Source organism: Azolla caroliniana, unplaced genomic scaffold, assembly GCF_043228905.1.
Source record: "Azolla caroliniana isolate FFs.n. ecotype wild unplaced genomic scaffold, voAzoCaro1.0.p SCAF_3, whole genome shotgun sequence".
Classification (NCBI taxonomy): Eukaryota; Viridiplantae; Streptophyta; class Polypodiopsida; order Salviniales; family Salviniaceae; genus Azolla; species Azolla caroliniana.
Window position 1 is genome coordinate 14958829 of NW_028230438.1, and position 72089 is coordinate 15030917.

The following is a 72089-nucleotide window of genomic DNA, read 5'->3' on the forward strand; positions in this document are numbered from 1 at the left end:
TTGAGTATGCTCTTCAAATTCGGGATGGCCGACTGTAAGTTCGTCTCGACTCCTCTGAACAGAACTGTCAAGCTTCGTCCCGATACGGGAAAGGTATGCGACCCGACGAGGTTCCGACAAATTGTCGGAAGCCTTATCTACTTGACCATCACCCGACCCGACCTCAATTATCCGGTCGGAGTGATCAGTCAGTTCATGGCGCGACCTACCGAGGAGCACCTTCAGTGTGCGCAATGCATACTTCGGTATGTCAACGGCACTAAGGACCGGGGACTGCTATATCGGACCGGTGCAGCTGTGCAGTTAGTCGGCTACACCGATGCTGATTGGGCTGACAACGCCGCCGATCGCCGATCCATGTCTAGATACGCGTTCTCCCTCGGGAGTGCCGCGATCGCGTGGAGCAGTAAGAAGCAGCCGACAGTTGCACTGTCGAGCACCGAAGCTGAGTACCGAGGAGCGGCTGTCGCGACATGCGAAGCCATATGGTTGAAGCGGCTACTTAAGGACCTGCGAGAGGAGGTGTCCGATCCAACGACGATCTACTGCGACAACCTCAGCAGCATCCAGCTCGTGAAGAACCCCGTCTTCCACGTACGGACCAAGCACATTGAGGTGCACTACCATTTCGTCCGTGAGCGTGTGCTTTCTGGTGAAGTCGAACTTCAGTACGTTCCGACGGATCGGCAGGCTGCCGACATCTTCACCAAGCCTCTTGGTCTGGACAAGTTGCGGCAATTCTTAGGTGCGCTCGGGTTGCGTCACCTCGACGTGCCGAACTTGAGGGGGAGAACAGTCCCGAAAGACCAAGCAAGGCAGCAGGAAAGCAGCGGACACCGCGACACCGAGTCGGTTGACAAGTTCGACATCGGATCGGCTGAAGAAGCCGAGGGCGGACCCGCGGAAAAGTTCGGAAGCAGACAGAAGGGGAGCAACCGAAGGAGAGAGCCAAAGCCAACCACGCATGGGGAAGATGACGCCATCGAAGGCGAGAAGACCGAAGACGAGTTGGAGACAGCCAACTCGGACGAGAGCGAAAACTAATCGGAGGTAGCCGAGTCGGATCAGATGTTTGATTCAGACACGCTGAATCAACCGAGGCCCAAGCGGAAGAAAAGGCAGCAGGAGAAGCGTCAACACCGCAACAACAGAAGAGCTGATAAGGGCCGCATGAGCAGACAAGCCGACCGGAAGGGTCAAAGCGTGCGGAGTCGAACAGGTCGAGGAGCGCGAGCGAGGCGTGAAGCCAGGAGGAACCGGAGCCGTGAGCCCGAGGATCCCGAAGAGCCTCAAGTTGAGCTTGAGGGGGAGTGTTGAGAGACAAGCTCAACATCGGCCGGATCGGCTGAAGAAGCCGAGGAACCGATCGGTTGGGACCAATCGGTTAGGCCGAGTGCATAAACCGGGAGGCCGTTAGGAAAGATATTCCGTGAGGAATATATTTGGGAGTTAGTGTAGGAGCTCTTGATGAGCATTGAAGTACTGTCAGTACTTTGGTCAGTCCTTCTAGGACTTGTATAAAAGTGTTCACTGAGCAGGTCTTATGTATAGACTGAGTATTATTATTGAATATATTTTTTTTGTGTTTCTCTCTCTGTCTCTCCCGCGTATACTGCGTAAGCCCAAGCTCTCCATTAAACCTGAGTTTCCTCTCTTCTCTTCGGTCTTCATACTTGCTTCCGCACGTTTCTTTTTACAAGCTCGAAGACGACGACGGAGCGAATGGCCTCACTGAGGACTGGTCGAAGGTCGGATGGGTGTGTCAACGGCTAGATGACGAGCGAGCCGAGAAGGCTAAGAGGAAGGCGCGCGATGGCGTGCCATCATAGCGGGAAGAGGCCGAACGGCAAAGAGAGTCGGCAAGGCTCGGCTTCGGGGCCAGGATTGCGGAAGCGTACGCGGCTCTTGAGGCGATGCTCGAGGAAGAGGAAAGATCAAGGCCGCAAGCTTACGCCGAGGAGCCGAACCTGCCCCACGAGATGGCGGAAGACCGGTACCACGGTACCACGGGAGAGGGTGCGGAACAAAATGCCCTCTCAACTTGCGGAGATAGAACGGCCGAGGTCGAGGCTGGGATATCGATCGCGGAATCGGAACGATGGGACCTGCAGTTTCGTGTGTGTCGGCCCGAAACCCCGGACATTGGAGAAGCAAGCCCAGGCGGGGCTTGTGCAATCGGTAAGGAGACGACCACCGGCCAGGAAGAGCCGGTGGCTACGGACAAGGGCGTAAAACGGACGGGCGATTCCTCGTGTCTTCCCACACTTGCTCCCGAGACGATGGCAGTCAGGCCCGAGTGCCCACGTGAGTCCCAAGAGGAGGAAGGCGGCGGCCAGAGACTGAGAATCACCGGCGAGACGATACGGGGAAGGAGCAGACGAAAGCCCTCGAACCCGATTCCAGAGAACTCGGCATTCGGGCCCTTATGCCCATGTGAGACCAAGGCGATGGATGACGGTATCGAGGAGTCCTGGCACGATGCCAGCGAAGATGGATGGGAGGTGGCCCGCAAAAGGGTCGATGAAGAGACCAAAGAACGACTCGACTGGGGACCGAACTGCGCGACACTCCGATACGGGTGGAGCGTAATCCGGTTGTGGATTGTTCGATTTGGGCCGGATACGGCATGAAGGTGCTGATACGGGAGAGGGTGCGAGACGAGCTGCCGTCTTTCTACATGGTATCAGAGCGCTAGGGTTGAGAACCTCTCTGCAGCCGACACAACTTGACAAAGACGAACAAGAAGAACGATGGATAGAGGCATGGCGAGCTCGCTTCCAACAGAGAAGCTCGACAGAACCAACTACGTGTCTTGGTCCTACAAGATGCACTAGTACTTGCTCGGGCACGGCTACTGGAGTTATGTCGAAGGAGCTAATGATGCGGCACTCGAATCGACACACAGAGACTTCCCGTCGTGGGAGCAATCGGCCAGCAGCGTATTATACTGCTTCGCGTCGTGTGTGGGCGAACAACTATTGAGCTATGTTCGGGATGCAAATACGCCGAAGGGTGCGTGGGAAAATCTGAAGAAGATTTTCGCCGCGAGCACCACAGCCAAGAAGCTTCAGCTTCGACAGGAGTTGAGCAACCTACGACAACGCGACTTGTTAGTGGCGGACTATACCTCGAAGATCAAGGATATCTGCGACTCCCTCGCCTCCATAGAGGTGAACATCGAGGAGAGCGAGATGGTCCAGATCTGTCTCGGAGGTTTGGCGTCGAAGTTCGGAGCGTTCCGAACGGCTGTGTGTACCCGGGAGAATACGCCGTCCTTTTTCGACTTACAGTCGATGCTCCTGGTAGAGGAGAACCACGCGGGTGCGTCTACAAGCACGCACGCCGACAACAGAATGCTGTACACGGAGGGAAATAGGCCCCGTGGACGTGGAGGACGAGGCGAGTCAGGGCGCAATGAAGGCGGCCGACGAGATCAAGGAAGAAGGCACCGAAGTGATGCCGACAGCAACTCCGGACCCTCCGGAAACAGGGGGAGTCGAAACGATGAGAGCCGGCAAGGGAAGGACATCGCGGAGTGCTGGTACTGTGGCAAGAAAGGCCATAGGGAAAGTGAGTGCTGGAAGAAGCGCGCCGATTCGGAGAGAACCGGTTCCGGAAACGGCTACGGACATACCCACAAGGGAAATCGACAGCGATCGCACTCTGCCAAAGACTTCGGGAGAGCCGAAGAAGGGTCTGTCTTCGTGACGAGACACGAAGCAAACTCAATGAAACAGAGCACCCCGAGATCGGACGAGGTATGGTACGTAGACTCCGGCGCGTCAAACCACATGACGAGCCATAAGGAGTGGTTCTCGTACCTTGAAAAACCGATGCAACCTGGAGTAGTCACAATTGGAGACGACACTCTGCATCCGATCGCGAATGTCGGAGAAGTTCCCCTTAGCCATGTCCGGCAGAAAGGGAAACTCATGAACGTGCTGCACGTTTCGACAATCACGAAGAACTTGGTCTCGGTCGGACAGATCGTCGACCAAGGGATGGAGGTTTGGTTTACACACCTCGGGTGCTTCATTGCGGAAGAAGGCCGTGTGATTGCGCGAGGGCGAAGAGACGGGAGGATGTTCATTCTCAACTCCACTGACGGCGGCACCGCAATGTTCGCAAAGGGACAAAAAGCCGAGTCGGACATCGACTTGTGGCACAAGAGGATAGGTCACGTCAACCACCAACGGCTTCAATATCTGCAATCGAAACAGGTAGTATTCGGATTGTCCAAATTTAGTGGCCGAAAGGCACAAATTTGTGAAGCAACACCGACTTCCCTTCCCAAACGAGCGAAACCGGAGCTGGAATAAGCTCGACCTTATACACTCCGATGTATGGGGGCCGACACAAAACTTTAGTCTTGGCGGGAGCCGATATTTCGTCTCCTTCATCGACGACCACACGCGGCACACGTGGATCTACCTCATTGAGAGGAAGAGCGAAGTCTTCGACTGTTTCCGTGACCTCAAAGGGTTTGTGGAAACGGAAACGGGATGGAAGATCAAGTGCCTGCGGTCGGATGGCGGGAAAGAGTACTTTTCCGGTCAATTCAACAGTTATCTACAACAAATGGGAATTCACCGCGTATTCAGTTGTAGATACACGCCGGAGCAGAACGGCGTGGCCGAGAGGAAGAATCGGTCAGTTGTGGAGGCGGCACGGGCAATGCTGGAGGAGAAGAGCTTGCCCAAGTTCTACTGGGCCGAGGCGGTAAGGACTGTGGTATACATCCAGAATCAGATCGAAGACAAAGTGTCGGCACACGAGCTGTACTTCGGAACAAAGCCGAACTTGCGACACTTGAGGGTGTTCGATAGCATTGCGTATGTGCATGTACCGAAGGAGAAAAGGAGGAAGCTGGACACAAAAGCCGAGAAATGCATCTTGGTCGGTTACTCAGACGAGCAGAAGGGTTATAAGTGCTATAACCCTCGCACCAAACAAGTGCGTGTTAGCCGCGACGTTGTGTTTGACGAGTCCTCGTCTTGGTACCAGCCCCCGACTCCGAACCCCGACTCCAATCCGAGCTCTGACGATGAGGTCAGCGAGGCCGAGATGCCTCCGGATGAGCCCGAAATCGAGACCCGCGATGAGAGTCTGATTTCACTCTGGTTAAGTGGACCGATTGGATGACTGAGTCGGTACGACCAGTCCGATGAAGAGCCGGCGAGTAGTGGAGACTCTGCCGTGCATTCCCCGCGCAGGAAGCCGAGGAGACGGCTTACGCGCAAAGGGAAAGGGAAGAAGAAGGTGTCGGATTCCTGCACGGATAGGAACGAGTCAGACCGACGTGAGTCCGATTCCGAGGGAACCGGTGACGGATCTTTAAAGGTGAAGACCGCGTCGACCGAGAAGGCCTCGACATCGGCTAATGTGAGATGACACCGATCTACCCGCCAGAAGAATCCTGTTTTGCGGTTCGGATACAACGAGTACATGACGCATCATTATGCGTACATGACCCGTGTAGCGGAAGTGTGTGAGCCGGAGAGCTACGTAGAAGCGGCTAAAAACACGAATTGGCGTGCCGCGAATTGGCGAAGGGGTGGCACCTACATCAATTGGATTTAAAGAATGCGTTCCTGCAAGGTGACCTTGAGGAACAAGTGTACATGGTACAACCCCCCGGATTTCACCCCGGAACGAACTGCTCGGCAGTATGCCGACTGAAGAAGTCCCTTTACGGACTAAAGCAAGCCCCGCGTGCCTGGAACGCGAAGATCACGCAACAACTGCGTCGGATGGGCTTCGTCACGTCAAAATCGGACTCTTCCTATTCATATGCAAAGGTCGACTTGGACCGGTTAGTATTCTAGTATATGTTGATGAGTTGGTCATCACCAGCGTCGACCTCGGTGAAATCGACTGCATGAAGCTCCACCTTGCGGCATCGTTCGACATGAAGGATCTGGGGGACCTTCATTACTTCCTCGGGATCGATGTGATCCGTACCCCCGAAGGCATATTGATCAGCCAACGTCATTACGTGTTGAGTATGCTCTTCAAGCTCGGGATGGCCGACTGTAAGTCCGTCTCGACTCCTCTGGACAGAACCGTCAAGCATCGTCCCGATACGGGAAAGGTATGCGACCCGACGGGGTTCCGACAAATTGTCGAAAGCCTCATATACTTGACCATCACCCGACCCGACCTCAGTTATCCGGTCGGGGTGATCTGTCAGTAAGCGGCACTAAGGACCGGGGACTGCTATATCGGACTGGTGCAACTGTGCAGTTAGTCGGCTACACCGACGCTGATTGGGCTGGCAACGCCGCCGATCGCCGATCCAGGTCTAGATACGCGTTCTCCCTCGGGAGTGCCGCGATCGCGTGGAGCAGTAAGAAGCAGCTGACAGTTGCACTGTCGAGCACCGAAGCCGAGTACCGAGGAGCGGTTGTCGCGACATGCGAAGCCATATGGTTGAAGTGGCTACTTACGGACCTGCAAGAGGAGGTGTCAGATCCGACGAGGATCTACTGTGACAACCTCAGCAGCATCCAACTCGCGAAGAACCCCGTCTTCCACGCACGGACCAAGCACATTGAGGTGCACTACCATTTCGTCCGTGAGCGTGTCCTTTCCGGTGAAGTCGAACTTCAGTACGTTCCGACGGATCGGCAGGCTGCCGACATCTTCACTAAACCCCTTGGTCTGGATAAGTTGCGGCAATTCTCCGGTGCGCTCGGATTGCGTCACCTCGACGTGCCAAACTTGAGGGGGAGAAGAGTCCCGAACGACGACCAAGCCGACCAAGCAAAGGAGCACGAAAGGAGCGGAGGCCGCGACACCGGGTCGGTTGACTCGGTTGTTGACTCGGTTGTCGAGTTCAACTTCGGATCGGCTGAAGAAGCCGAGGGCAGACCCGTGGAAAACTCCGGAAGCGGACAGAAGGGGAGCAACCGAAGAAGAAAGCCGAAGCCAACCATGCATGGGGAAGATGACGCTATCGAGGGCAAGAAGACCAAAGACGAGTTGGAGACAACCAACTCGGACGAGAGCGAAAACCAATCGGAGGTAGCCAAGTCGGTTCGGATGTTTGATTCAGATATGCTGAATCAACCGAGGCCCAAGTGGAAGAAAAGGCAGCAGGAGAAGCGTCAACACCGCAACAACAGAAGAGCTGATAAAGGCCGCATGAGCAGACAAGCCGACCGGAAGGGTCGAAGCGCGCGGAGTCGAACAGGTCGAGGAGCGCGAGCGAGGCGAGAAGGCAGGAGGAACCAGTGCTGTGAAGATCCCGAAGAGCCTCAAGTTGAGCTTGAGGGGGAGTGTTGAGACACAAGCTCAACATCGGCCGGATCGGCTGAAGAAGTCGAGGACCGGATCGGTTGGGACTGATCGGTTAGGCCGAGTGCGTAAACCGAGAGGTCGTTAGGAAAGATATTCCGTGAGGAATATATTTGGGAGTTAGTGTAGGAGCTCTTGATGAGCATTGAAGTACTGTCAGTACTTCGGTCAGTCCTTCTAGGACTTGTATAAAAGTGTTCACTGAGCACGTCTTATGTACAGACTGAGTATTATTGTTTAATATATTTTTTTGTGTTTCTCTCTGTCTCTCTTGCGTATACTGTGTAAGCTCAAGCTCTCCATTGAACCTGAGTTTCCTTCCTTCTATTCTGTCTTTATACTTGCTTCCGCACGCTACTTTCTACAATACTCGGCATGAGGATTGAACAAAATCGGATGACAAAGATTCTCCGACTCTCCCAATCCGACTACATTTGTAAGGTGCTAAAGTGCTTCAATATGGAGAATGCGAAGCTAGCATCAACTCTGCTACTGACGTCGATTCGACTATTGGATAGAGACTCTCCTTCGAAGGATAAGGAGAGAGTGCTTAATGGAAAACTACCCTATGCATTGGCCGTAGGAAGTATCATGTACGCGATGGTGGTGACCCGACCCGACCTTGCCTATGTCACATGGGTCATCAACTGATACATGTCAAACCCAAGACGGAACCATTGGGAGGCCATCAAGCACATCTTCAGGTACCTAAGAGGAACCGAAGATGCACAACTGAGTTTCGGATCAACAAACCTGACTGAAGTGGAAGGCTACACTAATTTCGATTATGCCGGGAATTCGGACAATCGGAAGTTGACATTAGGCTATGTTTTCACCTATCACGACGGCATCATATCATGGAGGTTGAAGCTGCAAGAGTGCACGGCTCTATCTACCACAAAGGCCGAGTACATAGCAACATCAGAGGTAGCGAAGGAAGCAATATGGTTGCACCGACTGTTAGTTGAATTCTCAGCAACAAGTTGAATTGACCATCTAGCGTTGACCATCTACTGCGCCTCACAGAGTGCAATACACCTCATCAATAATCTTGTCTATCATGCGAAGACAAAGCATATTGAGGTTCGGTATCATCATATCCGAGATCTTGTAATCAAGAAGAAGCTTGAAATTTGAAAGATCGACATAGAGGTAAACATCGTTGATTGCCTAACGAAGCCACTCCTAGATCAACGCTTCGGAGCATTGAGGACAAAGATAGGACCATGAGAAGCAATCAAGTAGAAGAAAGCCGAACAAGGAGCAGAAGGTAAGTCAAAGATCCGACCGATTCGGACATGCTGATCCAGATGACTAGCCGAATTAGGCTAGATACCAACTTTATCTCTACCGACTCGGTTATATGCCGAACGACTTGTAACTATAACATTAGATCAAATTGTAATCTAGATTTGCGAGGGAGATATCCCCTTACCATTGTATATAGAACTAGTAGGTCTTTTACGGGGGAGTTTGTTGGCATAAAGGTTGACTCCTTCCAATTTGTATCTTAGTGTGAACATGTCCAAATAATTAGGGCTTAGTATATAAGCAATAAACTAACGTTGTAACTTTGTCCCCTTTTGTGTGATCATTCTTGTATTGTGAGTCTCTGAGAGAGTGAGAGAGAACAGAGAAATAATAGAGCTTCTATTAAAGCTTAAGAGCGTGTCCCTCTTCTGTTCATTTTCTTGTCTTCATTCTTTCTGTGTTGTTTGCTGCGTATAGGAAGACAAGTCCTCATACATACTTCCACACATATTCGAACACCATATCCCACAGAGGAGCGCCGAAGAAGAAGCTGAATCGAGTGAGGAAGTCGAAACATCCGATAGAGACGGACCTGGCGGCAAAGGCGGTAGAGTCAAGAAGGACAGAGCCGATCAGAAGAAAAAGGCCAAGACCAAGACATAGTCAGATGTGGTCAAGGACTTGAAGAAGGAGGACGAATTGGAGACATCCAATTCAGACAAGAGCGGTGTAAAGAACTAAATATGATTCTTGTGCAGTGGAAGAGATTTGTATTATGTGTATGTGTGAGAGGAAAGAGATGAGAGAAGAGAAAACACAAGATGAATAGGTGAAAGAAAAATGAAGTACTCAAGAAGAAGGTGTATATTAACAAGGAGAATCAAAAATACAAAATGTAGCATTACAAGGAATCACAACCGAGTCCATATGAAGTAGGAGGGTGCTTCATATAAGGTCAACCTCTCTCTTCATTAACTCACTACAACAACTACTCTCTCTTGGTGAATGTGAAGACTCATAGTCATGGGAAATATGATTCTATGACACATAGTTAATGTGTAGAGATGAGTGGTCTGACTCTTGACCTTTGAGTGATCATAGATTCTCAAAGGGTGTGTTAACACGTTGCACTACGTTGAGCTTGAGTCTCAACAAGCAGGAACAAATTGAAGACAATTGATTCGATCAAGGAGTTTGATTCGGAAGAGCCGAATCATATGCAGGCCAAGCAGATGAGAGGGTAGCCAAAACCGACACCGAAACGAGGAAGTAAACGGTGTCGCGTTGTTACGCGCGTGCGTGTAGAAGGGCGGGACCACGGGGGTCTCGGACTAGGGAAGAAGGGAAGCCGAGAAGACGATTCCGGGCGTGTTCCGGAAGCAATCGAACGAGAGAGAGAAAGAGAGGGAGAAAGAGAGGGAGCGCGCGCTTGACACCGACTCACACACACTCATACGCACGCCGACCCGACTCATGCCCTTATGCACAGGAAACGTAGGAAAGGGGAAACACCCGACACCAACAGAGACACGAATATACACAGACAAACGCAAATGTATGTGTTACAAGGGAAAGAATACAACCCCGGCTTCGAGCCGGACCAAGCTAGGGTAGGTTACAACAGCAGTCTGCAACCAAGCCGTTGTCCGGGGAGCTCTCGGGCTCGTCACGCAGAGCGGGGTCTTGGACAGGAGACCGAGCAGAAACAACCCTCAACAGTCGACCGACACCGCGAAGAAGAGGAAGAAGAAGAAGAAGAACTAACCCTAAATCTAACAGTATACCCTCTAACACAAAACGGGCAACCCTTTCACAAAGGGCGCTCCCTTCCTTTTATAGAACAAGGAGAGGGATGCATTACAATGTGGGATAAATCCCGACTTACATGGGATTCTTTGTCCCGACTTGACTCCTACTATTCACACGTTTTTACAAGGGTGAGTGCATATGGTGCACACCGCCGATTCTCTCGATATTCTCCGATTCCGCCTAGGGACGGTTTTCTCCACGACATCCGCCTCCACCTAACCGCGCATCCACCGGTATGCGCCAAAATAGACTTTTTGCCGGAGAAGACTGGCCCACACTTACCCTTCGTCTTCCAGATCGTCATTCACTTCGGACCGGTTCATCCTCGTGCCGCTTGCCTCTTCGTAGGCTCATTTGTCTCGTCGATGGGTCTTTCGCCGCGATCTCCGTAGTACGCGTACTCCCGTTGGCCCTTGTTCGGCCGTATGCACGCCCTGCTCTCCGTCGTATGCCCGATGTCCTCCGCTTGAGGAACGCCCGTAGTGGCCCGCTTGGCCCTTCCCGTTTCATGCTGCTGCAACAGGTCCTGAGTCTTCCGCTTGTCGTCGCCCCCTCCCCCCCCACCAGCTTGTCATCCCGGGCTTGCCGTGTTAGCCTTTGCTACTCTGACTGAGCTGCCGAGATCTACGAAGCGAGTGTGGAGGATCCTCCTCCGGCCTCTCTTGTCATCCCCTAACTCCGACCCTGTGCAGTCCACTATGCACCCATCACCTCGTTCCCGGCACCTCCCTAGTGCCGTCTTCCGCTTCCTTTGTTCAGCACCGCCCATGCCGAACACCATCCCGTAGTCATGCTTCGATCTGGCCCGCGATGGCCACTTGCGAGACTGTTGTTCCTCCCCAGGTGTGCCTTTCCGGCCCGACACACCTCCCTGTGTTTGCCCCTATCGGCTCCTTCTGAAACCGTAACCGGCCGGTAAGGGTTTCGCACTTCGTCCACCCCGTCTTACCGACTCCCAATCTGCTATCTCGTGTCGCCGGGTCCTGTTCCCTACCGCCACGGTCCTTCTCCCTAGGTCTCACGTTGCGACGTTGGCCGAATTGCCGTGTTCTCCGAATCGGTGTGAGGGTCCCATAGGACCGGTCTTCGTTTCGTTGCTTGCCGAAATGCGGGTGTCTTTTGTTTGAGTCCCCCCCGGACTCTCCTCGTGTCTTCCGCGTAGTCGAGTCCTGTTTCCCGCCGCCACCAACCTTCTCCCTAGGTCTCACGTTGCCCCGCTGGCCGAACTGCCGGGGTCTCTGGTCTGGGTTGGGGATCCCGTAGGACCGGACTTCCTTATGCCCGTGACCTTGCCGGTAGGTCTTTCGGTTCGTAGCCGCTTCGCCGGCCTGATACCTTCCTTCTCCGCTTCCCGTTGTCCGATCACGTTCACCTGCCGCCACCGATCTCTCCTATAGGACTCACGTCGGCTCTCGGGCCGACCGCCGGATCGGTGTGAGGATCTTCGTGGGACCTCCCCTTCTGGCTTCGGTTGCCCGCCTTGCCGCGGCTACCGTTCCTTACTCTAGGTCTCACACCTCCTCTTGTCGTTGGTTGCCGGAATCTTTAGAACCGGTGTGTGTAAGGTCGCAGCTGCACCGCTCTGCCTTCGCCATCCTCTTCTGTTGGGCACGTTCACCTGCCGCCACCGATCTCTCCTATAGGACTCACGCCGGCTCTCGGGCTGACCGCCGGATCGGTGTGAGGATCTTCGTAGACTGTCCATCCGCAGTTCTTTGCCTTCGTCCCCTCGCCACCACCGTCAGTATCTTGGTCTTACGTCGACTGCGTTGCCGACTGCCGAAGTCTCTAGATCCGGTGTGAAGGATCCTCCTTGGGCCTCCAATTTGCCTTCCCGACCCTGTCCCGGGTCGTCCTTCTCCACATGCCGAGAGGGTGGCTCGCTCCACACCCTTTCCTGTGGTACCGACGTACCGTGTTCCTAGCCTCTTCCTAGGCCTGCTCTCTTCCTCCCTCCCGGAATGGTTATCCGGGAGTCCGCTCCGCCCGGTTCTTGTCCGTGTCCGTTCGTCGTTCTCCGGATTGACGGGTCCCGTTCTCCCGCTACCACCGTCCTCTCCTATAGGACTCACGCTGGCACTCGAGCCGACATCCGGATCAGTGTGAGGATCTCTGTAGGACCGGTCTTCGTTCTCCTCTTCCTTCTTTGTACTTCTCCCGAACTTGTCGTTGCTCTCCTTCTCGCGTTCCCGCCTCCATCTCCCATCTCTCGAGGTCTCACACCGGCGCTCGTTGTCGGCTGAGTCTCTGGATAAGACGTGGTGTTTCCGTCCCGTAATGACTTGTGGACGCTCGTTTGGGGACTTGGTCTGTGATCAACCAAGCCCCGCCTGGGCTTGGTTCTCCAATGTCCGGAGTTTTGGCTCTAATACCGACCTCTCCGGACTCGTTCCGAACCCTTGATCACTTCCCTGCCAATCCCTGACCTTCGCCCGGTCGGTCTTTCTCCCCATGTAAAAGAGGGCAGCTCGTCCCGCACCCTCTCCCGTATCAGCACCTTCATGCCGTATCCAGCCCAAATCGAACAATCCACAACCGACCCTTTTGCGGGCCACCTCCCATCCATCTTCGCTGGCATCGTGCCAGGACTCCTCGATACCGTCATCCATCACCTTGGTCTCACATAGGCATAAGGGCCCGAATGCCGAGTTCTCTGGAATCGGGTTCGAGGGCTTTCATCCGCTCCTTCCCCATATCGTCTCGCCGGTGATTCTCGGTCTCTGGCCGCCGCCTTCCTCCTCTTGGGACTCACGTGGGCACTCGGGCCTGACTGCCATCGTCTTGGGAGCAAGTGTGGGAAGACACGAGGAATCGCCCGTCCGTTTTATGCCCTTGTTCGTAGCCACCGGCTCTTCGTGGTCGGTGGTCGTCTCCTTACAAATCGCGCAAGCCCCGCCTGGGCTTGCTTCTCCAATGTCCGGGGTTTCGGGCTGACACACCCGAAACTGCAGGTCCCATCGTTCCGATTCCTCGATCGGTATCCTAGCCTCGACCTCGGCCGTTCTATCTCCGCAAGTCGAGAGGGCATTTTGTTCCGCACCCTCTCCCGTGGTACCGTGGTACCGGTCTTCCGCCATCACGTGGGGCAAGTTCGGCTCCTCGGCGTAAGCTTGCGGCCTTGATCTTTCCTCTTCCTCGAGCATCGCCTCAAGAGCCGCGTACGCTTCCGCAATCCTGGCCCCGAAGCCGAGCCTTGCCGACTCTCTTTGCCGTTCGGCCTCTTCCCGCTATGATGGCACGCCATCGCGCGCCTTCGTCTTAGCCTTCTCAGCTCGCTCGTCATCTAGCTGTTGACACACCCATCCGACCTTCGACCAGTCCTCAGTGAGGCCATTCGCTCCGTCGTCGTCTTCGAGCTTGTAAAAAGAAACGTGCGGAAGCAAGTATGAAGACCGAAGAGAAGAGAGGAAACTCAGGTTTAATGGAGAGCTTGGGCTTACGCAGTATACGCGGGAGAGACAGAGAGAGAAACACAAAAAAAATATATTCAATAATAATACTCAGTCTATACATAAGACATGCTCAGTGAACACTTTTATACAAGTCCTAGAAGGACTGACCAAAGTACTGACAGTACTTCAATGCTCATCAAGAGCTCCTACACTAACTCCCAAATATATTCCTCACGGAATATCTTTCCTAACGGCCTCCCGGTTTATGCACTCGGCCTAACCGATTGGTCCCAACTGATCGGGTCCTCGGCTTCTTCAGCCGATCCGGCCGATGTTGAGCTTGTCTCTCAACACTCCCCCTCAAGCTCAACTTGAGGCTCTTCGGGATCCTCGGGCTCACGACTCCGGTTCCTCCTGGCTTCACGCCTCGCTCGCGCTCCTCGACCTGTTCGACTACGCGCGCTTTGACCCTTCCGGTCGGCTTGTCTGCTCATGCGGCCCTTATCAGCTCTTCTCCTGTTGCGGTGTTGACGCTTCTCCTGCTGCCTTTTCTTCCGCTTGGGCCTCGGTTGATTCAGCGTGTCTGAATCAAACATCTGAACCGACTCGGCTACCTCCGATCAGTTTTCGCTCTCGTCTCAGTTGGCTGTCTCCAACTCGTCTTCGGTCTTCTCGCCTTCGATGGCGTCATCTTCCCCATGCGTGGTTGGCTTTGGCTCTCTCCTTCACTTGCTCCCCTTATGTCTGCTTCCGAACTTTTCCGCGGGTCCGCCCTCGGCTTCTTCAGCCGATCCGATGTCGAACTTGTCAACCGACTCGGTGTCGCGGTGTCCGCTGCATTCCTGCTGCCTTGCTTGGTCTTTCGGGACTGTTCTCCCCCTCAAGTTCGGCACGTCGAGGTGATGCAACCCGAGCGCACCTGAGAATTGCCGCAACTTGTCCAGACCAAGAGGCTTGGTGAAGATGTCGGCAGCCTGCCGATCCGTCGGAACGTACTGAAGTTCGACTTCACCAGAAAGCACACGCTCACGGACGAAATGGTAGTGCACCTCAATGTGCTTGGTCCGTGCGTGGAAGACGGGGTTCTTCGCGAGCTGGATGCTGCTGAGGTTGTTGCAGTAGATCGTCGTCGGATCGGACACCTCCTCTCGCAGGTCCTTAAGTAGCCGCTTCAACCATATGGCTTCGCATGTCGCGACAGCCGCTCCTCGGTACTCGGCTTCGGTGCTCGATAGTGCAACTGTCGGCTGCTTCTTACTGCTCCACGCGATCGCGGCACTCCCGAGGGAGAACGCGTATCCAGACGTGGATCGGCGATCGGCGGCGTTGCCAGCCCAATCAGCATCAGTGTAGCCGACTAACTGCACAGTTGCACCAGTCCGATATAGCAGTCCCCGGTCCTTAGTGCCGTTGACATACCGAAGTATGCATTGCGCACACTGAAGGTGCTCCTCGGTAGGTCGCGCCATGAACTGACTGATCACTCCGACCGGATAACTGAGGTCGGGTCGGGTGATGGTCAAGTAGATAAGGCTTCCGACAATTTGTCGGAACCTCGTCGGGTCGCATACCTTTCCCGTATTGGGACGAAGCTTGACAGTTCTGTCCAGAGGAGTTGAGAAGGACTTACAGTCGGCCATCCCGAATTTGAAGAGCATACTCAACACGTAATGACATTGGCTGATGAATATGCCTTCGGGGGTACGGATTACTTCGATCCCGAGGAAGTAATGAAGGTCCCCCAGATCCTTCATGTTGAACGATGCCGCAAGCTGAAGCTTCACGCGGTCGATTTCACCTAGGTCGGCGCCGGTGATGACCAAGTCATCAACATATAGTAAAATACTAATTGGTCCGAGTCGACCTTTCTAGATGAACAGGGAAGAGTCCGATTTTGACGTGACGAAGCCCATCCGACGCAGTTGTTGCGTGATCTTCCCTTTCCAGGCACGCGGGGCTTGCTTCAGTCCGTAAAGGGACTTCTTCAGTCGGCATACTGCCGAGGAGTTCGTTCCAGAGTGAAATCCGGGGGTCTGTACCATGTACACTTGTTCCTCAAGGTCACCTTGCAGGAACGCATTCTTTACATCCATCTGATGTAAGTGCCACCCCTTTGCCGCAGCTACTGCGAGCAAAACACGGACGGTCGTCATTTTCGCGACCGGCGCAAATGTCTCTTCGTAGTCGATGTCGTGTTTCTGCGCGTAGCCCTTTGCCACCAGCCGAGCCTTGTACCGGTTACCAGAGCCATCGGTGTTGTACTTGACCTTGTACACCCACCTACACCCAATATGTTTTACCCCCATTGGTGCGTCAACCAGGTCCCAGGTCTCGTTCTCCGCCAATGCGTGCATCTCTTCCTCCATCGCGGCGTGCCAATTCGCGTCCTTCGTTGTTTCTGCGTAGCTCTCAGGCTCACGCACTTCCGCTACACGGGTCATGTACGCATAATGATGCGCCATGTACTCGTTGTATCCGAACCGCACAACTGGGTTCTTTTGGCGGGTAGATCAGCGTAATCTCACATTAGCCGATGTCGAGGCCTTCTCGGTCGACGCGGTCTTCACCTTAAAAGACCCGTCACCGGTTCCCTCGGAGTCGGACTCGCGTCGGTCTGACTCGTTCCTATCCGTGCCGTAATCCGACACCTTCTTTTTCCCTTTCTCTTTGCGCGTAGGCCGTCTCCTCGGCTTCCTGCGAGGGGAATGCACGGCCGAGTCACCACTACTCGCCGGCTCTTCATCGGACTGGTCGTACCGACTCAGTCGTCCAATCGGTCCACTTAACCGGAGTGAAATCGAACTCTCTTCGTGGGGCTCGATTTCGGGCTCATCCGGAGGCATCTCGGCCTCGCTGACCTCATCGTCAGAGCTCGTATTGGAGTCGGGGTTCCGAGTCGGGGGTAGGTACCAGGACGCAGACTCGTCAAACACAACGTCGCGGCTGACACGCGCTTGTTTGGTGCGAGGGTTATACCACTTATAACCCTTCTGCTTGTCCGAGTAACCGACCAAGATGCACTTCTCGACCTTTGCGTCTAGCTTCCTCCTTTTCTCCTTCGGTACATGCACATACGCAATGCTACCGAACACCCTCAAGTGTCGCAAGTTCGGCTTCGTTCCGAAATATAGCTCGTGCGACGACACTTTGTCTCCGATCCGGTTCTGGATGTATACCGCGGTCCTTACCGCCTCGGCCCAATAAAACTTGGGCAAGCTCTTCTCCTCCAGCATTTCCCGTGCCGCTTCCACAACTGACCGATTCTTCCTCTCGGCCATGCCGTTCTGCTCTGGCGTGTATCTATAACTGAATTCGCGCCGAATTCCCATTTGTTGTAGATAACCGTTGAATTGACCGGAAAAGTACTCTTTTCCGCCATCCGACCGCAAGCACTTGATCTTTCGTCCCGTTTCGGCTTCCACGAACCCTTTGAGGTCCCGGAAACAGTCGAAGACTTCACTCTTCCTCTCAATAAGGTAGATCCACGTGTGCCGTGTGTGGTCGTCGATGAAGGAGACGAAATATCGGCTCCCGCCAAGACTAACGTTTTGTGCCGGCCCCCATACATCGGAGTGTATAAGGTCAAGCTTATTCCGGCTCCAATTTGGCTCGTTGGGGAAAGGAAGTCGGTGTTGCTTCCCGAGCTGGCAGGCTTCACAAATTTGTGCCTTTCGGCCACTAAATTTGGGCAATCCGAATACTACCTGTTTCGATTGCAGATCTTGAAGCCGTTGATGGTTGACGTGGCCTATCCGCTTGTGCCACAAGTCGATGTCCGACTCGGCTTTTTGTCCCTTTGCGAACATTGCGGTGCCGCCGTCAGTGGAGTCGAGGATGAACATCCTCCCGTCTCTGCGCCCTTGCGCAATCACACGGCCTTCTTCCTCAATGAAGCACCCGAGGTGTGTAAACCGAACCTCCATCCCTTGGTCGACGATCTGTCCGATCGAGACCAAGTTCTTCGTGATTGTCGGAACGTGCAGCATGTTCATGAGTTTCCCTTTCTGCCCGACATGGCTAAGGGGAACTTCTCCGACATTCGCGATCAGATGCGGAGTGTCGTCTCCAGTTGCGACTACTCCAGGTTGTATCTGTTTTTCCAGGTACAAGAACCACTCCTTATGGCTCGTCATGTGGTTTGACGCGCCGGTGTCTACGTACCACACCTCGTCCGCTCTCGGGGTGCTCTGTTTCATTGAGTTTGCTTCGTGTCTCGTCATGAAGACAGACCCTTCTCCGGCTCTCCCGGAGTCTTCGGCGTAGTGCGATTGCTGCCGATTTCCCTTGTCGGTATTTCTGGAGCCATTTCTCTCCGAATCGGCGCGCTTCTTCCAGCACTCACTTTCCCGGTGGCCTTTCTTGCCATAGTACCAGCACTCCATGATGGCCTTCCCTTGCCGGTTCTCATCGCTTCGACTCCCCCTGTTTCCGGAGGGTCCGGAGTTGCTATCGGCATTACTTTGGTGCCTTCTTCCTTGATCTCGTCGGCCGCCTTCATTGCGCCCCGACTTGCCTCGTCCTCCACGTCCACGAGGCCTATCTCCCTCCGTGTACAGTATTCTGTTGTCGGCGTGCGTGCTTGTAGACGCACCCGCGTGGTTCTCCTCTACCAGGAGCATTGACTGTAAGTCGAAAAAGGACGGCGTATTCTCCCGGGTACACACAGCCGTTCGGAACGCTCCGAACTTCGACGCCAAACCTCCGAGACAGATCTGGACCATCTCGCTCTCCTCGATGTTCACCTCTATGGAGGCTAGCGAGTCGCAGATATCCTTGACCTTGGAGGTATAGTCCGCCACCGACAAATCACGTTGTCGTAGGTTGCTCAACTCCTGTCGGAGCTGAAGCTTCCTGGTTGTGGTGGTCGCGGCGAAAATCTTCTTCAAATTTTCCCACGCACCCTTTGGCGTCTTTGCATCCCGAACATAGCTCAATAGTTGTTCTCCCACAAACGACGCGAAGCAGTATAATAGCCTGCTCGCCGATTGCTCCCACGACGGGAAGTCTCTGTGTGTCGATTCGGGTGCCGCGTCATTAGCTCCTTCGACATAACTCCAGTAGCCGTGCCCAAGCAAGTACTGGTGCATCTTGTAGGACCAAGACGCGTAGTTGGTTCTGTCGAGCTTCTCTGTTGGAAGCGAGCTCGCCATGCCTCTATCCATCGTTCTTCTTGTTCTTCTTCGTCAAGTTGTGTCGGCCGCAGAGAGGTTCTCAACCCTCGCGCTCTGGTACCATGTAAAAAGAAACGTGCAGAAGCAAGTATGAAGACCGAAGAGAAGAGAGGAAACTCAGGTTTAATGGAGAGCTTGGGCTTACGTAGTATACGCGGGAGAGACTGAGAGAGAAACACAAAAAAAAAAAATTCAATAATAATACTCAGTCTGTACATAAGACGTGCTCAGTGAACACTTTTATACAAGTCGTAGAAGGACTGACCGAAGTACTGATAGTACTTCAATGCTCATCAAGAGCTCCTACACTAACTCCCAAATATATTCCTCATGGAATATCTTTCCTAACGGCCTCCCGGTTTATGCACTCTGCCTAACTGATCGGTCCCAACTGATCCGGTCCTCGGTTTCTTTAGCCGATCCGGCCGATGTTGAGCTTGTCTCTCAATAGAGGTCAATCCCGATGGCCTCCCGTTCCGCTCGGTCGATCGACCTGACGAACAATAGGACTTTGTCCGCCCCCACCAAACCTTGTTCCCGCTCCGGGAGCCGGGCAAGCCGTCGCTCGAACTCTCGGAACGCCTTCATTGCGCCCTGGTGGGTTTTTGCCGTTGCTACCCATTGGTCGAAGTCGTGTCGTCCCTGGCTCTTCCGCCGTCCTTCGTATGCCTTCAGGAGCACCTCTTCGAAGGCCTCCCATGAATTATGAGCTTAACGCAGCTCCTTCACTCCCGCGTGCTTACGGACGGCGACAGCCCGACAGAAGAACTCCCGCCTCAACGCTTTGTCCACGTCTCGCTCCTCCATTTCCGCGTTGTAGGCTTCCAAGTAAGATGGGACTTTGTCCCCGTTGAAACGACCGACTCTTTCGACCACTCGCTCAACCGCTTGCTGCGCTGCTTCTCGCCTCATCGCCACTCGTGCAGACTCCAACACCACTTCGGCCACCATCTCCGCGAGGTCACCATCTTCCGACTCCATGCTCCCTTGCCGCCCTTCACGTCGGGTTCACCAAATGTGTCGCGTTGTTATGCGCGTGCATGTAGAAGGGCGGGACCACGGGGGTCTCGGACTAGGGAAGAAGGGAAGCCAAGAAGACGATTCCGGGCGCGTTCCGGAAGCAACCGAACGAGAGGGAGAAAGAGAGGGAGAGAGAGAGGGAGAAAGAGAGGGAGCGCGCGCTTGACACCGACTCACACACACTCATACACACGCCGACCCGACTCACGCCCTTATGTACAGGAAACGCAGGAAAGGGGAAGCACCCGACACCAACAGAGACACGAATATACACAAACAGACGGAAATGTATGTATTACAAGGGAAAGAATACAACCCCGGCTTCGAGCCGGACCAAGCTAGGGTAGGTTACAACAGCAGTCTGCTGCCAAGCCGCTGTCCGGGGAGCTCTCGGGCTCGTCACGCAGAGCGGGGTCTTGGACAGGAGACCGAGCAGAAACAACCCTCAACAGTCGACCGACACCACGAAGAAGAGGAGGAAGAAGAAGAAGAACTAACCCTAAATCTAACAGTATACCCTCTAACACAAAACGAGCAACCCTTTCACAAAGGGCGCTCCCTTCCTTTTATAGAACAAGGAGAGGGATGCGTTACAATGTGGGATAAATCCCGACTTACATGGGATTCTCTGTCCCGACTTGACTCATACTATTCACACGTTTTTACAAGGGTGAGTGCACATGGTGCACACCGCCGATTCTCTCGATATTCTCCGATTCCGCCTAGGGACGGTTTTCTCCACGACAACGGGTCGAGGGGTCCCAAAGCCACAACAACAAGGGAGTTGATAAGGGCCTAACGGTAGAAAAGCTAACCGAAGGGGTCGAGATGCACGGCACTGGACGGGTCAAGCAACGTTGGACTAGAGGGGTCGTGGAACGCTAGATCAGACGGGACGAGGAGCACGAGCAAGGCGTGAAGACGCCAGGAGGAGGATGCTGACACGATGGATTGACCTCAAGATGAGCTTGAGGGGGAGTGTTGAGGAGCAATCTCAACATTGGCCGGATCGGATGAAGATTGATTGGCTAGGCCCGCATCGGAGAACCAGATCCGCGGGGAGCCGATAGGCTGTTAGAGGCCTACTTTCCTAATTTAGTAAGTAGTTTTATTTTTAGGAGCTCAGTTACGAGCATTGAAGTACTTGTCAATACTTTTGACCGTCCGTTAAGGACTTATATAAAAATTCTCTTTGAGCACAATTATATGTATAGAGAACATTTTATTTTGAATCAAGTTTTTTGTCTTCTGCTCTCTCTATCCCTCCCGCGTATTGTGCTTATCTCCATTGTTTTCTGTGTGTCTTCTATTGTTGTCCGACTGAGCAGGTTGTGTCTATTTTAACTTCCGCACGTTAATCTTTTCAATACATAAAACTCAAGAGGACACCAAAAACTTGTAGTAAATTGGCCACCCTGATGTGAAAGGTGCCCAAACTCTTTGTAAAGAGCTACAAAGTGGCATTTTGTTGACTTTAGTTGTTCTTCTTCTTCGTTCCTTGGTTTTTTTCCCTTTCACATAGTTATACTAGACCTCTACCTGTTTTCTCTTAGTTTTTCACTTAATCCAACGAGTGATTAACGTTAAGTACTAATTAGCCAAACCAAACCCTATTGTTCTACCTCTTGTATGTGTATCATATATATCTTAATTGTTACCGTATGAGATGTACGGAGAGTTGAGTGTGATGAGCGAGGGTGAAGAGACTTAATGTTGTTGTATGTATGTGTAATGTATACGATTATGAGTGTGAATGTAAGTGTGAGTGTGAGTGGACAAATAGGAAGAGGTGTGAGTGAGTGATTAGTGTGAATGGCCAAAGGGCCTTGCATCCCTATGTATCTACCCCTCTTGTAACTATTTAACCCCCTTATGGGGAATGAATAAAAAATGAATAAGTTCTCTCTCTCTCTCTCTCTCTCTCTCTCTCTCTCTCTTTGTGGAAAGCTTCAAATAGCTTGGCCTTGAAGTTCCTTCAAATAATAGATGGAATGAATGTGCTACACGTCGCTTAGAGGTGGGTAAGTGAGCATACTATGCATTTGAGAACACATGCAATCTTGGAGATATTAAGTGTTGGGTCCTCAAGAAATATCTTTTTGACACTTTGGTGACACTGGTTCTTCTCTATGGGGTGGAAGTATGGTAGCATCCCTAAATCTATGTGGAAAGAGTTTGAAAATGTCCAAAAACATTTTCTTACAAAGTTTCTACAAGTTAAGAAACAAACGCCCTACACCCTCCTCCTTGAGACGAGATCGCTTCCCATTGAGATCATGGCCATGGAAAGGGTTGTTGAATACATGCTTAAGGTTCAAAAAAGTCCCTCACATCGACTTCCTAGAATTGCATGGGAAGCAAGCAAAAAGATCCAAAAGACGCATAAAAGCAAAATTTGGTGTTCCGGTTGGATGCAAGATATAGAAAAATGGTTTGGTAGATGGGATGCGAGACACTTGCTTCATGATGCATCACTAGATTCCTCTATAAATGAGGCCTTTATGCAACACCAATGTATCATGACATGGGTCAATAATAGAACAGTTAAAGGTTAACAAAGGGCAATTTCAATAAGATGCACAAATTACGACCGAAGAAGATCAAAGAGGGAGATTGGGTGATCATGTAAGACAACACTCTCAATAATCAACATAGCTTAATGAAGAAGTTCATGAGACAGTGGTTCAGGGCATATATGGTGATCAAAGCAAATGACAATGCCACCAATTACCTCATTGAACTAAACAAGACAAGGCTCTCATAGTACCTATAGTAGGAAAAATGGTGAAGATCTTCAAGAAGTAGCAAGAAGAGGAGTTGGACATCAAGAACCTTGAGGAGAATGAGGATGACAGGTAGGATTTGGGAAGCAAGAGGCGCAAGGAGTGGCTAAGATTAGCTCATGCATTCTTGGCAGAGATTAGAGGAGATGTTGGTTTGGTAGGGTTGGATGTCGTGATGTGCCAGGTCCAAAGGTGGAATATAGAGGAAAAAATGGAAAATTTTGACAACCATAAAAATGTAAATATTTAAATACAAAAACAAATAATATAATAAATGTTACCCATATAGGTGTATGAGAGGGTTAATGTGTAATGTATAAGGTGTAAGGTGTAATGTGTAAACATGGAATAGAGAGAGAGAGAGAGTGTGTGTGTGTACACATTTGGCTTTTTTGTGTGCATGTGTCCAAGAGTGGGGTAAGTAGGTGTAACCAATGTTGGGCAAAGTCCCAGGAACAGTGTTAGCATTCCGGTTTAGTTGGGACTTTCGCCGAGCAAGGTGGGAGAGAGTCGGAACTGATTCCGGCTAGAATTTCCCAAAAACCGGAATCTAACCGGTTCATATTTTTGTAACCGGCTATTTATGCATTTAAAAAATAAAAATGTAAAAAGAAACGATTTTTCCTCTTTCACTGTGTTTTTCCTATGTTTCCCCCCTCTTTCCCCCCCTTTTTCCTCTCTTTTCCTTTGTGTCTGTGCTACCTCTTCTCGATTTCTCTCTTCTCTATTGCATGTGCCTTCCACTTGAGAGTCGAAAGTCGAGACTTGACAATCAATACGTAGGTAAACTATACATATATACCTTGCTTCTGTCAATAATAGCTTATTTTCAGATGTTCTGTTTGTAGAAGATTGAAAGAATTCACTATAGATTTCTTCTCGATTTCCCTCTTCTTGCTTGCCTGTGCCATTGACTTGAGAGTCGAGAGTCGAAGCGTGACAATCTATACATAGGTAAACTATACATATATACCTTCCTTCTGTCAATAGTGGCTTATTTTTAGATCTTCTGTTTGTAGAAGATTGAAAGAATTCACTATAGATTTCTTGTGCCTTCAACTCAAGAGTTGAGACTTGACAATCTATACACATGTAAACTATACATATATACTTAGCTTCTGTCAATAATGGCTTATTTTTAGATCTTCTGTTTGTAGAAGATTGAAAGAATTCATTGTAGATTTCTGGTATGCATTATTAAAGAGGCTTGTAAACATTCTCAATTAAAAGCCCTAAAATTGCATTGAAATATTCTATACCTTAGCATTAAAATCTTGTGTTCCTTGTGTATTTTTCAGTTTCTCATGTGGACTGTGGCAGAGGGTTGCATTGTAGCTGGTCCGGATGTTTTACAGTTAACCCATGTTGTTGTTGTTATGGTATAGAAGATTTTTCATGTTTTAAACTTCATTTTACATTTACCCACTCTTAAGAATACATTTGATGTATTCTCACTAAGAGAACTTCATGTGCATTTCTAATGATGTAGGTTGGCAATGTGAGGGGAATACTGATCTGACAATCATAATGATGTGGAGGTTTTGGATTCAGCCATTGCATTAGAACCTCTGGAAGATGAGGATGACAATCATAGGTTTGAGTTTTTCTCAAGTTTTAACAGTTGATGAATGTCATTCATATGATTTACTTATTTTTACATGGAAATCTCCAAACAATGATATTTCTATAACAAAGTCCAATGCCATAACTTATGCAAGATCGCTAGGTGCCAAGGTATTATGCTCATTGCTGGTTCAGTTATTTATCATGCCTTTTGGCCAAGACAATTGACAGTCTATTCCCTAAATTATCTTAAAATTAAAGAGGCTGATTATTTTAAAACTTCGAGGTTTTTATCATGTTAGGTTAGTTCTGAGCAAAATATATACTTGTTTGCCTATCAAGAGAATTCCCTGTTCAGATATATTTCTCGATGTAGCTCAAGCTTTGGCAATATTCAAAGTTTATTTTATTCAGAAAAGTCATTCAATAGTGTCTTAGAACACAATTTTGTTCAGGTTCTGAAGCTGCATTTAAACTACTCTCAAGGAGTGGCAAAGAAAAGTATTCCTCGCGAATCCCAAAGTGATACCAAGTTCTAACATGGAGGACTGGGAGTAAATATACAAAGACAACAAAACTAGTGATCAACGGCATACACCTGTTGTAGTTGGAGTTGCAGTCATGGTTGGGATAAGCATGCTTGCTTTCTTAAAACAATCAAATACATAAGTATGCCAACCATAGACTTATGCATCTTAAAGTGCACCTTTTGGGAAAAATTCTGGAAATTCATCTTACGACTGTCAAAAAAAGCCTTGATAGCCCCTTGTATTATGTAATTGGTGATTATGTCATTACCCTCATTGAGAATTTTATATAAGAGTTGAAATGACATTCAAATCACAAATGATAAGTTTCTAAATGTGATCTAAGAGTATGTATAATATCTACAATTGTTGTAAATGATGTTTTGTGTATGCAAACATTGTTGTTGTCTTGTGTAAGATCCATCCTACATTATTTGTATACAAATTTCGACAACGTTGTAACTGTCAAATGCGTTTATGAATATGTGTTGAAAGAGACAAGAGTGATGGTTTTTCGGTTGTCGTATCTTCTTCCTTCTTGTGTCCCCCCTTCCAGTAGTAACCTCTTTATGTTTTTGGTGCTATGTTGTTAGCCGTCTATCAACTCGGGGGATAGATAGCTCAGGTTAGTACCCCCATATAGGTTGTTTGGTCAGAAAATATTACTCATTGACTAAAATTTCCACACCAATGTGTCAAAGCAATGGCTTCATTGTCTTCAAACTGTTGACATGACCATCTCACTTTAAACTCTCTACATTATATTGTTGGGATCTCTAACCATGTTATTTGTCCATCTTTCACACACACCTTTGGTTCTCTCTTTAGGGATGCCTCACACACAATGTCACCACATTTTCTCTATCGTGATCAATTTGGAGCTTCCTTTGAGGTCATCTCTCACATACAACTCTCTCTCTCTCTCTCTCTCTCTCTAGCCCACTAGATTAAGAAGAAGCTCATTGTACCCTCTATTATAATATTCTCAAGATCCATAGACCATGGAAACTTGATCCTTTACTACCTTGTAATCTCCCATATATCCTAGGTATTTTAATTTTCTTATTCTCTTTGCAATACATGGATTGTGTATATAAGTTTCCCTTCACGTAAATTGAATCTATAGATTATGCTAGTCCAACGCACTTTGCATTATTGGTCCACAACAAAAATACGAAAGGCAAAGGAAAGCGCTAAATTTATTTTTTTGATTGATTTGATTTTGTATTGCGCTAAATTTTTTATTTATTTGATTTGGTATGTGCTAAAAAAACATTTCAACATGTTCCGGTTGACATTATCACTTGTAGGAAAGTGGCCAGTTAAAAATTTTAAATTCCGGTTAGGTTCATAAGAAGCAGAAAAATTTCCGGTAGGGGCTAGAGACTTTGCCCAACACCAGGTGCGACGACCCCCATTCGGCTTTTTCAGATGACTTGATTAGATCTTGTATTATTTAAACCCCACCCATGGGGCATTAATGACATTGCTAGCCTTAACCCTAGCCTCTACCAGTGTTAGGCAAAGTCCTAGGAACAGTGTTAGCGTTCCGGTTGGGTTGGGACTTTTGCCGGCCAAGGTGGGGGACAGCCGGAATTGATTCCGGCCAAGTTTTCCTACCAACCGGAATCTAGCCGGTTCATATTTTTTGAACCAGCTATTTATATAGTTTATGTAAAAAATAAAGGTAAAAAAAAGTTTTTATATATATTTTTCATGTTTTTCCCCTTTTTTTGTTTTACTTTCCCCCCTCTTTTTGTTTTTCTCCCTCTCTGTCTTCGTCTGATTTCCTGCTACTCCCTCCTTGCTCGTTGCTCCCTCCTCGTTGCTCACTGCTCCCTCCTCATTGCCCGTTGCCGTTCCTCCTTCCTACTTCCTAGTTGTTCGTTAACAACTGCTTGTTATTCATTGTTCATTCATTGCTCACTGCTCACTGCCCACAGCTCGTTGCTTCTCCCTCGTTGATTGTCGGCGGCCTCTCATCACTCAAAAATTGCCGCTCGTCACTCAGAAATTGCCGCTCGTCACTCATTGATTGCCGCTCGTCACTCGTCGGCGATCGCCCATCATTCGTCACTCAGCTCTCACCACTCGACGATTCATTGATTTTAGATGTCTCCACCAACACATTGATTGAATGGATGAGAAGGAATTGAGCCAGTACATAAGTGTTATCTTTATGCGCCAAGTAAGAGACTTTAAATCTCCCACCAATTCATTCTAATTGTTGCTTATTTAAACATTGAAATTGATCCAATGTATAAACATGGTGATGTCGTGATAAACCACTTGCTTTTCAATGGATACCAAGCCAAGCCTTGTGCAATGAGTTTCATGTTTGGTTCATTATATATTCAAAGATTTAGATCATGTAAATTTACAAGTACTCCTAAAGCATTGTTGTATAAAAGTGATCCATGTTAACCTTTAACAAAAAATTGGAGTCACATAATTTAGGGATTTTGGTGGTAAAGTAAGGGATCATGCATTATTTTGGCATTTGCATCCCGCTTCACCTTATTGATGTGGTTATAAGGTTGGACGATGTCATATTGCAATTTGTATGTGTTTTATGTTTCCATTGACATGTCTTGTAGTAGTTTTGGCAAACTAAAATGAAATAGGAGAAATTTTGATAAGAGGTATATTACAATATCAACGAAAGTAGAACCTATCATAAATATGACCTTGTGCATAATTTCTATTTCACTATTACTTGATTATACTATATCTTTTGAAATATTTTTCTCGAAAGAAGATCAACCGAAGACTTTGTATAGAGGAAAAGAAACATGCATTTACATCTATTGCGCATTTGTGGCAACATAATGAAATAAAACACATTTCTGAAATATTAAGCTCCCTCATTATACAAAAACCTCGTTGGTTTGGTATCTTCGTTTGAATGAATTGTAAGAATAGTGATGATGATATACTAAACATCCATTAGAGACCATCAATTGTTACAAAATGTCTCTTGAACATTGTAAGGCAAAGATGTGGGATCATTGCAAAGTATGTGCATTGGAGAAGAGGATTACATCTTCATGCTTCTTTTTAGTGGGTGAACATGAACTTGTGAAGATGTACATACATTTACATCTATTGCGCATTTGTGGCAACATAATGAAATAAAACACATTTCTGAAATATTAAGCTCCCTCATTATACAAAAACCTCGTTGGTTTGGTATCTTCGTTTGAATGAATTGTAAGAATAGTGATGATGATATACTAAACATCCATTAGAGACCATCAATTGTTACAAAATGTCTCTTGAACATTGTAAGGCAAAGATGTGGGATCATTGCAAAGTATGTGCATTGGAGAAGAGGATTACATCTTCATGCTTCTTTTTAGTGGGTGAACATGAACTTGTGAAGATGTAATGGAACTAGGTGTGGAAAGAGATTTGCTCTTCTTCATCATCATCATCAAGGGGCTACTATGATAAACAAATTAACGAATCTAAAATACTATTTACTTATTACAATATAACTAGATGAACCAACAAATTTGAGATGAGAATCATCATGTAATTCAAACACATGTAGTGGACAATAGGTTGAAAATTGGGAGGGAATTATGTACAACAAATTATCTTAGCACAAGAAAAGCATAGAAAGATGATGGGAATAAACAAGAATAAATCACAAGGAGGCATGTATATTCTATTACTACCTCGCATTCGTATTGTCATCTTGTTTGTGATCTCTAAAGTGTATCTCAAAATCTTTCCTACTAGATGCATTTTGTGGGAAAACGAATTTCTTGACATATTTGAAATGATTTTAGCTATGATTTCCTTCTTTTTGACATATTTCTTGTTTGGAAATTTACATTAGCAGCATGTGATTCTATGTGTTGAATATGATGTCTTTCTTGGCCGTTGCAAATCAATTTCTGTCCATTACTCCCATTTGTAAATCAATTCTAATTTATATCTTAAGTTTTTGTGATCTCTAAAGTGTATCTCAAAATTTCAGTGTTCTAAACAAGAGCTTATTTAATGTGGGTAAGCTAATGTGAGCCATCCTCTTTCTTCTTTATTTTCTGATAGATTGGAAGGTCCATAGTGGAAAATTGATCCTTTATTGCCTCGGAAACTTCAAATATCCTAGGTATCTTAATTTGTTTTTTCTTTTTGGAAACATGGATTGTGTATGTAGGTTTCGCCTTCTTGTAAATAGAATCCATATATTATGTTAGTGAAACATTCTCTGCATTATTGTTACAGACTTACAGTATGTCCCAAAACAAGAATATGAAAGGCAAAGGAAAGCAAATTAGCCTCTTTACAATGCCCGGCTTTAGGAAAAACTTGCCATCTAAAGAAGATGTGTCTCTAGAAGAGCCTATAAAGGACCATCAACACTCCGAAGAATTACTTCATGAGATGAATAGAATTAGTAAGGCCAAACTAAAATTTCAAGAAGATTGGCTTACTAAATTTAAGTGGCTTCAAGAGGATTTAGAAACTGGTCTTTTATGGTGTAGTTATTGTAGGAGTGATCCTCATAGTAAGTCTTCATTTGGCAAAACAGGTGCCAAAAACTTTAAGACTTCCGCATTAGAAGAACATGCAAGAAGTGTGGCCCATCGAGATGCCATTTTGTTACAAGAACGTGACAAGAATGGTCTTGAAAAATGTGCATAAAAAAGAAAGAAAGTGTGGATGTAGCAATTGAAAAATTGTTTAAATGTGCATATTTTATAGCTAAAGAGGATTTAGCATTTAGAAAATTGGAAAGCCTCTTACGATTGTTCAGAGAATGTGGTGTGGAAGGCCTTCCACGAATGTATAACGATAATAAGGCTTGTGCAAGCTTTATCTTGCACATTAGCAAGGCTCTTGAAGCTGAGATCTATGATAGGTTGAGGAAAAGTCCTTGGTTTGGGCTTATGGTAGATGAAGCTACCGATGTAAGCGTAACCAAGAACTTGATTCTTTATGCTACATTTGTGGAAGGAAGGCAAGTAAGAACCTCTTATTTGGGGTTACTTGAAGTAGAGGATGGTACATCAAACACAATAACAAAAAGCATTTTAGCATTATTAAAAAAGTGGAACTTAGATGTTAGAAAAATGATGGGATTCAGAAGTGATGGAGCATCTGTTATGGTAGGTATGTCTACAGGTGTTGCTACAAGATTGAAGTCATATAACCCATTTATGACTTCCTTACATTGTTGTGCACATCGAACAAACTTGTGTGTGCAAGAGGCTTCAAAGAACATTGAAGTCAAAGAAACATGTAAGCAGTTAGATGCCCTTGTGAATCGGGTGGCTGCACATTTCTCGAGGAGCTCACTACGCCAAGGTGAATTAACTAAGATGCAAGATGCACTAGAATACACACATTTGCGTATTCTTGGGATTGTGAAAACACGATGGCTTAGTCGGCATGGTGCTATCATGAGGGTATGTCATGTGTATGAACCCTTGATGAAGACTTTACAATCGCAAAGTGATGCATACAATGTATTCGTAAGTTTAAGAAACTTCAAAGTAGTGTATATGCTTCACTTTCTTGCAGATGTACTTAAGATCATGTTAACGTTAAGTTTGGAATTCCAAAAGGAATATGTGGATGTGACATGCATTGGAGGTTTGGCTATGATAGCCATTGGGGAGATCAAAGAACAATTTCTCCATCATGTTATGATGGATCTAAATGGTTTTGAGAAGGATAACTATAGTTATCCAATTATTCCAGAATATGGTAGAGAAAAAGGAATGCTTTCAGTTTTAAGAGATGCTATTAAAGGTAATATGTATAAAAGCATCCTCATGAATAGATGTATTGATGGTGAGGACTTGATTGAAGCCATACAATTCCAAACTTTGTTTTCTAAGGCATTAATAGAGACAATAAAAAAGAGGCTTCAAGATCCGGTAACTCTTTGCGCATTGAAAATGTTATCACCAATGAACATGTCTGCCGAATCTACAAGCATTTTAGCACGAAAAACTATGGGTCTTAATAAGTTGAAAACACTTGGAAATTTTTATGGCATTCAAAAAATGGTAGATGGGAGAGCGTTTTCTCCCATAATTGATAATGATAAATTGTATGATGAATATGCAATTTTCAAAAGGCAAGCTACCACGGAATGGCTTGGAAGAGATTTCTTAGATGTTTAGGGTATGATAAATTGTAATGATGTGTGGAAAGAAAAGCTACCCGAACTTCTAAAGATTGCATTGATAGGTTTAATCCAATGTTCTTCTACAGCAGCGTGTGAGAGAGGCTTTAGTCGCCTAAATCTAATAAAAAATAAGTTTAAAAATAGGTTGAAAAACAATGCGATTGATGCATTGATACGAATCTCTATTGAAGGACCTGAACTAGAAGAACATGACTTCAATGCTAGCATTTTGTTGTGGCGAGAAGGCAAGGCATATCGTCATATTTTTACAGGAACTTCTCATGAGCATGATGATGAGATCGAGGACTTCATAGAAGATATAGATTAAAACTTTATAAATGTGATCGATTTTGTTTTGGAACTTTCTATATATTACATCTAATTTGATCTAATATGTTGTTAATGCTACTTTACAAAGGTTTGAAAAGTGAAATATGTTTATAAAGTTAGAATTTTTTTTGGAAAATATATATCTTTAGTTTTTGGGTTTCAAAATTTTGTAATTGATTTGATTTGGTATTGCATTAGATTTTTTTTTGGTTATGCGGCCAAAAAAAATTTCAACATGTTCCGGTTGACATTGTTGTTGGTAGGAACGTAGCCGGCCAAAATTTTAAAATTCCGGTTAGGTTCATGAGAAGTAGGAAAATTTCCGGTAGGGGCTACAAACTTTGCCCAACACTGGCCTCAACTCCTCAATATCAAAGTTAAGAAGTACAACTCTAAGTACATATCTTGTAGCTAAGGATGTGCATCTCTGTGAGAAGGTTTTGCAGGCCAGAAGATGTTAGTCCGGAAAAGGCATATACTGCAGATGTTCGCAAGGTTTACTACATACAGTGAACTGAAGGATGTGCATATCTGTGAGAAGGTTTTGCAGGCCAGAAGATGTTAGTCCGGAAAAGGCATATACTGCAGATGTCCGCAAGGTTTACTACATACAGTGAAATGATAGCTGAGGTTATCTTGGATGCAGTATGTGGTAAATGTGAAGTATTGAGTGAGACTTCCATTCAAGATTCTTCTGAAGACGAACCATTCAACCACGTCTTTTTTTGCTCTTATATTTTGATCCTAAGAAAGGCATAAAGCCGAGCTCTTTGAAAAGCTCCACTAACAACAGGACATGGATGACATATATATATATATATATATATATATATAATCCAGGGGAAGAGATCATGGAGTAGCAATAAGAATGGTAATCTATCTCTCCGCAGGCATTTTCGATCATTCTCATCATTGAGGCCACGTGTTGGAGCCTCATTGGCTGATGGCGAGAAAGTGGTGGTCATTCCGAGTGTGGAAGGGCACAAAATGACCCCTTCTGTCGTTGCATACAAGAAAATCGGGCATCATGATGATGGTAATGTTGGAAAAAAGCAGCATGATGATGGCACTACCACTAGTAGTATTGGTGAGGAAAAGAAAAAGAACGATGACCATGATGGTGATGGTGATGGTGAGTTTTAGTTTAATCACCAACTATTATAAGCCTTCTACAATCTTTTTGCTGGTGGCTGCCCTAGGAGCAGCTATGCTACCCTTTTCCTCATGGGTAGCACAAAAACTAGTTACAATAACCAGAAAAAGGAGAAGTTTTGACTCCAAGGTCCACAATGAAGGATATATGGCTCAAGCTCACTACTTGTCTGGTGTTGTGGATGAGCATTATGAGTGACAGCCAAGAGTGCGACAGAGACGCGGCTGAGAGCCATCTGCGCATCGGCCGAAAAACGGCCGAGTGACCGCCACGAGACGGTTCAGAAACGGCTGAGCAACGGCCGAGAGATGGCCGAGCTTCGGTTGAGAGACAACCGAGAATCCACACGGTCAAGTCAATTACCCGGACGAATAGCCAGCGGACAGTGCCCACCGCTGATGGAATGACCGCCGCAAAGAGGCCGACAATCCGAGAAATACCACAAGAAGACCTAGAAAACGAAGATCTAGAAAATGAGGAAGTAAGAGGGGGTTAGGATTTGGGAAGCAAGGGGCGCAAGGAGTGAGTGGCTAAGATTGGCTCTTGCATTCTTGGTATAGATTAGAGGAGGTTTTGGTTTGGTAGGGTTGGATGTCGTGATGTGGAAGGTCCAAAGGTCGAATATAGAGGAAAAAAAAGGAAAAGTTGGACAACCATAGAAATGTAAATATTTAAATACAAAAACAAATAGTATAATAAATAATAAAATAGCTAATTGGTTAGCATTGAGGAATATGATGGTTGGGAAAAGAAGAAATGGTTTAAATCTTGACTACCGCATAAAAACGAAAGTTTCTTATTTTAGGGTTTGTGAGAATTTGTCTTCCTCTCTTTCTTGAGTTTAGGGTTCCTCGGGTGTGGTGCAAGCGTGGATATGGGGGTCACTTCTCTTTTTTCTTCTTTTACTCCAATTATTTGTTGGGGGTTCCAGTTGCTTGAAGGAAGGGAAAAAGATGGAGAAAGAAGGGCCTTGATGAGGAGGCGAAAGAGGTCATGGATAGCTACAACAACAAAAAGATGTGATGACCATTGCTCGTGAGCTTAGGCTACATGAACTCAAGGTCCTTCCTCCAATATTACTTCCTATTTCCATGCAACTTCTCGTTGTATTCCTGATTTGTAACCATTTGTTGTATACCCTATTTTAAAAGGGGGGATATCTTTTTGAACGCATTAGTGGGTGTTGTCGTTTTAAGCATGAGTACTTAATCTTAATCCCTATTATCGTGTGTTAATAACCAAGTTGTCAATGTGATGAGAGGGAGAGAGAGAGAGAGAGAGAGAGAGAGAGAGAGAGAGAGAGAGAGAGAGAGAGAGAGGAAATTCCTTGAAGTTGAAGATTCCTTGAGCTAGGACTTCTTATCAATATTACATAATACAAATAGTTTTAAGGTTGCTTGTTTTAGAAGTTGACTCTTTTTGTTGATGATAGTGACCCGATTGTAGGCATAACTTGTATAAATGAAACCCTCTTGGGAGTTTTGATTAGGTCATGATCCATGATGAACATGGATGCATAACTTTTATTCTCTAATTGTAAATGTTTATAAAATTTATGGCGAATGATAGTTAGTACAAAACCATGCTAAAGAGTTAAGGACTCACAAAGTGGACTGTAATTATTGAAAATTTTATCATTGACTTTCCAAACCACATTGGGAATCTCTTTTTGTCAAGATCTCTCTTTTTTCTTGAGTTGGGAAATATTATCATGTATGGATGGATGGATGGATATTAATTTGTTGAATTACTTGTCTATAATTCAAGATTTTCCTCCCAATGTTATCATCATTTATCAAGTGGATGCATTTGCATGATAGGTGGCCAATGGCATCATTGTACAACCATAATTGTCTATTCACATTTTATCCCCCTACAAAGCACGCAACCAATGGTATAGTTTATTTACATTTTATTCCACGACAACCACAAGAATGAATGGACGGATTTCACATTTAATTCCTTTATCATAATAACAATCAATGGACTATATTCATCCCATGTTATTCCTCTCTTGTAAGCCAAAAACAGTTTATATAGTAAGATATTATTGCAAAAATTGCTTGCACATTTTCACATGTGCTTTCTTTAAAGTCTTCTAGAAGAAGGGGAAGAAGGGGAAAATAACAACAAAAAATTCAAGTGAAGGTTTTGAAACTCATTTTCACACACAATTTAGGAGGTAAGATAGTGTGTAATGTGTTAAACATCAAACCAAATACATGTTGATTATGCTAGCGTAATTGATACACATAAGTATCCATTGTACACATTCTTCATGGCACTTTTGTAAAGGATGTTCAATAAAGTTAGAACAATGTTAGGATCCTTTATTTCCTTAAAATGAAGCAAACAATTTGCACGTCATGTGACATTGTGACATCATTATCATAATCCTTCTACCCATGTGACCAATAAATGTGATTGCGAGCTACCATAGTCGCAGTTGCACATATAGAAAGTGGCAAAGTTCAATCAATTGGTGATCACAACAAAGGTCATTCAACATAGTTAACACAATTAGGGTTTTCTTGGAACAATTTTAAAGGGGGAACATTTGTAGAGTTTGATGTTGTAGTGAGCAAAAGTTGAGAGTTGCTGAATTGGCAATAAGTATAACCACAACTATTAGTTAAAGTGATCAAAATCTGATCAATTAATATTTGGACAAATCAATTAGGGAATATAGTTATCAGAGGACTAGTCAAGAAGTAGTACTCTTGGAATGTAATTCCAAGGTGCGCCTATATGGCCATATTAATGTAACAAAATCAAACATGCATATTGTGATACAAGAATATGGCACAAACTACAATGTTGCATTCTATGGACCAATATCAATCCGTTCTTCACAACAATGTAATTTGCAACCACGTTATGGATTGTAATCAAAGTATAATTAGAGAGAGTTTTTTGGGCTCCAATGTGATATTGTAAGATCTTGTTAAGGATGTATGTGCCTCACAATCCACCATGTTGAGTAATTTGTTAAATATGACATCATATAATATAAATAATAGTCCTAAACTTGAGGGAGGTGGAATAGTGTCCACGTGGCAAATTCGAAGGGTTTCTAATCTTGTGAGAGGTACAATAGTATACATTTGGGAAATCAAAGGCGGAAGGGTTTATAGATGGCAACTTTGGTAGGGGTAACTTTTTATGGATGCGGCAACTTCCTAAGCTTGTGAAAGGTAGAATAATGTGAGTTTGGCAACTTGATGCGGCTCCTAACCTCAACACATTTGTGTTCTTGTGGGTGTGGCAAGGTCTTTAGGTAGAATAGTGTGTGGCATAGTATGAACCATGCGTACCATTCGTGTTCGAGAATGATTCAATCATTCGAGATGGGTAAACACCCTCGAAGAATGATAAATACCATACTTTTGGTTAAATTATTTACTATAAGGTAAATATTTTTTCAAGGTAAATTTTTTTTTAAAAATTACAAAAATTATAACAAAATTAAAGAAAATTACAAAACAATTACAGAAATTACAATAAAATTACACCAAAATTACAGAAATTACAGAATTTGTATAGAAATTACAGAAATTACTGCAATTACAACGAAATTACAACAAATTTACAGAAATTACAGAAATTATACAAAAATTACATAAATTACATAAATTACAACGAAATTACAAAAAAATTACAAAAATTACAGAAATTATACAGAAATTACAGAAATCACATAAATACAAAACAATTACAGAAATTAAAAAGAATTTATAGAAATTACAAAAATTATAAAAAAATTACAAAAATTACAAAAAAAACTACAAAAATTAGTGAAAAATTATAGAAATTTCTGTACATAGAGTACATACTATGACCTAAACATTCAACAACTTTAAATCCTATTATTAACCCTTAACATACATGAATATCGTTGGTATGCAGAAAGTAATGACCGGGAGAAGGTGTACGATGCAAGCAACAGATCGTTCCAACAGTAGGTTGTTGAAGGAAAAGGGGGAAAAGGGGGGGAGAGCAGAGCGTAGCGTTGATGTGCAGAGGAAAAGGGGGGAAAAGGGGGGAAAAGAGGGGAAAAACCCCCCAAAAAAGGCAAAAATAACAAAAAATAAAAACACACGAATTTTTTAATATCATTCGTGTTCGTTTTCCAACGTAGGAAAACGAATGATGTAGTAGATGAACAAAACTTTACATACTATGGTGTGTGGTATGGTGGCATCCCAAACCTGTGATAGTGGAATTATGCCAGAAGGTAGAAATTGCACTTGAATGCATTAGAGTATCATGCCACAATGTTCATATCCTTAGTGTAGAGATCATGACATGAGGATCAAGATGTTGAACAAATGCCATGAGCATAGATTGTCTCTTGCGCATGTATGAAATCAAATTACTAGAGCAATTGTCAATTACCTATGATGATTTGAACTTGCAACATTAATAAATTGTAATAATGTGATGTATAGAAGGCAATTGGTTGATCCTCACATACAATCATTTGACAAGGGCCTCATAAGGATGCAAGGTGTAGTGAGGTAACAACCAATGTGAACACAACACCATAGGAGGATCATATATGGATGCATATATATGTATATGGTGTGATGACCAATACTAATCGTGTGTTCATATCAATAACGCATAATAGGATCACACACGAATATATAGTACTGAGTGATAATCATTGCATTTGATGTGCAATAGGTAGAGGGACCAATCATCGCATAATGGGATACAACATTTATCGAGGCATAAAATATTGAGTGCCAGGGTAATGGAATGAAGATCCCCATAAGAAGCATTTGGTGACATAGGCTATCGAAGCCCCGAACAAAGAGGTTGGAAGAAGTTGTATGGATCGATCAAGGATGGGGCAATAGTTAGCGATCACGTAATATGGAGCATGCAGGTCAGGATGACGACAATGGGGTGAGACTTCCTCGAAAGAAGCGATGGGTGGCCAGTAAAGTATACCCATCGGCCAACTCCTTCAACTGCATCGTTCCTTCTTGCTCGATGTTGAAGACGAGCATGTGTGTTTGAGATAGATAGATAGATTATATTATCGTCTTTGGAGGTCAAATATGACCTATGAGACCAAAAATATTACATTTCACGTGATACGTGTGAAAGTGAGTAGTGACTCTCGATGTTCAAGAACTTTACCAATGAATGTTGCAATCGAGAGTGCACATTGTGGTTGTGAGAGGAATTCATGCAAAGATTGGGCTCGATCGAAGAGATGTGGAAAGCATGGTCGAATATGATCAAAGGCAGAGCATTGTATCAAAGTGTGATACTCAGACTTGCGAACTTGTTTAGGGCAAAGTGTGCATAGTCGACCACTCTCATCACTTGTACCCCAACGCCCTGTTTCACATCGCAATGCATGTGAGCTAAGTCGCATGGAAGCAATGGTTCGAATGGCAGATAACGGTATGGGCTCTAACATGTATGGATGTGTACGATTTCCCCGTTCCTCAAAGAATATGGTTTTGTAGTTAGGTGCAACATGTGTAGTATAATGTGTGAAGCGTGAGCCTCCACATTTGTCCCATGTCATGATACATTGGCGTTGCAAAAATGCCTCATTTACTGAGGAATCTAATGATGCATCATGAAGCAAGTGTCTCGCATCACATCTACCAAACCATTTTTCTATATCTTGCATCCAACTGGAACACAAAATTTTGCTTTTATGCGTCTTTTGGATCTTTTTGCTTGCTTCCCATGCAATTCTAGGAAGTCGATGTGAGGGACTTTTTTGAACCTTAAGCATGTATTCAACAACCCTTTCCATGGCCATGATCTCAATGGGAAGCGATTCCGTCTCAAGGAGGAGGGTGTAGGGCGTTTGTTTCTTAACTTGTAGAAACTTGGTAAGAAAATGCTTTTGGACATTTTCAAACTCTTTCCACATAGATTTAGGGATACCGCCCCATACTTCCACCCCATAAAGAAGAACCGGTGTCACCAAAGTGTCGAAAAGATATTTCTTGAGGACCCAACACTTAATATCTCCAAGATTGCATGTGTTCAAATGCATAGTATGCTCACTTGCCCGCCTCTAAGCGGCGTGTAGCACATTCATTCCATCTATGATTTGAAGGAACTTTAAGGCCAAGATGTTTGAAGCTTTCCACACATTCAAGTGGCTCATTGTTGTACATAATGCATGGTTTATCTCTTTTTTGGCTCTTCACAAGCATAATCTTTGTTTTAGAGCTATTGACACTTAATTTAGTATGCATGCAAAATTTTTCCAATGCCTTCATAAGCTTTTGTGCATCTCCTAAAGTATTTGCAAAAAGCACTACATCATCTGCATATAGCAAAAGCATAATCACAACATTCCCAATGGCAACTTCTTCAGCACATTCTTCCTTTGCAAACTTGGTAACCATTTCTTCCAATTCATCAATGCATAGACCAAATAGTGTTGGTGAGAGTGAACATCCTTGCTTAACACCAATAGTGCTTTTGAAAAAATCTGAAAGTTTATCTCTCATGCGCACACAACATATAACCTTCTCATAAATTCGGGAAATTGAAAGCATATATTCACTTGGCACCTCAAGTTCTTCCATTCACCTCCAAAGATGCTCACGAGGTACCATATCAAAAGCTTTCTTGAAGTCTACAAAGCAACAATATAAACCTTTACCTCTAAGGCGACTTTCCTCCATTAATACTCGAAGGGTGATAAGGTGATCAATGGTGCTATGGTGTTTCCGAAAGCCAGCTTGTCCATAAGCTCTCTTACCACTTTTTTCAGCCCATACACTTATCTTTGATTCCATTATACATCCAAATAGTTTTGCCATTAATGAGCCAACCATGATGGTTCGATAGTTGTTTACATTATTTATATCTCCACCTTTATGTAAAGGTTTGATCCAATTTGTAGACCAATCGTACGGCATACCATATTGCAATGCATCATTAAACATATCGCTTATCCATATATGTGCTTCCTTTCCCGTCCATTTGAGCATTTCAGCCTTTATACATTGAAGATCACTTGCCTTTCGAGAGGCCAATTTCTTAAGTCCTATGCATATATCTTCAATTGTAAAGAAGGGAGGCATATGTGAAAGAGAACCATAACACATCATCTTTCCGGCAAGAGATAACTCATATAAATTCTTACAATGCATAGACAAGTCATGAAGAGTTAAGTAACCATAACTCTCAACACGTTTTCCCTTTAGATTTCCCCAAAATTTAGCACATGCATGTGCTTTCTCTTGCGTTTGGATAAATTGTTGAGTAACTTCCCATATTCTTCTCTTTCTTTGAATAAGCCTTTTATACTCATGCAAATGCTTCTGGTAATTCTCTTTATCCTTAACTACATCCAAAACCATAAGGCACTTTCGAGCTTCACGACATTCTTTATCAAACCATTTTTTCCTAAGTTTCTTGGTGCATTTCCAAGATGTGCGGTTGGTCGAAAAACATTTGTTTGTACATGAGAGAATGACTTTCTTGAAAGCTTCCCATTTGCATTCTAGTGTCGCACCATGTTGTATCTTTGTCATTTGTAACATATCCTCAACCATCTTGGAATACATGGGTGCTCGCTTAAGGTTCATGCTCAAGTGCGGTTGTTTATTATCTTCAATAGCATTCTCACAATCAAACCTATGCATACATTTGAGATCAATACATAAAGGCCTATGATCGGATTCCGGTGTCCATTCACCAAGTGAGAATTTATGTATACGATCCAAAATACCTTCAGAAAGTAGCACATAATCAATCACACTATTTCCGTTGTGTTTTCTACATGTAAAACCATTTGTGTTGGGCCATAAGGAAATACCATTTGCAATAAGCAATCCGGTACTATTGCACATTTGTAGGAGTAACTTCCCAAATTGGTCCGTATCTTTTTCATCGCTAGAAGAGCGGTTATACATTTGCATATCCTCTTGCATCCTTGAGATATGTGGCATGAAAGATTCTTGTGAATCAAGTTGGAAACTTCTTGTACGAGCATTCATGTCACCAAAGACAATAACTTCCCCTTTGGATTTGAAATAAGCAATATCATCTTTTAGATTGGCAAACGGTTGATCTTTATCCAAACAAGCATAAAAGTTAGAATCTTGATGAGGAATGTAACATCCAACTACAAAAGTGGGCAAATAATTAGGTGTTTCTATTTTGAGCCATATGTAGCATTTATTTTCATCATTTTTTATGATTGAGACATATTTCTCTATTTCCTTCTTAATCAAACATGCCACCCCTCCTTGTCCTCTTCTTTGTCTTGGATTTTTCTTCCATATCAAAGAGTGTACATTATAGTTTCCTAAACCTTGAATCCTTTGAGTATCATGCTCCCATGTTTCAACAAGAAGTGTGATATTCGAGTCATCGGTGAACCCCTCTATGCCAAATCCTGCATTCCATGGGTATCCATTGCAATTCCAAAAACATAGTCGTAAAAGGCGTGGGTTAGTCTCATAGATCACATGTCCCTATTTGCCTACATTTCCATCTTTAGGCACATCCTTAACCTTGTTTTTCAATCTTTCTTCATATGCTTTACGACGAGCATTTTGTTGTGAGATAGTACGATCTTCACTCACAAAGAATTGTGTACCTTGAGGTATACCCAACTATTTTCGAGTATGATCCGCTGCTTTGTATCATCTGTCATTGTGCATACAATAGGCCTTTCTCCGGAGCGAGTAACACCATGTTTCCCAACTCGGTGTGCCCCATATACATTCACATCTGACATCCCATAATGCATGCTAAAAAATTCACCAATGGCCTTTCCAAGGGATGCGGGTGTTTCCATACTCTCTTCTTTAATCCCACGGACAACAATGTTCTTTGATCGTCGTTCACGTTCTTTCAATTCTCGGACATCTATGCTTTCTATATTCTTCTCTTGATGCATCACATGCATATTAGATGAATTTGATAGCACATCCCCACCACATACATCGGCCCATGACTTCGTTGTACATACATTTTTCATCTCACTTACATCCCGCCTCATCGTGTCCAATTTTTCTTCTTTTAATGCTTCCTTTAACTCAATCTTGTTAAGCCACTCATTTGTTTCAAAAGAAGCTCTTTTACATTCTTGAATCTCTTCTTGAAGTTTTGCAACCACTTGTTTAAGACTTTCATTCTCAATGACAACACTTTGGAGCTTAGTATTCTCTTTCATTAATGTCCTAATCTCTTCACCTTGCTTGTTTATGGTTTCTTGAAGAGAAATCAAGCGACTCATAAGCATTTTGTCCATTGCATTAGAATCGAGATTTGTTGGTGATCTCGGCTCATTATCAATCATACCCCCCAACTTTGCGGCGGTTTTACGAGTATTTGCCATTGTAGGGACAAACCCTACGGGAAAAGAGAGACAGAGAGGGAAGGAGAGAGAATGTACCTTTCACTCGATTTAGGGCTTCAAAATCTACCTTCCGTTTGAGGAACCGTGGGGCAAAGATGGCTGCGGATGAAAATGCTCATAACTTCTCGCCACGGTAATGGAATTCAGTAAATGAACATTCTTTAGAAAGCTCTTTGAGAGTGCTTTCCAACGAGCTATAGAACGTAGAAAACTATGGCCGGAGTGAACTTACAGAGAACTTTGAAAGAGAGAGAGAGAGACACACACACACACACACACATTTTTTAGCGAGGTTGTGTGGGTGGTTGGGATTTATGCCCCTAACCAAGTGACTCAACGTATTGCACTATGGGGTTCACTCCTTCAAACCCTATGTGTGGGCTGTCCAGGATTACTTATGGTGATTTTAACATGTGTGTTGATGCATCTCAATCTACTTTTGAACATTCAATCATGGATAATCCTGAGCAACTTGCTTGGGATTCATTGCTATGGAGGTTTTGAAGTTGGATGTTTGGACATGGTTGCATGGGAATGATCCAGGTTTTACTTTCCAATCTACTCAACATAGACAAACATGGAGACGGTTAGATAGAATGTATGTGATGCATGAGGATTCTTTTTTACCGAAATCACTTCATATGAGAGTTCTACAAGATGTAGGAACTTCAAATCACTTTCCTATTTGTTTGGAGATTTGTAGTCATGCAATTGACATGTATAAATCCTTACTTGGAAAGCCTCCATTATGCTTTAACTCTTCTCTTTTGCTTCAACCTCACTTTGATTCTGTCATGGAGCAAATTTTGATAATTTTTTCACAAATAGTGAATCTTAAAGGAGTTAAAGCATGAGATATCATGTTATGAAACATTAAGATCATTCATCATACGTATGGAGTAACTAATGCTCAACGGAGAAGAGGACTTCTTCGACAATTCTCACATGTTCTCTCCAAGTTTAATGCATTATTGATACATGCACCATTAGATGAGGAGCTTTTGGATATCCAAAGTCAATTGCAGATTATTATTTCTATTTGCAATGCCAAAGTTATCGTTATGCGAAGATGCGCTCAACTGAGGGATGGGCTCATAGATAATCAATGTCAATCTCATTTGTTTTTCCAAGCGTTACATCCTATTTACTCGATCTAATTTGGTACATGTGAAGCACGCAGATGAATTGATAGTGGATCCTACTACAATAATTGACATATGTGTTCATTACTTTAAGGAGTTGATTGATCCACAATTGTTAATGACAAATGAGGTGAGTAGAGCACGTCATGAGTTTTATGATGTGGTTGGATGTATTGTGCATGACCTCATTAGTCATGAATTGGATGCGGATTTCACTAAGGATGAGGTGGACATGGTTTTAAGGCATCTTCCTAGTGGTAAGAGCCCTGGTTGGGATGGCCTGACAAATGAAGTTTTTAAGTGATATTCGAACATTTTAAAGGGGCCCTTAACTTTGATGTTTCAACATTCTTGGCATTCTGGTTGTATGCCGTAAGCTTGTAAGCTTGATCTAATTAAATTAGTTCCAAAGGTGGCATCTCCCGAGTCATTTCATCAATGGAGACCTATTTCTTTGATGGGGGGGTTGTATAAGATATTTACAAAGGTCTTGGCAAATAGATTACAAAAGTATTTGCCAAAGTTGATACATCCCGCCCAATATGGTTTTATTGCAAGTAGGAATATATTGCATAATGTGTTGAATGTTCAAATGGCCATGGATTATGCTCGAAACACTCGTCAAGGGTTGATTATGGTGCAATTAGATTTGGAGGAAGCTTATGATCATGTTAATTGGTCCTTTGTTGTTTGGGTTAATGCATACAATGGGCTTTGGACCTCGTATGTCTCGCCTCATATTTTCGTTAAGACAAGATGTTGTGTCTCGAGTAATGCTTAATGGGGGAGTTACATTAGATATTTCCCCACAAGATCTGTTCGTCAAGGATGCCCTCTTAGCCCATTGTTACTTGCTATTGTTACTCATCCCTTGTTAGTGATGCTATCGAGGCTTGCAACAAATGGTGACATTGTGGGTCTACACCTTCCGTCTGGAGGGCAACTAGTAGCACAAGATTTGGCTGATGATTCTTTCATGTTTCTAAAAGCCTCAAGAGAGAATCTTGCGAAGGGGATGCTTGTATGGAACCAATTTGCATTGGCATCCGAATTACATATTAATTGGAGGAAGTCTAGTCTCATATCATGTACTGAAAGGGATTTGGAATGTTTAGGATGGCAAGGCTCCGTGGTGAAGAAAGGCTCTATTTTTCGACACTTGGGCTATCCATTAGGAATGAATGTTACAAATGGTCAATTGATTGAATGTATGTCTAGTAAGTTGAGGGATAAGTTCATGTATTAGAAGTGACAATCTTGGCCATTTCATGTACGCTTGAAGGTTGTGCAATGTATTATGGAACCCATGATATTATATTACTTGCCATTGTTGCCATGGACAAAGAAGGCTTTGCATTTTGTTTTGTAACCTCTTCGATATTTGTTGTGGAAGAAGAGGGATAAGATGGGAATCACTTGGGTTGTGTGGAATCATCTAGCAACCCCTAAGTGCTTGGGGGGAGCTGGAATATTTGAGCTTATCTATGGCTATGATGGCTTGTATATTTTCATTATTATAAGACATGTGTTCAAACTCACAACCATGGATATCTATTGTTCAATATTTCTTTGAGAACAAGGGTTTAACACATGGGAGGACAACAATTAAGGCTTCATGGTGGCAATTACTGAATGGATGTATTTCACTTAGGATTCCAGGCTCTTCATGTGTTTAACCCTTGGTTACCTCATGGCAAGAAGCACTCTTTGTTATGTGTATGGAAACCATCATCTAGTAGAGAGCACTGTAATTCTTTGCAAAAAGAGTTACTTGTGTCTTCTTGGTTATTATGCTAGCCAAGAAAGGAGAGATTGCGCTCTCAATTTAATCGTTTGTTTTGTTTGGGAGTCAAAGAGGTGGAAGATATGGTTGAAGCTCCATCTCAAAGAATTTTGGAGTTTGTTGAAATGCGACAATTATTACGCATCCTGCCTATTTATGGGTTTATTTGGCAACAACTACAAAATATTGCATTGATGCAAGGTCCCTTACCTCTACAAACAGGAGAACAACCGTGGATTGATTGGTGTTTATGAGTTCAAACGCCGTTGTTACAAGTGACTATTAATCTTTTGTATCATTGCTATGTTGAGTCTCTTGGATGGTTACCATCTAAGGCTCAAGAAGAATGGAAAATACACAAATCTCATAATGGGTGGTGGCATTCTAAATTGCCACTTGTAGCAAAGGTTTTCATTTGGAGAGTTTCGATTGGAGGATTGCCATTGAGATTAGCTCTAAAGCGTCGTGGAATACTCATTCAAATGGAAGATAATACTCATTGATTTATACAATGTCTGATTGCTTGTTAGATTTGGAGTTACATTTCTCAAATTTGGCACCGTTCAAATGGAAGATAATACTCATTGATTTATACAATGTCTAATTGCTTGTCAGATTTGGAGTTACATTTCTCAAATTTGGCAAGTTTGATCACGGTGTTATTTGACACCGAGACAGTGGGTGTTTGCACAATTTACACAAGGTTGACCCAAAATCAGAGATGGATATCGTTTTTCTATTTCTAAGATATTGGGGATTGCGCCATAATTGGAACATGTGCAACACTTCTATATTCGATGGTAGACATGGAGTGAAAGCATATATCTATGAAAGTTGAAGGGAGTACTAATGTGACAATTTTATTTAAAATGGAGCAAGTGGAAATTCTTTCCTCAGTGAAGTCTTGTTCGTCTTGCCTATTGACAATTAAACATGTTCCACTACCCATGTAGTGTAGTGTAGTTAGTGGGTGACCATACTCCATTGTCACACCCAACCCATTGTAAGTAGTATTTTTCAGACACATTTATTAACATAATTGTGTGTTTTCACCAAAAAGAAGAGAGAGAGAGAGAGAGACACGCACACACACACACACAGAGATATTGAAGTGAGGGGAGAAAGCAAAGGTAAGGTTACTAGTAGAAAGTTGGAAAGAAAGGAATGAGTGAGTGAATGAATGAATGAATGTGCATGTATGTAAATTGTAATGATGTATGAGTACATACATATATGTATGTATGTATGTATGTTACTAATAACTATGTATGTGTGCATGGGGATGGGGGTTGGTGTTGAGAGAGACAGACAGAAAGACCAGACAAGAGAGATTGAGATATGTACACACACACACACACACACACACACACACAGTGAGTCTTAACACCCAGTAACATTTTTGGCATCTCTCTCTCTTCTTCTTCTTCTTCTTCTTCTTCTTCTTTTGTTTCTTGCTTTCTTTTCATTGCCACCATGAGCAGCTCCCCCAGAAGAAGTAGAAGAAGAAGAAGAAGAAGAAGAAAGAACGCTAAGGATAACTCTGATTCTTCTTCTTCTTCTTCTTCTTCAGAAGAGCTCATTAGAGACCAACTCCTCACAAATTCTTCTTCTTCATCATCATCATCTTTATTAGACCCTAATCTTCCGCAAAACCCCAGTCTTGCGTCTTCTTTAGATCCAAATCCTGTCTTAAACACTACTCTTAATTCCGGAAATGGAGAACTACATTGTTTTCAATCCTCTTTCTTCTCTTATTCTCCAAATGGAACACAAATGGCTGACGGGACGACGGAGAAGAATGAGAGGAAAAAGAGTCGTCATGAAAATGGGTTAACGGGAATCAACGATCATGAATCGATATGCAGGACCCATCATCAGAATGGAGCATACATCGAAAATGAATCAGAGAAAAAGATTGATCAGGAAATCAATGATGCATCAAAGAAGAAGATTCATGATCCAAAGGCATTATCAGAAATTGGCGATGAATCCAGGAAGAAGAAAAAGATGATGATGAAGAAGAAGAAGCAGCAGAATCTCGTTTCTTCTTCTTGGGCACAATGCAAAAATCAGAATATTTTCTCTTCTCCTTCTCCGCCCATAGGGGTGAGTACACGAGCAGAGACTCAAAATCGTGTTTCTCTTCCTTTGTTGACAAGATCAGAGAATCAGAACCAAGCCTCTTCCTCTTCTTCTCCAAAGATGGCGAAACCAAAGAATCATAATCATGTCTCTTTGGCGTCTTCTCCTAAGAAGGTGGAAGAATCAGGGAATCTGAATCTTGTAACTTCATATTCTTCTCCCCAGAATGTAGGACCAGAGATTCAAAATCACTATTTCCCTTCAGAAATGAGGTCAGAGGATCAAAATCGTGTTTCATTGTCTTTTTCTCTGAAGAAGGCGAGATCCGAGGATCAAAATCTTGTCTCTTCCTCCTCCTTTTCTTCCAAATCTTCAGTAAAGAAGGCAAGACCAGAAGAAGAAGAAGTTCATGAGAACCATGCAAAAACCATAAATGGAGATGCATCGGCAATCACAAAAAACCACAACCAAATACTGGGCCCATTTACCAGGGCGACAAAGACAGATTTGTCATTGAGACACCGGCGCGATATGGGCCGGTGGGGATGTATTGACACATGTTGTTGGGTGATCGGCTACATATGTTGCCTCTGGTGGATGCTCTTAGTCCTATACAAGGCTTTGCCTTCTCTTTCTGAGGCAATCTCAGGTCCTCTTCCAGACCCCCCGGGTCTTAAACTCAAGAAAGAAGGTATCCAAGCCAATCACCCGGTAGTCTTCATACCTGGTATTGTCACGGGGGGACTTGAGCTTTGGGAAGGTCACCCTTGTGCTGATGGCCTCTTTCGTCAACGTCTCTGGGGCGGTTCTTTTGGTGATGTCTACAAGAGGTTGGTTGGCTTACATTTAGTTATTCTGTGTTTTCATTACAATTTTGCGAGTTATTCTTTTTTCTCAAAAACAAGAAAGTATAAATTCATAGGAAGCAAAGAAACCACTATTGTATGGTATAATCTACATTGGCAGAGAGAAATATATTCTATGGTATCATCCATTGCATTGGAAGAGAAAAAACAATACCATGGTATAATTTATTGGAAGAAAAAGCTAAACTATTGTCTGGTAAAATATACCTTGGAAGGGAAAAGCGAAACTATTCTATCGTATAATCTATATTGTAAGAGAGAGAAATATTTTGTAGTAAGTCCTAGCCTATGGAGAGTTTTGGAAACAAAAACTGTCTACAGTGTAATGTATTAAAAGAAGAAAACTATCTATGGTATAAGTTCTATTGGTAGGTAAACTATTGAAGGTATAATGTATTAGGACTGTACTATAATCTGTTGATAAACTATCTAAGGTGAAAAGTATCAAGAAGTACAACTATCTGTTGTAAAGCCTTTCCTAAAGAGAAGCTATCTAACTTATAATGTATTGAAAAAACTATCTATCTATCTATCTATCTATCTATCTATCTGTCTGTCTGTCTATCTTTTAAATTATCTTAATCTATTGGAAGAAAAATGAATTATGGTATAATGTACTTACACAGTTCATACCTAAAAGAATATCAAGGGATTTCTAGATATTAGCATGGGGAAAAAATTCTGAATGTTGAGTTCTATTATTTATAGAAACCCAAAAACCATAAAATCCATGAATGATGCTTGGCTAATTTCATCTCAAAACCCCGTCAGATGCATATGAATTCTAATCTACAGTCGGAATTCCAATCTGGACTTTTCTTAACTTGTTTACCAAATCATCTCTTGTGAGGCATCCTTCTACATCTCTAACGACTACTTGTATTGGTGTTCCAGGCCTTTCTGTTGGATGGAACACATGGCATTGGACAATGTCACTGGATTGGATCCGCCAGGTGTTAGAGTGAGACCAGTTTCAGGACTGGTGGCAGCTGATTATTTTGCCTCATTTTACTTTGTATGGGCTATTCTTATTGAGAATCTGGCAAAGATTGGTTATGAGGAGAAAAACCTTCACATGGCAGCTTATGATTGGAGGCTATCCTTTCAAAACACAGAGGTAGCTCATCCATCTGTTTCTTGTAAAGTTCGTAGTACGTTCTGAGTTGCTATATGCCAATGCCTATCTATTGTGATGTGTTTCCTGAGCAGCATTCATGTTTTGTGTGATTGTGGTGATTATTGATTGCAGTTACGTGACAAGACATTAAGTAGACTGAAGAGCACGATTGAACTTCTTGTGCAAACAAATGAAGGGAAGAAAGTGGTGGCGGTTCCTCATTCCATGGGTACTTTGTATTTTCTTCACTTCATGAAGTGGGTTGAAGCTCCTGTGCCAATGGGTGGTGGTGGGGGCCCTGACTGGTGTGCCAAACACATCAAAGCAGTAATGAACATAGCTGGTCCTTTGCTTGGTGTCCCTAAAGCTGTTTCTGGCCTCTTTTCAGCTGAAGCTAAAGACATTGCAGTAGCCAGGTAAGAGGACTACAAAACCAGTGTTTTCCCTATGCTACATGTTGCTAGTTTGGTCTGCTTAGTTTGGGGTTGTTATTCTCGTTTGTTATTATTCTCAAATTGGGCAGTAGTTTTGAATGTCTTAAGATACTACCAGTTTGATCTACTTAATAGAGTCATCATGGGTTCAACTTTATTCGAGTTTGTCGCAATCAGTGCTCAAAGCAATATAAGGTTGCTTATGGCTTTTGAATGTTAATATTACTCTGTTCTAGGTTTATGAAGGCTTTCTAGACCTATGAAATCCTTAATGCTGCAGAGGTTAATAAACAAGATGTGTTAAAAGTAGAAAAAGTAAGGAGGATTTCATATAGGGTTCTGATTTTGGCCTTAGAATTGAAGTGCCAGCTTCCAACTAATCTATACGTTTTCAAATACATGCTAAATCTACACTCATTTGCTGTATCAACATGTGAAGTATGTGTAGTTGACCTTTACATGAGAATTGTAAGTCTTATTGTGTCATGTGTCATGCTATAGGTTCTATTTGGTATTTCATCTTTTATATGTCTATCCTTCTCTTCAGGGCACTCAATTTGTTCTTGTTGTTTCTCTTTTTGCATCATTATATAGGTTAAAGCTTCATTTATTGGATGTTGGTGTTTTAATGGCATAGTTATAATATGAAGGATGAGGAGAGTGATAGAAACTATTTTTCTTTCTGTCTTTGGATGATTGATCGGGTTTACTTTTTCTATTTGTCCCTTAGACAATTTAATAGTTCAAGATTTCGGACACAAGGTTGAGGATTTCTGTCTGATGGTTTTATTTATCGAAATTATGCTCGTCTTTCATATAGTTGTTAAGGAAGCCAGAATTATGAGTTAAGATGTCAGTGGTCCCCAACTGTATGTTAGATTAGAGATTCTAGAATATTATTTAGATTTCTGGCTGGTACGTAATCAGGGAGTCCTATTTTCTATGGTTGTCTTGAATGCCTAGGGGTTCATAAAGAATGCAATAGCTAAAACCTTGGAGTCATCAACTCTTCCATTTTTGTTTTTGTTCATGCAGTTATTTTGATTTCTCAGGACTTGTCGCTTTCCGTTTGTATGTTTGGGCCTTTATTTTGTCATTGCATTTTTTAACTAACAATTATCATGGCTGAGGTTTTGGCTAATTGCGTTGAGATAGACACTCTGTTCATCAAATCGGACATTTACTCTTGGGTACTGATGACATGAGTAGGATGGATGGTATAATTTTTGTACAGCCTAAGTTTTCAATTTTGCAAATTTTGACCGTAGTTTTCTTAGCTTATATTGATGGAACCATATGTCAATATTGACTTTTGCTTCCTCTTTTGCTTTTACTCCTTTTTTCTGTTCATGTGTTCTCACTGCTACTTGTATCGTGTACATTGTAGAACATGTGTGGCAACAAATTAACACTATCTTCTGTTCTAGTAAAAACAACTATTCTGTTCTACCTTTGAACAGGGCAATAGCTCCTATGGTCTTGGATTCCGAGATGTTTAGTTTGCAAACACTCCAGCACATAATGCGAATGACACGATCGTGGGATTCAACAATGTCAATGATTCCCAAAGGTGGTGAAGTCATATGGGGAGGAACTGATTGGTCACCAGAAGAAGGCTTCCAATGCTCATCTAGAAAGAAAGAAAAAGATGAAGTTTCAAAAGAACTAGGTTCAGACGGAAAACCAATGGCACATTACGGAAGACTACTATCATTTGGGAAAGATACATCGGAGTCACCCTCATATGAGATGAACAGGAAGCATTTTAAGGAAGTTAAGGGGGGTCTCCCTTTAAGTGCAAATTTGTCTTGCGGTGGTGATGTGTGGACTGAGTATCATGAGCTAAGTTGGGATAGCATTCAAGCAGTGGCAGATCATAAGGTTTATACTGCAAATGACGTTTCAGAGTTGCTGAGATATGTGGCCCCAGCAATGATGCAACGTGGGGATGCGCAATTCTCACATGGACTTGCCGATGACCTTGATGATCCGAAATATCAACACTACAAGTACTGGTCCAATCCTTTAGAGACACGGTACTTACTATTCTTCTTCCCTTTAAAATGGTTGCATGCATTGCTAAGGGTTGTCAAGGTGGATCATTGTACCTTCTACTCATTTTGCATGAATTGTTAAAAGGTTTCTAAGGAGGAGCACTATATGTAAACCTTTATCCACCCTTCAATCATTTTCTATGGGGTGCTGAAGGGAACAGTAAATGTCTTTTCATTATTCAAGCATGGATTGCCAAGGAAGATCACACCCTTTGCTACCCTTTAATCATTGCTTCAATTGTAAGTGTAGCACTCTTATGTGAAACCTCTATTTCACGTGTTTGAAGGCCTAGCTAGAAAATCCCTTCTAAAGTGTACACTTATGTTCATAAGATGTAAAAGAAGGGCCTACCTAGAAAACCCTTTTAAGGTGAACTCATGTTCTAGTGTATTGCTTATGTATGAGTGCCCCAAAAAGAATCTTTGGCTTGCGATTGTCTTTTGGTTAAACATGTGAAAATTCTCCATCGTTTGGTTTAACATTGTGAATATTGTTCTCAACAAAGTTACGACATTTTCCTATGTAGGTTACCTGATGCACCTGAGATGGAGATATATTGCATGTATGGTGTTGGGATCCTAACTGAACGATCATATATCTACAAGGTATTCCCGCAACCCGAGAATTGTCGAATACCATTCCGCATCGATTCAACTGCCGAAGGGGATTCAGAAGGTTGTCTCAAGGGGGGGGTCCGTTTTGTTGATGGCGATGAGACGGTTCCTGCGCTTAGTGCTGGCTTTATGTGTGCGAAAGGTTGGGATGGTAAAACACGGTTCAATCCCTCTGGTGCTGCCACATTTGTGAGAGAATATAACCATTCGCCCCCGGCTAACTTGTTGGAGGGTAGGGGTACACAAAGTGGTGCCCATGTTGATATTATGGGAAACCTTGCTTTGATTGAAGATATTTTAAGGGTTGCAGCTGGAGCTTCAGGAGATGAGATAGGTGGGAATCAAATCCATTCAGATCTCTTAAAGTGGGTAGAACGAATAGATTTGAAACTACAATAAAGTCATAGCGAGATTAGTTTTGATGCATGTGTTTTCCATTTGAAATCACAATGATGTAAATCTACACAAACCACAGAATTGGGATACGATTCAATGTATATGAGAAAATTAGCAAAATATACAAAATCCATGTATAATGAATGAGCACAAAGCAAATATAGTATATAGCTTGAATACATAGATTCTAGAGTTTCTATTGTTATCAGTTTGATGATGTAAATTGATGCAAAACACAATCAATTAAATTAATCAATAAATATTTGTACTATAGCAAATTTAATAGTAGATGTATTGGATTTAGTTGTTCCTCTCAATAATTACGATAATATAGATTGATGCAAATGCAATTAGTGATAAAGTATACCCAACATCAAATTTTGTTAGGAAGTCCCAGATTTACAGTTTATTTGGTTGATTCGAATGATTACTTGTTTGAGAAACACAACCTTTGTATATCATTTCATTCTCAGCTTGATGCAATGAAAATATATGCTCTCTATTAAATTAGGAATACAAGAATTTATTTATGAATGTAACAATAATAGATTGACAGATACGTGATATTCGTGATATTTGCCATGTGTGATATTCGAGAATACAAAATGGCCCCAAGAATATCATAAAACCATTTGTTTTTCAAAATAAATTTACATAATAAAAATTATTTGATTCACTAAAAGATTAAATAATATACTAATAATAACTAATTCATTCGTTAATAATTAATTAATTCAATAATAATTAATTAGCTCACTAATAATTAATTAATTCACTAATAATTAATTAATTAATTAATAATTAAATAATTAGGGTTCCATTCGAAATTAGGGTTTTTGCAAAACCTTGAATTTGCAAGCTGAGAATATTACTACATCCGTCGGGCAGAGGATGCAGAGGGAGGTGAGGATGTAAATAGAAAATATGGTCGAAATTAAGGTTTCGATTGAATTTAGGGTTTTCAGTTGAAGCCCTAATTTTCAAATCGAGAACAGGATATAGGGGAGGCGAGGATGAGGCATTGTCATGGACATGATATAGGGAGAGCCGAGGATGAAGTGAAAAAAAAAAGTTTTTTTTTCAAAAAATAAAAAAAACGAATACTTTTAGAAGCATTTGTATGCATTCGTGAGGCCTTCCCCACGAATGTGAATATGTCAATCTCCGGTTACAATATTTCATTGTAAGAAAGACATGTTATCTATACCAAACTCTAGATGGAACCCTTGACTTCAATCTTGAGAGACCTTCCCAATAAGCTAAGCTTGACCACTTTGATTATTGATAAATTTATTTTTCTCAATGCTTGCATGCTTCAATTCATTCATCTTAAGTAGGTGTTTGAATAAGAATGCATGTGATGTGTGATTGCTATTTATATGTGATGCATGATAGCCATGAGCCATGCTGCTCATCTGAGTCACCATGTAATAACAATACTACATAAGGGTTTATTATATGGTTCAATCTTCTTTGAAAGCTTAAGAGCTATGGAAAACATTGTTGGACACGTATTAAAAGAAGGTGGCCGTCACAAAGATTTATCTGATTCGGCACCTATGAAATCTTCGGATGAAAGAATCCAATTTGGTCAAAGCACATCTCAACGAGTACGAAAGCATAAATTCCCAAATTTCAGCACAAGGGATGACTATCAAAGACGAGCTGAAAGCTCTCTTATTGATGGGTAGTCTCCCCCCATCATGGGAAACTTTCGTAACGACTATGTGTATTGCGTCGGCTACGATCGTAAAGTACTCTGAGGTCACAAGCTCCATCTTGTCTGAAGATGCCCCGAGGAAATCATTCACACATGAATCGAAAAATGATGCTTTCATGGTGCAAAGTGTGACTGATCGACCAAACAATCGAAGAAGACGTTCTTGTTGATGGGTGGGGGATGATGCCTAGAATGGCTTCACCCCCTTCCCAAGGGGGGTACGTGTGAGGGAAAGAGAGAGAGAGAGAGGCAAATAAGAAATGACACCAAAATGAGAGGGGAAAAAGCTATATCCCATTATGCCCCATGGGTGGGGTTAAATCATATAGTAGAAGAGATAACCATTACAAATAAAGAATGAGACAAGTAGGGAGTTACATTACTTACCCACTTTCTCACCGTTGTACATATGCACACAAATGTGCATGCGTTCATACACATACTCATCCTCATACACTCATTCATATTACACATACACATCAACCACATTGTCGTGTTCCACCCCTTATATTCTTACAGGTAACACATGTCATGCTTGTGGGACAATGCATTGCACGACGAACCTGTTCACCATGAGAACTCTTCTCAACCGGAACTCCATCGGTCATCGCAACGGTCGGAAAATCCCTGGACTGGATCACTGTACTATGATTGGAGATTTTCTTGACTCGAACATTCTCGTTCGGTTAGCACAAGTCACGATTGGATCATACACCAATCGGCTAGTTCACTATGGCATGGGCCATGAAATTGTATTGTGCATTTTTGTATTCTTTCTTTCATCATGTGAGTCGTGTTTTTGAAATTTCATGATTTGTACCCCTTGGTTTTAGAATTTTTCGTTTTTACCCTCATATTTTTGAAAATTTAATGGATACCCTTGAGCTTGTGAAATTCTCCTCTCTGTCCCTTGTCTCTTTCTTATTTCTTTTCTTCTTCGTACACTTTCTTCTTCGTCTTCTCTCTGGCTGACTTCGCCGCCGTCACTCGACCCTTCTCTCGGTTGCGTGTATGGGCCGGGCCGTACTCTCGGGCGCATGTCTCGGCTGTGCGTTTCGGCCGTATTCTCGGTCGCGCTCTCGGTCACTCTCTCGGTCGCATATCACGGCCGTGCTCCTCGGCCATATTCTCGTCCGTGCATCTCGGCCGTGGCTCTCGACCACGTGTGTTGATCGTGCTCTCGGCCGCGCGTCTCGTTCGTACTCTTGACCACGCATCTCGGCCGCGCTCTCGATCGTACCTCTCGGCCGTCTCCGCCACCGTCACCAGATGTCTTTGTCCAGCCGGCAGTCGCTCGGCCAACTATAGCAGCTTCAACTCTTGCACCTTGCCATAGTGCTTCCTGGACTTATTCTAAGAGAAATGGAACTTTGAATGTCTGCTAACATTGCAAACGGTACTGAGCTTTAATAATATGCACGCTGATGGAGAGAGTTGTGGCATTGTATTCTTCGATTAGTTTCCTCATAGTTTCAACCTTCTTCACTGTTGAAGGTAACGACTCAATCTTTTCTTTGTGCAAGTAGATTGCCTCTTCTTCCCATCCAAATACATGTTCTTAGAATGCTCTTTGTGTAGAAGTCCTTTATACAAGGAACAAAATTAGGGCCCATTACACGAGCCTTCTAACTAGTAGACACCTTTTCCAGAAAACAGAGGGCCAAAAGCAAAGAAAATCAACCCTTATCAGAGCAAGAATCATTTTAGAGACATAGAGCATAAGGGGACCATGAGGATCACAATAATTTCTTCCCCCCAATTTCCTTCTTCTCTTCTTTCAATAGACTCTCATTCTTTCATCCGTTTCTAATTTTTGAAGCCAGAAAAAGGAAGTGTTATACATGTACCCCCGATACATGCTAAGTGTGAAAAGGCCAAAATTGGTCTTCCACTTAGTAGTGTGTGGGGAGAGAGAGAGTTTAGTGAGTGTGAGCGAGTGAGTGAGAGTCTTCATCCTCTCTGTCCTCCCTCCCCCCCCCCCCCCCCCCCCTTTCTCTCTGTTGCAGAGATTCACTACCTCTTCCTCTCTGTTGTAACCTCTAACCTCCTATTGTATTGAGAGTTGTCTATTGTATCCTACTGTTGCTCGCCCCCTGTTCCTGCCGTGCACACTACAACTAAGAAGGAGCACCGCTCCTTCTTCATCCTTGTTGTCCTTGCATCACGATTCGGAGCAGAACAGAACAATTCCCTCTTGGTTTTCTACTCCACCGATTTGCAACAGTGGTATCAGAGCTTGGGAGACAACGATAGGAAGCTTTGGAGTTGGAAGCAATGAGCATCCAAGACTCGTAGCAGCAGTGTGGGAGATTCGTGTGGTGAGCGTTGGAGTATTGGGCTTGGCTGAAGCATCTACCTATTGTTGGGCATCTCCAACATCTTTGACATTGAAGAAAGGAGCCTGCTATTCACAGGTATTTCCCTTGGTTAAACTCTCCGTTTATCCATCATAAGCGAAACCTTTTTTGGTGGAAATAAGTTGTGGTGGGAGAGACCCCTGCCACATTTGGAAGAGCGATTTGGGCTCAGTGTGAATGTATAGCAGAGCAGATGCCTACAATTTGTGATTTTGGAGATGTATGCTAGTCAGTATCGTTGTCACATTTGGAAGAGAGATTTGGGGTCAATGTGAATGTATAACAAAGAAAATGCCTACAATTGTGATTTGGGAGATGTATGCTAGTCAGTATCGTTGACATTTTGGAAATTATATGTTTTTCAGTGGTGCGTGTTATATGCAAGAGTGACATTAGTCTTTTTTGATAGTTTGTAGCTGACCTTTTGGAAGTTGTATGCTTTCAGTGGTGCGTGCTACACACAATATTGTTGGAAGTTATATGCTTTCAGTGGTGCGTGCTACACGCAATATTGGTATCAATTTTTGACAGTTTGCCATAAGCTAGTTAGTTACTAGTTTTTTTGTTGTCCAATCGTATTTTTTTGTTGCCTGATACTTGTGAAACTGTTTTTAGAATTCAAGCCATTGGACACTAAAAGAATATAAGGTATGGAGGATTCACATTTGGAGGACAAGGACATGAACTAACATCTCGTGGATAAGTCCAAATAAAAGCAATAAAGATGGAGAAAAGTTAAAAAGAGAAAAAGCAGACCACCAAAACGCAGTCAGAAACAAATGCTCATAACTCTCTCGTTTGACACCCAAATATCACGTGTAAATATGGGTTAGAAAGCTTATGACGAGAGCTATCCCTAGCTTTTTAAAAAATCTAAATTTGGAGCATGGATGAGGGAGATATGACGATTAGAAGATCGTTGTGTCATAGCCAAGAATAGGAGATGGAAAAGCTCTAAAAAAAGCGTGGAAAAGAAAGCAAGCGAAACTTATCTACTAGAGGAGAATTTCATATAAAGCAAGAAGGGTGAGGTGGTGAGAAGGAGTTTTTTTTCTTGTGGTGTTTTTCTTGCCTATTCATGTAGTGCGTTTTTCTAGTGATCAATTGATCCTTGTAGGCTTGAGTTCATGTATCTTCTTTCTCTTGTTTCTATGATCATCACTCCTTATTAATATATCTTTGTAGATTTGGATTTCTATATCTTCCTTCTCTCTCTTTTCTATCATCATCTCTCTTTTCATTTTTTTTGCGCTCCAGGGAGGGCCGATCTTTTCCGTACCTTGGGAAGATTGATTGTGTCTTAGTATTACGTGGATATGGCGTTTCAATTTGCTTTCGCAGGTGATGGCGTTCAGGATGGAGGAGCTTTTTTGGCATCGTTCGAGCATCATGCGGTTTCGATTGGGAAGGTGAATGACATAGAGAAATTGCCCTTGTTGGTGGCAACTTTCTACTCAAGAGCCCGGGAGTGGTATGAGTCATTACCTCCCAACCAACAAACCAACTACCAATTGCTCGTTCAACAATTTAGAAGCAAGTACATCCGACGTCGTAGTGCGATGGAGGTGCGAGAGGAACTATTCGCCTTGCGTATGACAACATTGATGGAGTATTCGGAATACGAGAGGGTGTTCAAAGAGCTGTGGTCAACATGGATCCGTCTACGAGGAGGCGTAGAGGATGAGTGGTTCAAGATGGATCGCTTCAAGGCGGGCTTGAACCCTTACTTTGCAATGGAGGCGAATTTGAAGGACCCAACCAATTTTCAAACTCTTCTACAAGTGTGTCAAATATATGATAGACAACTTAAAGTGATGCGGATGGGGGTCGATACAACGGTGGCGACAGCTAATGCGAATGTGGTGTCAACTCTAAACGCCCCACATCCATCCTCTATTGTACATGGAGGATAGGTTTTTCCAAACATATTTAATTCTAATGTAGCTAACCAAGCTAGTTTACCAATGTTGCGAGATGTAGATCATCCAAGAATTGATGGAAGTTTCCCCGAGCAACTAAACCGACGACTTGACGAGCTAACGAATCAATTCCGCCAAATGCAAGCTAGTTTCAACACCAACCAAGTTCGCGAGGTGCCACCAAAAAAACGGGTCCCGGTTTGTTATTCTTGTGGTGTTGAAGGACATATTGCTACACGATGTCCTTCAAGAAGACAAGGTGGTTTAGGACGAGGTATCTATCAACTTCAAGGAGGTTCAAATGCCCCTAACAACCATGCAAATAGCAATAATCAAGTTTCTAGTGATGGAGGACCGTTGCCAATGGCTCAAGTCCCAACAATACCTTCCAATGTAAATCTTCTTGATTTTATGTATGATACTGACGATGATTGTGATGTTGTTCCAATCAAGAGAACTCGAGCAACGCATAAGGGAAAAGAGGTGGAAGGGGAGTCAAGTAACCCTCAAATAAAGAAAAAAACTAAGGAGTCTAAGATGGAGAATCCTTCAAAAAGGCGTCGTTCAAGGAGAAAGATCAATATGGAGGATATGCCCATGGGGAAAGGAGTGGAGCCTTTCGACCTCAAGCAAGAGCTGATTACTAATGGACCCCGGATCACTTGGCCGCAACTTCTTCAACTCTCTCCAAAAATACGAAAAGAATGGGGACGACTAGCGAGCATACGTCAAAGTACGAAAACAGTGCACTATGCGGGGGTTGTACGAGTGAAGGAACGAAAGGATATTCGACCTACAATACCGGTATCTATAAAAGGTTATATAGTTAAGGATGCTTTAGTGGATAGTGGTGCTAGAATAAGTCTTATCTCAGAAGTCCTTATAAGTAAACTTGGTATTCCTATTTGTAAAAGTTCATCTGCGAAAGTAGCTGTAGCTGATGGAGGATTAGTACCTTGCATGGGGATTATAGAAGATGTTATCCTTGAGTGTTTTGGTATATGTATTTCTATGGATTTCCATGTTATTCCCCTTAAGGGACCCTCTTATTCCTTGGTGTTGGGAAGACCTTGGATGCAAGAACTAAATGTAATTCAGGATTGGAGTAATGGGTTGATGACTTTGGCACCCTCCGAGAGTGTCAACATTGTCTACGACATGCGTCTTCAACGAGTGATCAAGGGTGCAAGGGAGAACAACTCATCTGATAGTGAGTATGAAGAAGAGAGTAGTGCAAGTGATAGTACTTCATCGGATTGGGAGGAGACAACATCATATGTGATATCCAAGGAGGAGAAAGAAGACAATAAAGAGGAAGAAACCATCACCCTTGAACAACGAGAGAAGATGATTTCCAAAGATATTCAAGGAGAAGATCGACAAAGGTTTGTTTCCCTACTTTCTGAGTTTCCGAGGTTATTTATAAATGACTATTCGCAGATTAGAGGAGTGGATGTCATTAAACACCAAATCAAGTTGAAGGAGGGAAGTGAACCGGTTGCCCAAAAGCTTCGTCGGTTGGGGACTGTCCAAAAGGAGGCTCTATTAAAGGAGGTTAAAGCTTTGTTGAGGGCTGGTTTCATATACCCCGTGGAGGATTCGGAGTGGGTGTCCCCCGTTGTGGTGGTTCCTAAGAAGAATGGAAAATGGCGAGTTTGTGTCGACTTCAAACCTTTGAATGCAGCTACGAAGCGGGATCACTTTCCACTTCCTTTTCAAGATGAGATTTTGGATGAAATTGCGGGGCATGAGATGTACACGGTATGTGATGGGTATTCCGGCTATTTTCAAATAAGAATCGCAGAGGAGGATCAAAGAAAGACAACCTTCATAACACCTTGGGGTTGTTTTGCTTATAAGTGTATGCCCTTTGGTTTAACCAATGCGGTGTTTACTTTCAATCGTTTGGCTATACATGTTTTTCAACCTTTTTTTGGAAAATTCGTAAGGGTGTTTATAGATGATTTTGCCATCTATAGTACAAGGATTGGTCATATAGAGAAGGTGCGAGCGGCTTTCAAACGTCTTGATGAATGTAAAGGACAACTCAACCCCGAAAAGTGCCATGTTGGAGAAAAAGAGGTGGCGATGCTTGGACATGTGGTGTCTCTTCAAGGAATTAAGGTGGATCCCTCAAAGATCAAAGTGATTGAAAGTTTACCGTATCCGAAAGATATTAAGTCCTTGGAGGTTTTTGTTCAAAAGGTGCGATATTTTGAGAGATTTATCCATATGCTAGCCCAAGCCCTTTATCCTTTTAGAGTCATCCTTCGCACTAATATTTTTGTGTGGAATCCTTTTGTGCAAGAAAAATTTGATAGGGTTAGAGAGCTATTAGCTAAAACCCCTATTCTTAAGCCACCAGATAGAAATTCTACATTCTTTCTTTCTCTTAGTGTTAGCTCTCATGCTATTGGCTCTATTCTCATGCAACAAGATCCTCATAATAAGCTAATGCATCCTATTTATTATATAAGTAGAGCCATAAGTGATGTGGAAAAAACCTTTATGGATGTGGAAAAGTGGGTGTTAGCTCTTACATATGCATGTCAAAAGTTTAGGAGCTTTCTTATCCCTCAACACTTTGTAATAATCACTAGTATGTCACTACTCCCCTATGTACTACAACATGTAAATGTATCATCTAGAATTACAAAGTGGGCTCTTCTATTGGTCGAGTTTGATTTTGAAGTTAGGCTTGAGTCCACTATGTGTGCGGAATTGGCAGATCTTCTCACTTATAGAGAGAGTCTTCATGAGGAAGATTTATCAAAGCTAAGAGATGCCCTTCCCGAACCAGATATAGAAGATGCTTTCACATTGTTCTTTGATGGTGCTTACCGAAAGGCAACAAATTTAGCGGTTGGAGGCTTTATATTAAGAAACCCCAATGGAGAGGTGGTACACGCTGAAGGGATTTCGCTTCCCAATGTCACCACCAACAATGAAGCAGAATACGCGACCTTGTGCTTTGCCTTACGACTTTGTAAAGCTAGGGCAATCAAAAGATTAATCATCAAAGGTGATTCCCTATTAATTGTCAAACAAATTCAAGGTATGTGGAAATGTCAAAGTGATGGATTACGTGGCTTCTATAAGGAGGCACTTAGCTTAATGAAGTCATTTAGTAAAGTACAAGTAAAACATGTAAGTCGTGTGGACAATAAAGAGGCTGATGCGCTTGCTCAAGAACAATTAGTGAAGATTAAAGGGGAACCTTTATATATTTTAGAAGAATGTAAGGGTGCAGAGTCCCTCTTAGAGATACAAGAGCTTCTTAACGATGGTGTTTTCCCCAAGGATCTTAATGGGTTACAGAGAAGAAGGTTGGTATCAAGATCTTCTCAATATGTAGTGGTTGGTAAGGATTTGTATCATAAAGGCAAGGATGATATTCTACGAAGGGTGCCCCTTAAAGAGGAGATTGTAGAGATCCTAAGGAAGATGCATGAGGAGGCTTGTGGAGGACATTTTTCTCATGACATCATGTTGCGAAAGATTATGTTAACAGGTTTTACTTGGCCTACCATCCATAAAGACATTCACGAGTGGTGCAAATCTTGTGATGCATGCCAAAAGGCGAGACGTAGACATCTTCGTGTGGGTCCTTTACATCCGATCGTGGTTTTTGCTCCGTTCGAGAAATGGGGAATCGATGCGGTAGGTCCTCTTCCAAAGACCCAACATGGTAAGGAATATATCTTGGTAGCAATTGATTACATGACCAAGTGGGCGGAAGTAGCGGCAACTTCTTCAATCAAATCTAAGGACGTGGCTCAATTTATCTACCGTAATATTTGTACGAGATTTGGTGTACCATTAGAGATTGTATCTGATCATGGTCCAAGTTTTCGTGGTGAAGTATTGGCTTACTTATTAGAGAAGTTGAAGATAAAGCATAGGTACTCTACCCCATACTATCCTCAAGCTAATGGTGCAGTGGAGAAGGTGAATGGTATTTTGGTTAAAAATCTCCAAAAACTTGTTAATGATAAAATGAGAACATGGGATAAATTTCTTGATGATGCTATTTGGGCATACCGTGTTTCCTTTAAGTTATCCACGGGTTTTACCCCATTCTTTTTAGTGTATGGACAAGAGGCTTTATTTCCTATTGAACTACAAGTGCGAAGTAATCGACTTATGCAAGCTTCGTGTCGTGATGGAGAAAGTGTTATGGAGGATCGATTAGCACACAATCATGTATTGCAATATTCAAGAGAAGAAGCGGTAGAGCACTACTTACAACAAGCGTGGAGGAGGAAACAATATTATGATAAAAAAGCAAGATTAGAAACATTTCTTAAAGGGTCATTAGTTCTTCGTTATGACAACCGTTTTGACAACATCAAAGGTCAAAAAATGGTGAACCGATGGGAGGGACCCTTTGTTGTGCATGAAGTTTATGACAATGGAAGTTATCAACTCAAGGACATCGATGGCACGATACATGAGCTACGAGTAAATGGATGGCGTTTAAAGCAATATTTGAATCGTGGACCCACATATCTACATAATGTGAATGAAGAGCTTGATGATGATGCCACAGATCAAAACGTGTACTTGTTCCCATGTTTCTTCTTCAATTAGATAAGTGTGAAAATACTCTTCTTTTTTTGGCAAGGAGAAGAATAAATACGTGTAATTGCCATTTTATTTTATTTTGTATTAGGAGTGTGAGGTTTTTCCTACCGACTAGCGGGGGTTTTACTCACATCATTTGTTTTTATTTATTTATTTATTATCTCCTTCTTTGTCTATAGCCATGAATAAGGCGAAGGAGAACCTTTAGTTTTATTAGTAGCTTAGGGTTCACCATAAATGGTTCACCAAGAAGCAAGGGGGAGGGCTAAATGTGAAACTGTTTTTAGAATTCAAGCCATTGGACACTAAAAGAATATAAGGTATGGAGGATTCACATTTGGAGGACAAGGACATGAACTAACATCTCGTGGATAAGTCCAAATAAAAGCAATAAAGATGGAGAAAAGTTAAAAAGAGAAAAAGCAGACCACCAAAACGCAGTCAGAAACAAATGCTCATAACTCTCTCGTTTGACACCCAAATATCACGTGTAAATATGGGTTAGAAAGCTTATGACGAGAGCTATCCCTAGCTTTTTAAAAAATCTAAATTTGGAGCATGGATGAGGGAGATATGACGATTAGAAGATCGTTGTGTCATAGCCAAGAATAGGAGATGGAAAAGCTCTAAAAAAAGCGTGGAAAAGAAAGCAAGCGAAACTTATCTACTAGAGGAGAATTTCATATAAAGCAAGAAGGGTGAGGTGGTGAGAAGGAGTTTTTTTTCTTGTGGTGTTTTTCTTGCCTATTCATGTAGTGCGTTTTTCTAGTGATCAATTGATCCTTGTAGGCTTGAGTTCATGTATCTTCTTTCTCTTGTTTCTATGATCATCACTCCTTATTAATATATCTTTGTAGATTTGGATTTCTATATCTTCCTTCTCTCTCTTTTCTATCATCATCTCTCTTTTCAATACTGTTGTTCACTCCCATGTAGTCTGAAATGTTGGTCGCACTTCTGTTGGTCGCAATAGTTCAAGTAAGAACTATTCATTTTTGGGAAAAGATCATATTGAGATCCGGAAATTTGATGGATCTAATTTTGCTTTGTGGATGAATCAGATGCATGATGTATTGGTTCAAAGAAAGCAAATGAGGCCTATAGGTGGCAAAGCGAAGAAGCCGAATGACATGGATGATGATGATTGGGAGGAACTTGATGCCTTGACCATGTTCACTATAAGACTGCACTTGGCGGATAGTGTCCACTTTACTGTTTTTGACAGCAAAAACGCCAAAGAACTTTGGAAAAAACTATGTAATACCTATGAGAAGGAAACTGCAACTAACAAGGTGTATTTGATGAGAAAGCTGTATGACCTTCGTATGAAGGATACAGATAGTGTTGCGTCTAATTTAAATCAGTTTGATGCATTATGGTCGCCGTTGCAAACTCAGAAAATGACCATGGATGATGAGTTGAAAGCTTTATTTTTGCTATGCACATTGCCTAGCTCATGGGACACATTCTGCACCGCCATTAGCGCTAGTGTGCCAAACGGGAAATTGGTCTATAATGACATAAGTGGAGCACTATTGGGTGAAGAAATATGTAGGAAATCTATGGCTTCCGCACAAGTTGGAGAGGCATATAATGTTTGAGATTCTGGTTATGGCAAGAACCAGCTACGTGGTAGAAGCCATACCAGAAATAGTCATGGAAATCATGATAAGAGCAGAAGTAAGTCTAGGAAGAGACTTGTGGAATGCCATTATTGCAACAAAAAGGGTCATATCAAGAAAGATTGGTATGCCTTGAAGAACAAAGAAAAGGAAAAGGAAAAGGAAAAGGAAAAGGGTAAAGCTTATGGTGATGGGCGTATTAAACAATTGACTGGTTCATCATCTTCGGTGAAGATAGAGGAAATAAATGTTGCATGCGATGATGGTGTTGACATCTTGGTCATGGATGATGATGCTACCTATGTTGAGGCTAATATTGCTCATGCGGTTGCTCATACATGGTTGTTGGACTCTGATGCTTCATTTCATGTGACTCCACATAGAGAGTGGTTCACACGATACGAAGCTAAACCACTTGGTACAGTACGACTTGGATATTCACATCAGTGTGATGTGATTGGCATCGGAAATGTCATGGTACAGTTTTCTGATGGCTCTCAGTTTACCATACAAAATGTACGCCATGTGCTTGAGCTAACTCGTAGCTTAATGTTTGTTGGACAACTTGATAACATTGGTTTTAAAGTGATATTTGCTTCCCAGTCCTTTCATATTACAAAAGGAAATATGGTTATTGCCAAAGGGAACAAAGTTAGTTCACTTTATCCTTTACTTGTCCATCAAAAAGAGCATCTTTTGACAGCCACAAAACAACCTATGACTTGTATTTGGCATGGCCGTTTAGGTCACATGTCTTGTACTGGAATGAAAACTTTATCAGGTTTTGGCTATTTAGCTTTGTTATCATTTAAATTTTTTTCAGTTTGTGAGCATTGTCAATATGGTAAACAAACTAGAAGTGTGCATCAGAATATTAATTTTGATTCATGTACTGAACCCTTGGATCTAGTTTATACAGATGTATGTGGCCCTATGCCAACTAGATCTTTGGGTGGAGCTTTGTATTTTGTTACATTTATTGATGATGCCACAAGAAAGGTGTGGGTGTATCCCATAAAGGGAAAGGGTGATGTATACCTCATTTTTAGAAAATGGCTTGCCTCGGTTGAGACTGAAAAGGGTATAAAGCTTAAGGCTTTACGTTCTGATAATGGAGGTGAGTATAACTCTCATGAGTTTAGAGATTTTTGTGAGTCTAGAGGCATACATAGAGAGTTTACTTCCCCTTACACTCCATTACAAAATGGTGTGGCAGAAAGGATGAATAGAACCATCCAGGACAGAGTTGTTTCTATGTTGCATCATGCAAATCTACCACAAGGTTTTTGGGCTGAAGCAGTTTGGACAACAGTCCATGTGATAAATCTATCACCTAGTACTGCCAAAGGCTTGAAAGTGGCGCAAGAGCTGTGGATAGGAAAAACCCCAAACTATGATCATCTTATGGTATTTGGATGTGAAGCGTATGTTCACGTTCCAAAATAGTTAAGGAAAAAACTAGATTTTAAGAGCAGAAAATCGGCCAACAACAGTTTATCATCTCTTTGTTGTATTTGTCCTTTGTTTATTCTTTACAGATTCTTTTGTAATACACCCATTATAGGGGGGTATCAAATACGGTAATATATAATGGACGTATTCATATTACCCCATTGGACAAACTAGATTATGCTATTTATGTAAATAGCATAAAGGACAATTGCGCTAGTTTGGTTAGTATATCACCAAGTTGTAACCTAGTTTGTAAAGATGATGATGTTGCCATTTTGAATAAGACATTAATATTGTGTGCCTCTAAATCAACTTCCCCCCTCTCTCGATCCTTGGTTTAAATTAATCTTGCAGTTTGTCTTAGATCTCTCTACTCACTTTGTTTCATATCCATCAACTTGTTGTTCTTTCAGTATATAGAGTTGTCATTAAGTTTACCATTGATGACCACGTTTCCAACAATTGCCTTCTTTTCCCTATTTCCTACCTTTATGCTCGCGTAACGGAACATACGGAGGGGATTTTGAGGTGCTTCTCACAAATCCTCATTGTTGAGAATTGAGGCTGTTAGTGCGGAAACATCAACAACACTTTGATATGAAGATCATCGAGTACACAAGTCAAAGACAAGATCAAAGATGAGAATCTTTGAGAGAGAGAGAGAGAGAGAGAGAGAGAGGCATGCAATGTAACAGTTTATTCTGAATAGTTACAATACAATAGAGGCAATGGCTCTCTCACAATAGCAACAACCACAAACTAGGTTACAGAGCCCATTATGTACTAATTGGGCTAGGGCAACTGCCCTTTGATATATTTACAGAATTGTTCGAAATCTAATTCGTCCAAGGTACAATGTGAATATGGCCATTATAGACCAGTATTCGACACACCCTTGTAATAGGCGTATACAACGGAAATCTGTAATAAAGAGAGCAAGTAGACAATTCAAATTTTTACAAGGTAGCCAAACAAATCAGATTTCTATTCGAGTCGGCAAATTCCAAAAAACAGGAGGCCAAATCGGTCGGGGTCGGAGGAGTTGAGACCGAACTGCGAACTATTGATGATGATTGTTTGAAACCATCTCGAGTGTCTGACTCAATTAGATTGATTCTTCATTATACCCATCTAGTGCCGAAGGGATCTGAATCGATCTGCAGAAAGACACTTGGACATCCCATCTGCGACATTATCGGCTATAGGTATCTTCTCGAGGCCGATTTTCCCTGAAATGACGTAGTCTCGAACAAAGTGATATCGATAGGCTTAGAGGTGTTGTGATGAACCGGGTTTTTCAATAGAGCAACAACACCTTGATTGTCATTGCAGACAACTAGAGCCGAGTCGAAGTCGACTTGTTGAAACATGTGCGTTAGCCGACTGAGCCAGAAGGCCTCTTTTGCCATATCGGACGCGACTACTTATTTGACCTCGGTCGTTGATGTGGAAGTGCACTCCTATAGTTTTGATTTCCACGAAATTGCTCCATTGCTGAATTTGAAGTAGTATCTAGTTGTTGATTTTCGGTTGTCCACACATCCAGCAAAATCTGAATCAATGTAACTGACTACACCTGAGTTTTTGTTCGGACTTAAGCGAATACCAAGGTCTTGTGTGACCACTAGATATCTAAACACATGCTTTACTGCGTTCCAATGCGATCGGTCAGGGTTGTGCATGAATTTGCTTACGAATCCAATGGCATGAGCAATATCAGGCCGTCTCGCAACCATCACGTACATCAAGGAGCCGATTGCCAGTGCATATCTTCCCCCTCTGAATTGGATGTCGAACGGGGAGCGGGGTCGAAGTAGATTTGGCCGATTGCATGTTGAAGTGCTCTAAGACACGCCTGATGTAGTCGGCTTGAGACAACAATAGTTGTCGTCCATTTCGGAGCCGACTAATCTTTATACCAAGAATGTGTCGAGCATGATCTAGGTCCCTCATTGTGAACTTCAACCGCAGTTGCCGACCAAGATCAGCAAGTTCTCCAACATGCCTGCCAGATAGTAGCATGTCATCCACATATAAGATGAGGAAGATGGGTTACTCGTTTTGAGCTGTTTTCGTGAAAAGACAGTGGTCCTCATAGCTCTTAGAGAAGCTGATTGATTGGATAAAATCGTCGAACTTGTTATACCATTTCCACGGTGCCTATTTAAGGCTGTAAAGAGTCTTCCTGAGTCGACAGACTAGATGCTCTTGGATGGCTGCAATGAAGCCTTTCGGTTGCTCCATGTAAAATTCCTCCTCTAGGTCACCATGGAGGAAGGTCATCTTCACATCTAATTGAATAAGCTCCAAATCCTTGGCTGCCACTACGCCGAGGAGAAATCAAAGGATGGTCATTTTCACCACTGGTGAAAACATTTCGTCGATGTTGATGCCATATTCCTGTTGGAAACCCTTCGCTACTAGTCTAGCCTTGAATTTTGAGGTGGTCGAATCAGACGTTTCTTTTAATCTGTAGATCCACTTGCAAGGAATAGCATACAATTGATTTTTTGGTAGTTTGACCAAATCCCAAGGTTTATTTGCCCGAATGGAGTTCATTTCCGACTCCATTGCCAAATGCCATGTGGCCGAATTGGCTGATGTCGATGCTTCTTCATATGACGTCGGTTCACCGGCATTTGTAAAGAAGATTCCAGGAGAGTACCCCTCCGGGGGTTGCGAGAGTCTCTCAGATCTTTGAGGTATGACTAGACTAGTCGCATTTGGTCCAAAGAAGAATGTTCACCTTTACTAAGTCGGTGCTAGAGGTTTCGGCTACCTGTGAAGCCGACCTTGTGTTATGAACTAGGCCTTCATGAAGTGTTGGTATGTGTAAGAAAACTACCCTTTGGACTTCAATAGGCCTTTTGGCCGTTTTATGCTTAGCCAACTCATTGAACACTACATCTGAACTTCAGACGATCTGTTTGTGCTCGGAGTCCCAGAGTCGGTATCCGAACTCGCCGTCGGGTCCATAGCCAAGGAAAATACAATTTGCAACGGCTCTAATTTGCAATGGTCGTCTTTCGGTATGAGGGCGTATGCCTCGCATCCAAAAATCCTTAGCTTATCGTAATTCGGCTTTTTGCCGATCGATAATTCCTGAGGTACTTGAAGTCCTAGAGGCCTACTTGGCGACATAATTATGTGTACTGCCGTAAGTAGGGCCTCCGCCCAGAAGCCATCCGACAGTCCGGAGTATTGGAGCATGGATACTATCCGTTCTTGAATTGTCCGATTCATGCACTTGGCAATTCCGTTCAGCTCCGAACTATAGGGTGCCATGTATTCACGTCGAATGCCATGCATTCGACAAAATTTGATGAATTCTTCAGACTTGAACTCTACCCCGTTGTCAGTTCGAAGGCATTTCAACTTTCAACCAGATTGGTTCTCTACAATGGCAAGCCATTCCTGGAAGATCAAGAACACTCGATCTTTGGTTCTCGGATAAGCCCACACCTTCCGAGTCGATTCATCAATGAAATTGACGAAGTACAAGGCAATGCTGAAAGACTAATGTGGCTTAGGACTGCAAAGATCCGAGTGAACCTGTAAAGAATCGATGGTGATTCTTGTGCAGCGGAATAGATTAGAGATATGTGTTGTGAGTGTGTATATGAGAGAGAGAGAGAGAGAGAGAGAAACACAAGAGAGATAGATTTTTGAAAAACAATAGAATACTCAAGACGATGTATATTACAAAGGAGATTAACTGAACTAATTACAAAGTAGGAGGAGAGTGCTTTATATAGTCACTCTCTCTCTTCATTAACTACCGAAGCTCATGGGTCATGGGGAATGTGAAAACTCATTATTTATGTGTCATAGAATCATATTCTATGACACATAGTTAATGTGTAGATAAGAGTGGTGACTTTTGACCTTTGAGTGCACACTCTCAAGGGTGTGTTCACACACTAGGCTAGGTTGAGCTTGATTCTCAACACGCCCCCTCAAGCTCAACTTTGGTCAGTTACTTCGGTCGATGTCCGCTTCAGCTTGTATTCGGTTCGGACGGTATCCGGTTCGTTCTCGCTTGTACTCCCCCCTCAAGCTTGGCAAGTCAGGGACCGTCAATCCAAGGTTTGACAGGAATTGCTGAAGCTTGTCAGCTCCTAGAGCTTCGGTGAAGATGTCAGTTGTCTGAAGATTCGTAGTGATATGTTGAAGGTCGACATTGCCAGCTTGAACACGCTCTCGAATGAAGTGATAGTGCACTTCAATATGCTTCGTCCATGCGTGGGAAACCGGGTTCCGAGCCAGATAAATACTGCTCATGTTGTCGCAGTAAAGGGGAATTGGATCTTTGATGGGAATGCCCAAATCCGTCAATATCCTCTTAAGCCATATGACTTCCCGTGTAGCCACCGTCGAGCCCCTGTATTCGGCCTCTGTGCTCGAAAGAGCGACTGTTGGTTGCTTCTTGCTACTCCAGGATGGCTCCACTTCCGAGGGAGAAGACGAAACCAGAGGTTGATCGTCGGTCGGCTTTGTAGCCTGCCCACTCGGCATCTATGTACCCCTCGAGTTGAATTGGCGTGGCCGACTTATAGAGAATGCCATAGTCCATCATTCTGCTCACATATCGTAGCACTCTCTTAGCACAATCCAAATGGATATCTCGTGGCGTTTGCATGAACTGGCTAAGAAGGCCGACCGGATAGGTCTGGTCTGGTTGAGTGATCATGAGGTAGATAAGACTATCGATCAGTTGTCAATACTGAGTCGGCTCACACTCTGTGGTGCCAGAATTGGCATCTACTTTGAGGTTTCGGTCGAGAGGTGTTGCCACAGACTTGCACTCAGTCATCCCGAACTTGTATAACAAGTTGAGAAGGTAGTGCTGTTGGGTGATCATAATCCTGGCTGGAGTCCGAATTACCTCGATGCCAAGGAAGTAGTGGAGCTCTTTCATGTTCGTCATCTCGAATTCGTTGGAAAGGAGGGATTTGACCTTGTTGATGTCGACTAGATGGTCATCTCCAATGACCAGATCATCTATGTACGGGTTGATGACGATCAGACTTTCGGAATCGCTTCTTACATAGAGAGAATTGTCCGAATTTGACATTCGGAAGCCGATTCGATAAAGATATTGTGTTATCTTCGAGTGCCAAGCATGTGGTTCTTGCTTAAGACCATAGAGAGGCTTCTTGAGTCGGCAGATGGCTTTTGGATGAATGTTGGATTCGAAGCTGGGTGGTTGTACCATGTACACCTCCTCTTCTAATTCGCCTTGAAGAAAAGCGTTCTTGAGATCCATCTGGTGGAGGTGCCACCCTTTCACTGCTGCAAGCGCTATCATGGTTCACACGGTTGTCATCTTTGCCACTGGGGCAAAGGTCTCTTCATAGTCGACGCCCTGTGTTTGTGGGTAGCCCTTTGCTATGAGTCGAGCTTTGTAGCGATTGATGGAACCGTCAGAATTATACTTCACTTTGTATATCCATCTACAACCGATTGCCTTCTTGTGCGGTGAGTGAGGGACGAGATCCCATGTCTCATTCTTGCTGAGAGATTGCATCTCCTCGTTCATTGCTTTGACCCATCGTAGATCTTTACCGGCTTCGGCAAAGCTCTCCGGTTCTCGAATTGTTGCCACCTTCATCATAAAGGCATAGTGGTATGCCATATAGTCGTTGTAGCCGAATCGGCTAACTAGATTCTTCTCTCGGGTGGAGTGACGGAGTTTCTCATTTGCCGGTGTGAGTGCTTTCTCAACTCCGGGTGACCTCATAAGAGGCACATCAAAGCCTCATAAGAGTGAATGAGTCGATTCGTTGCTATCAAAGTGATCGTCTTCATATTCTGGCATTTTGGGCTTCCCTTTGTCCATCTTTGGACTTAGCCGAGATGAGTTTTGGTTGCTCGGAGGATGTTGTGGTCCGCGCAATCTGGTTGAGATCGGACTCTCTTCGAGTATTGACCTTAGTTGATCATCGTCTTCAGTGTTGTCGAGGTCGTTTGTAGAGGGTTTGGGAGGAGTCGGCTCGGGTTTGTACCATGATGTCGATTTGTCAAAGATGACATCCCGACTTACACGAGTCTTCCGAGTAGAAGGGTTGAAGCACTTGTACCCCTTTTGCTCTAGTGAGTACCCCACGAGGATGCATTTCTTTGATTTTGGGTCAAGCTTTTGCCG

At 43.4% G+C, this 72089-nt stretch overlaps 1 protein-coding gene and 1 long non-coding RNA gene across 3 annotated transcripts; one reads left to right on the forward strand and one right to left on the reverse strand.

The window, feature by feature from the left end:
• Window positions 1–31744: 31744 nt before the first annotated feature.
• LOC147866290 (uncharacterized) lies at window positions 31745–32018 on the reverse strand. Its single transcript, XR_015529565.1, has 2 exons — window positions 31899–32018; window positions 31745–31790 (listed from the first exon to the last, which is right to left on the reverse strand). It is a non-coding gene; the product is annotated as an uncharacterized LOC147866290 (long non-coding RNA).
• A 14129-nt stretch (window positions 32019–46147) lies between these two features.
• Window positions 46148–52471, forward strand: LOC147866291 (phospholipid:diacylglycerol acyltransferase 1-like). Of its 2 annotated transcripts, none has more exons than XM_087316662.1 (5): window positions 46148–47638; window positions 48569–48791; window positions 48924–49207; window positions 50686–51261; window positions 51365–51505. In XM_087316662.1, the coding sequence occupies exons 1-5, from the start codon at window positions 46200–46202 to the stop codon at window positions 51429–51431; spliced, it is 2589 nt and encodes an 862-aa protein (XP_087172788.1). In that variant the 5' UTR covers window positions 46148–46199; the 3' UTR covers window positions 51432–51505. The 2 variants fall into 2 exon arrangements, with proteins under 2 accessions (XP_087172788.1, XP_087172787.1); XM_087316661.1 differs by lacking the exon at window positions 51365–51505 and adding an exon at window positions 51807–52471 and having other exon boundaries at window positions 46264–47638.
• The last annotated feature ends 19618 nt before the right edge of the window (window positions 52472–72089 follow it).

Coding starts and splice junctions, on each gene's coding strand:
- LOC147866291 (XM_087316661.1), top strand. CDS start 46,500: ATGGCTGACGGGACGACGGAGAAGAATGAGAGGAAAAAGAGTCGTCAT. Junction 47,639..48,568: donor TTTGGTGATGTCTACAAGAG/GTTGGTTGGCTT, acceptor TTGGTGTTCCAG/GCCTTTCTGTTGGATGGAAC. Junction 51,262..51,806: donor TCCAATCCTTTAGAGACACG/GTACTTACTATT, acceptor TTTCCTATGTAG/GTTACCTGATGCACCTGAGA.